Below are 72,089 nucleotides of genomic sequence, written 5' to 3' on the forward strand. Positions count from 1 at the left end.
CTCCATTTATACCAAACACTACCCGAAAAATTTGATTATTTTTATGATATGGTATCATTAGACTGTTATCGATATGGTATCGATGTGTTTGAACCTAGTTTGGATATTAATGGTCATAAATTGAGCATTTTTGTAATTTAAATTGCATGTTTGACTTATGGAGTTCAAAGTAATTTTGACTTTGACCTATGAGTCAGTGATTTCATTTGTTAGTAAAAATACATGTCCATTCTTTATTATTTTTCCTTTCATTCGTTCATCTTGTAAAGAATGAAATCTATTCATTATATTTGATTAACGAATAACCTCATTCGTTAGTTGTCTAGCGGATGAGGATTCATAGGTCTTAACGAACGAGATACAGATGTGATTTTCATAGTGAATGAGTCTATTCATTAGTTTTCTTAATGAATGTGACAAGTTTCAATTTGTTATACTATTTCTGGGAGCAAATGAGAACTTTTAGGTCATCTTCAAAAATATTCCAAGTATTAACATGTTCGTTTGTGCAAATATGGCTGATAATCAACAGGTGAATATTCTTGAGGGTGAACAGGAGCATCGTGTGATTCAAGAGGCTTAGGTGATACAAGGACAACAAGTTGATAATCATGAGCCAAAACTAGCACAAGCTAAAGAACCAAGAAGCATAGCATTTGTGCTTTCTTTGGTCAGAAATTCTTTAGACGTGCTATGTTGGTTGATGTGATTATATTCTTGAAATGATCAAGAATATACCAAGCTATCTCAACCAATCTCCATGTTCATTAAAGTATTATTAGACCTATAAGGCCTCGATCCCAGTGCCTCACTATTGCGTTGGATTTACTCATAAACACAGTTCTAAATATCAGAGTTAATTAAAAACTTTTCGCGGAATATAAAACTTCAACCATTCAATACAAATATTCGAATCTTGTCTTTAAACATAAAACATTATATAAAAACATTATAACAATTCTTCTTCAGATGTCAGCCTCTTCAGATCATGTCATGTCTCCCTCAAGCCAACTGCTTTAATATATTCTCCTGCGTGCATACTAAAAGTCACATATGCTAAGTGAGTTCTAGTTCATCAAATAACATACGTTACATTCACATACTTCATACATTCAGGCTTTACCTTCTTTTATACATAGATATGAATATATATCGTCATTCTTACCTTCTTACTTTCCATATTTCATACTTTCTTATTTTATCTTACTTTACATATATAATTATACATTTTAAAGAGCCTTTACATATATATTGTTTTTGGTTGATTAAACACCGGAAATAAGCTAGATCTAGACTCAAACAGATCATTCGGCATCCCGGGGCTTCGATGTCGGGTTGTAAATAGTTAGGTCAGCTGAGATAAATGGTTTCTTACCTTCGGTTAGTCTTGAACCGTTGAATAGAATAGAGTAGAGAGTGTTTGGCTTAAGTGTGTGTTTTTTATGGTGGAGGCTAAGGTGTAGAATGATGGAGATAGAAAGGATTTAGGGTTTAAGGGGTATTTATACTCCTTAAGCCCATTGACCTTAGGCCGATATTCATATTAAGTCCACCATCCTTTCATCTTTATTATATTAATCCATATCGATTAACCTACGGATGGAGTTATCAGATATGTGTACGTGATTGATATGTTAATGAGTGAAGTGTGTGAGTGGACAATTTAGCAGAGTAAAGTCTTATGAGAAAATACGTCAAAACGACTTAAATTAAACAGGCTGAATCAGCCTATATATAGAAGACGAATGTCATTCGTTACACATTCCATAACGAATGGCCTTCATTCGTCTTCATTACATAAAATAACCAAATTGTATAGTGAATGACTCATTCGCTATACCCTACTCGTCAGCAGTCCATGACGAATGGATACATATTAATAAAGATTAAGGTCCATTCGTTAAACATCCTTAACGAATGGACACAAATTTCATAATAAATATCACTCGTTAAATAGACTTAATGAATGCCTTACATAATGATAACGAATGGGCTTATAATTACTAACATACCCTTATATTAAAAAAATAATAAATTACAAAGTATTACAAAACTCAAGACGACCAAAACCGTGCACTAAAAAACACCCCCTCGTCTCGTGCTCTTTGTCTTTAAATTATATTAATCTCTTAGTCTTCCAATCACTAAAAGTATGAATTCCAAATATGTGACATACACGAACAACATATTGAAATTGCATAGCTCGATCATTGTCTTCACGTCTTGCAAACAAAAAATTGTTCATGAATAAAGCATCGTTGCGGTCTCTAATAAATTAACGAGCCACATTGGGTCTATGACTCATATAAAATTACTCTTCAGTCCTTTGCCTAACACGATGACTGCCTCGCTTGTTTTGTTGTTGTAGTACCACTGATTAGATGACATTTGAAGATCTTGCTGAAAGATCTTCACCGGTACTCGCTTCAAAGTTTTTGGCGGTTTTACTTTAAGGACAAGCTTCCTCCAACCAGTACGAGGATCAATCTCATTGATGTATTTCGTGGTTGGTACCTGCAGTTTAAAGAACTTAAACCCGTGGTTGACCTAAAAGAGCAGATGTTGATGAAACCATCCTCCTAATTGATTTCCACCACGGTTAATGAATGGCCGATTGGCGAGCGTCCGCACGTCCCACCTTGGCACCAAACTCCGTTCTCCCACTTAATAATACAAACTATTAACTCCGAATCATATAACCAAGAAAAGATGTCACCTTTGACGGTCTGCGCGGCTTTGAATGTAGTCTTCTGATTTGTTTTGGCACGTGCATAAGTCACAGGCCTCTTAGACTTACGTCTCAATATGCAGCTTGAACTACATTTATGTTCACATTTCAAAAAATTGGTTCCGTAGGAACCAATTTGGGTTTTAAATTAACTTTGTTTTCTTCAACATGAATCACTTTGCATGGATTCACATTTGAAAAAATGATGTAAGTCTCATCATCACAAGACATTTTTCAGAATTTCTTTAACCAAAGGAACTAGTTTGGCTTGTTCCTTGATAAACGGATTAAGATTCTGTGATTTCTTCATTCCATGGTTTCTAACAATGCGACCACGTTCACCGCATAAAAATCATGTTCTCATGTCAACAAACGTACGTCGTGGTTTGACAGAAACTGGTGCAACCGAAGGTTGATGAGAAACTCCCAGAAAATTTACTTTGTTCAAGTCATTAAATGTAACAAATTTCTTTTTCATATAAAAATCAAGGTTTAGAAAATCGCTGTAACGTGTCAGTTCCATTTGAATTAATAAATTAAACTTTCTTACAGATTTTAATAATTGTTTTGCTTTACCCAATGGATCTGTTGTGTTTGATACATTAGATTTAGCAAATGCATGTTCAAGATCTTGTATCTTTGAAGTTTCATTGTTAAAAACACTCTCGATAAAATCTGGTTTGATCAAATTAAGTGAAATTTCTTTCTCAGTGAACACCTTTCTAAGACCTTTTAACTTAAACACATGACCAATGTTTTCATTAAAAGGAGCTGGACTGATGAAGCGCATCAAATCAGCATCAGAAATTTTTGTTTTTCTGATTTCTTAGCTTTAACCTTAGATTTATTATATTCTTTTATTTTAGATATACTTGAACCATACACAACTTTCTCAAATTCATGAGAATTCATGAGATTTACATCAAATGTGATTAGAACATGGATTATCCCACTCCTTGTGTACAATTTGTGGTTCAACTACATCCTCAATAATGACTTTCTCAACAAAGAGTTTGTTACTTTGAATATGTGGTTCTTGATTTGAAGATTTAACATAAAATTTTGCTTCGCCATTTTGTTTCAGTTTCTCCTCATGAATGATTGGTTCAATTACAACTTCTTTCTTTCCCACAAATGGATTTTAGGAATAGTCATCATGGAATAGTGGAGGAATCCAACAAATCCTAAACCATTTTTTGAACCTTTTTGTTTACCAGATACTTCAATAATTTCATTCAACCAAAAGGATGAGTTTCTAAATTTGTCTAATTTGCTTTTCAATTCTAGAACCTCATTTTCAAGCTCGGTTATTTTAGATCTTTGTTTGAGAATTTCTTGAAACTATTTTTCATTAATGGTCATTTTTAGTAAAAGTTCTCCCTTCAGATCATGATTACTTACAGACAACCCCTCAATCTTATCCTTAGATTTATTTTGTGATTCGAATGATTTTCTATATGTATCTTTGATCGAAGCCAGTTCTTTAAGTAGTGAATCATTTTGAACATTAATTAAATCAATTTTTAACTTAAATGTTTCACAATTATAACAAGACACATTTTCTGATAATTTTACAAAAGCAGATGAAGAACTGACCGTTCATTTTTTTCCATTCAAGCAAAGGTAGTTGATTTCATGTTGCAAGAAACTTCTGAATCTAATTCAGTTTCTACTTCACTTTCAGAAGTCAATCCCACACCACTTCACATGACCTCCATTACCTAGCAGTCGTTGATTCCAATCTATCCCTTCAACGGTGAGTAAAGCTAATCCACCAAACTTTGAAGAATCTCCCCCATACGATTTATCTTTCACCTCAGTAAAAGTCTTTCCTGAATTTCTGTCTTGAGAATGGAGACCATTGTATTCCTTTTTTGGCTTATCACATTCCTTAGAAAAATGACCAAACTCTTATCAATAGTAACATTTGACCTTCAATTTGTCAAAACCAACCCGTTTGGTTAAAGATGGTAAATCTTTTCCAGTACGTTGCATAAACTTCTTCACTTTTCGTACTATCATAGTCATGTTTCCCTTGAGATCCATTAAATCTAGATCATCAGGATCAATTTGATCATAATCTTTATCAGTCAATTCACTTGTAACAATCTTACTACCCACCAAGTTTTCGTAAGATGTCATGAAAGCACAAAGAAAAGCAAAATTCTGTTCAGCTTCTTTCATGTTTACATTCGGTGGAGCTGTGAAGACATTAGAAGTTGATCCACTAGTATTATCAGTAGAACCAGATGCCATTTAGCACACATTTCGATCACTATAGCAAGATGATCCTTCTTGTGAAGTTTGAATTGGAGCAGCAGAACAACTCAAAGGTAAAGAACCACCGTAGAGTTTTTGATCTTGATTAACCTTTGATGATTTTTGACACCTCAAATCATATTCTCTTTCCTCAATTTTTTGCATAAACTCCATTGTAGTGAGGTCTTCATTCTTGAAGAAATTGTTTTCCTTTAGAACAAGCAAGAACGTTGAATAAGAACTTGGAAGAGCATTCTTAACTGTATCAATCTTATCATCCTCACTAGGTTCCATTTTTAGTTTATTCATCTCAACAATGAGATGATTGAACCTTGTAAGCATCTCCTCAGCAGTCTCTTCTTTTAATAGATTAAAGTTTCTAAATTGAAACTTCAGCATAACCTTCTTACTTTCCTTAGTATTTCCCATAGTTCTCATTTTGATATGCTGAAACAAAGAGATACAAATTTTAATACTTCCCACTTGATGGAAAATATTATCGGGTAATGCCATTGTTAACGTGGAATATGCCTTTGTTTCAATATCTAAAGCTTTCTTTTTCTTCTTGGGACTATTGGGAAAAGTCCTTTGGAGTAAACCCAGTGTTTTCACTACCAATCATAGGTAACTTATAAACATCATCAAGACATCTTGAACAGTCTGGGTGTATATACCCTAGATGTGCTCTGAATCATGGTTTCCATTTTGCAAAATCACTAAATTTAATACACGAGGACATTTTGAGTGAAATCTGATCTCAGCATCAAAATGTAACATTTGTCGCATCAACACATTTTGAGACGCCAGTGCGTACAAACCAGCCATCTTAAAAAGACATAAAACTTGATACTTAAAGGTTTAAAAAATAAATATTGGTAACGAATGGATAGGACGAAGGGAGAATAGATGACAATGGTAACGAATGGTGAACAGTGGCCAATGATTAAATAAGGTAACGAATGAGAGTATGAATCACGTGACGAATAAAGTGACGAATGGTTCTTAGTCTTAACGAATGAGGATAACAGGTAGCTATCACAAATGAAGAATCAAAGATGACGAATCAACACCTGAATAATTTAACGAATGAGCTAATGAATGTGTAACGAATAAGATAACGGATGGTATGATGTCTATGTAGCGAATGACTTTGGTACGAATGAGTTTTTGTGATAAATGAGGATTCACTGGATGACGAATGAGTGATGAAGAATGGGTTTCAATCATGAATATCAAATAACAAATCAACTATAGTAACGAATTAGGTTGTTATTCAGTTGTAACAAACTTTACACGTGGCACGAATCAGTTAGGCAGAAATAATGAATGAGTATCAAACCTATAGTGAATGAACAAATTCATCATAACCAATGAATGTATGAATCTTCAAATCTTCAACAGATGATTTCAAGATCTGGAAATTCCCAGATTTAAACCACGATACAAATGAATACAACTTTATGGACTTAGCCAAAATTTAACCAATTTTCACAACCAATAGCTCAAACAATTCGTCTCAATCCCACGGACAAATCTAAACACATCCAAACCATCAATTTCAATTCAAACTTAGTCCGAAATCCAAAAAGACTAAAACAGAAACCAATTTTTCATTCAACCACATAATCAATCCAAGATTTCAAAAAAAATAGTATCAAATTAACATCTCATTATGCTAATTTGAACTGAAAATGATGAAATCAGTTTCAAATACAAATTTAACAAACAAACAGTGAATCAATGAATTAATTCACCATAGCATACATTAATTCTCATACACAATCTAACATTGGGCTCTGATACCACTTGTGAAAGCTTGAGCCTCAATATGATTGATTAATCCATATCGATTAACCTACGCATCTAGTTATTTGATATGTTTACGTGATTGATATATTAATGAGTGAACGGTGTGAGTGGACAATTTAGTAGAATAACGGCTTAGGAGAAAATACGTTAAAACATAATTAAATTAAACAGGCTGAATCAGCCTATATATAGAACACGAACTCCATGCTTTACACATTCCATCACGAATGGCCTTCATTCGTCTTTATTACATAAAATAACAAAATGGTATAGAGAAAGACTCATTCGCTATACCCCATTTGTCAAAATTCCATGACGAATAGATACGTATCAATAACGATTAAGGTCCATTTATTAAACATTTTTAAGGAATGGACACGAATAACATAATAAATATCATTCGTTAAACAGACTTAACGAATGACTTACATAATGATAACAAATGGCTTATAATTACTAAAATACCCTTATATTATAATAATAATAATAATAATAAATTACAAACGATTACAAAGACTCGAGACGACCAAAACCGTGCACTAACAATATTATTATTATTCTACTAACTTAAATTAATTTTTTTGGCGTAAATAATATATTAAATATTATTTATAGAAATTTCATGATGTTACAAGACCATTCTGGGATACGGCTCGATATGTTACAAGAGAGAATCACATTGTTGCTGAGATCTAGGGAAAGAATATTATAGTTTTATTGATTTTATTCGTACAGTATTCGGTTTTAGGGATAAAGATGATTGTGTATACGAGTTTGTTAGTGCGATTTGTTGTCCGCAGTTGATCGAATAGGATAGGGGTAGTATAGTCATTATATTGATTGTAATATGGCCCATTCTTTATGGATTTTATAGCGAATAGAGTCCATTCTTTAGACAAGCAGCCTCATTTGGCCTCATTCTTTAAGTTATGAGATCATACGCAAAGGGTGTAGCGTATGAGGCTCATTCATTACAAGACAGAGTCCATTCACTATGTATATAGCGAATGGGAAGCCATTTGTTAATAAGATCCCCTCATTCGTTAGTGATGTTAATGAATGAGGGCTTGGGCCTATAATAGGCCGATCATGTTAATTGGTCTTAAGAATTTTGGCCTAATTATTTCTAAAGTAGCGTTTTGCTATAAAAGTCTCTCTACAATGATATACCACACTGAGGTACACATCACGGGATATCGAGCTTAATTGTGTGTATGTGTGCATTTATGAGAATCATTGTAATCATTCAGTTTTATCAATATATGAACAATCATTCAGCTCGATCATCCTTTTACGTTATTTATCATTTCATTTATCATTGATGTATCTAATTGTGACTAAGTTACTGTTTGATCATATTTGGATTGAATCTGGGTATGTTTAGTGAATTTAAAGGTTGATTCATGTTTGTTGATGAATGTTGAACCTTCGTAATGTTTTTTGGTGGATTAATTTGCAGATTTGATGGTAAACTGGTTCAATCCGCCATTCATAACCATGGTTACTGCTTAATCTGATTTTGATCTGAATTTATAAGGTATCAAAGTGTTTTTTTATAGAATTGATGATTGAATCTCGTTCGTAATGTAAATCCGAAGCACTGCTGAAGATTTGGGATGTTAATTTGAAGATTTAATGAAGCTTTGATGATTATGGCCTTGGAAACTGTTTTTCGGCCGTCGTAGCAGTATTTTCCCGTGCGATTTTTATTTGGCTACAGATACGCTCCCAAACTCTCATTCATTATCTTTTGTATGAATATGCTTATTCATTACGGGTTTTTAGCCATTCATTAATGATGACTTAACGTATGAGGTCATTATCTATGTTGCATAGCGAATGAGGATATTTATAATGAATGAGACCCTATCCACTCCACGGGTAGTGAATGAGTGTTAATATTATCGAATATGGAGCAGGTTAGCGAATAAGATATTGTTTTAGCGAAAGAGGGTATGTGTTCTTACCACATGGAAGATAGGTGTCCCCGATAATAATAAAAAAAATATTTTGGAAAAATTTTCTTGATCGAATTTTTTCTGGGATATTTCTAATAAGTGGGGCATTCATTTAGCGACATATTTTTTCCGGCTGACATTTCACACGTATCTACTTGCCGAGTGGGAGAACACGATTAATTTAAAGAGCAATTTATTGGAAATGTTTGTAGGTTGTTCAAGACCTTGCCGAATTTATCAAGAAAATGGGGAGATAAAAATTTCATTAATTTTATTTGATTGGTTTCTTCCAACGTTTGCAACGGTTTCTTGAAAAATTTCTGCAATTTGGGAGGTAATACATGGTTTAAAGCTACGTTTGACTGAGTTCAAGACAAAATGAATGCAATATATCTTTGATTGTTGATTGATTCATTTGGGATTTATAAACTGACTATGTAGGATGTGAGTGACTGCCCGTTTACTTCTTTCTGAAGGACTTAGATCTTGAAAATGTTGGCTATGAGTACTCGGCGGATTACTTCTGTTGAAGGGGACAATTCTAGAATGGGTTAATATTACTGGAGAATACAAACTAGTCTTGTCATTGGATCAAAGAATCATATCATTCAGGATTGAATAAAGGAGGTTGTATCTCTGTTGTGCATCCAAGCGACTGGGATGTAGAAGAGATGCAAATATTTAAATTTTGGGATAGACATTATCAAGAGAGGAAAAACCTATGTGAAAGATTTTGAATGATCGTGTTGTTCATGTATATGTGTGACGAGTTCAAATGTAAAGATATTTTTTCTTTACCGATGATGATGGATAACTAATGACTTGTTGCTGATTGTTGAAAGATTGATCCATAACATATGCCAGTTGGATGATCAGGATGATCACCTGGAGATGCTAATCTAAAGGGGGGTCTGATATGAGAAGCTTTGATTTACTAGTTTTCTGAAAAGACTTAGAGATTTGTAAGTTTGCACAAGCCCGAGAATCATCACTCAAAGGGGAGTCTGTTGGCTCATATTATTGTGACTATGATTTGTAGTTAAAAGTATTCGACAACTACGAAAAAGGGGGAGTTCGTTAGTGCGTTAATTGTTGTCCGCAGCTGATCGAATAGGCTAGGGGTAGTTTAGTCATTATGCTAATTGTAATATAACCAATTCTTTGTGGATTGTATAGCGAATGGAATCCGTTCGTTAGACTAGCAGCCTCATTCGTTAAGGTATAAGCTCATACACTAAGTGTGTATCGTATGAGGCTCAATCGTTATTGATGTGTGAAAATTGTTTATAATATTAGCAGCCAAGTTTTACCGAATTCACCTAAACAACCACAAACACTCGGCAAGTGTACCGGTCACAATGTAGCTAACTAGTAAGGATGGATATCAAACCTAGGACACTATGGGTAAACTCTAATTATTAAACATGAATGATTACTAACCTAGACTTTTCTTTTGAATTTTAGATATTTTTTATATATTAAATAAACTAATAATACTTAACTAATTAAAAATTAAACTAAAAACACAAGTTTATAAAAATCGGGTTTATATAAATCTGAAAACGACTACCTAGGTAATGTAATCCTACTAGTTACATTAATAGTTACCGAACTTCACTTTGTTGAAAAACAATACATTTGAATTATGACACTAAAGACCACTAAAGTGCGCTAAATCACCTCCCGGCCTCACCAACGAAACCCTATATCTCTAATGACTAGTAAACTCAATTGTTAAAGGTTTGGATCACCTTCCGGTCTCACCTTACCTAATAATATGATGGTATCCCAAAATCCAAATCACCTCCTGGTCTCTTCGAATACAATATATATTAATATAATGGGGGTATTAATAAATAATTTGAAGATGACTTGTATCACAATAATCTGAGGGACCTAGGATAACTCACTCTCGTGCAATTTATTACCCAAACCAACAAAAGACAAAGATCAACACTAAATTGCCTCCTAACCTCTCTAGTGATAGAACAATAAAATCTAATATGCTCTCAATAATTATTCCTACAACTATTTCGACCATAAATAACAAAAAAAAGTTAAAAACACAAATTAGATGAAGGAACACGGACCTAATCCCCTAAGGGCTTAGATACAATAAGTCCACAGGGTATGGATCAAGTAAAAACCGACTAACAATACGAGTTCAATCTCCCAAAGTCCAATGACAGAAACCTGCAAAATAACCACCATGAGCTCGTTACAGGAAGGACAAGAAGGGGGTCTTCCTGTAACCCCCCTCCGGCGTGAGAATAAGTACAATTCCGATGAAGATAAAGTACTTAAGTATTTAGAGTAGATCGTTGAGAGTGAATGGATTACCTCATGGAGATTGTGCAGTATTTATAGCAGAATAGTGTGGGAATATAATTGGCCCAGCTGTGCCTTTCTAGAAGATGCCCTTGTAACCGCCTAGACACGTGTCCTCTTGTGATAGGTTGGGCTATACGGCCCATGTGCATGGTTGTAACAACCTAGACACGTATCTGTATAAGATACGACGAGATAAACCTGGCCATGTGCATGGTTATAAAAACCTGGCTAGATGTCCTTCTTCTATTGGCTGAAGCGCCACGTGCTTTCCAAAAAAGAATCTTTGGGAAATCTCCTAGAATGAAGTTGGGTAATCACAGCTGTCCTATGAGTTGCCTTCTAACCTTCCTTGCGGGAGGGAACAGTACCCCGCGGATGACTTCTGAGGGCGTTTAGATCCTCCCGCACATACTCTCTAGGATATAATATTGTTCATCCTTTGTCTTGAGTTATGCGGGTGATTTTTATGTCCTGCGGGTGGCATATGAGGGGGTCCTTTCTGACCCGCGGGTGATACTTGAAGGTATTTGGGTATTTTTGGTAACCTACCTCTATAAGTCCCCCTAATCCATTGTTTTTTCCACGTGAAGCTTTTATGCGGGTGAAATTTTGGACTTAAGGTATTTTGGGGATTTTGAATTTGCAAGTTGTTGTGGAGATATTTTCTGTTGGTGTGGATAACGATGAAAAAGTATGAAGGGATGTTCTGCAGGCTATGCACAGTTGAGGTGACGTTAATGTCGGCTGTCACTGTACCCGATTCTTCACCTTTTTCGCTTTTTTGGTTTTCCCGCGTGACGTGGCATTATCTGACTGGACCAACTCTTTCTCTCTCCACTAGCGACACTCCCATCGCATTAATTGCGATGGGTATAAATAGGGCAGTTATCTCTTTTTCAAAGTTTTATCACCTCTGATTTCTTATTTCTTTCTCAGTTTTTCTCTCAAGTTCTCGATTAATTGCCTTAAGCTTTGAAAAGAAGTCGTCTGCTCCTAATATTGATATGGTCGCGGTCAGTTGGAACCAATATAACTTCGACAAAGTTGTCATTTCTTATGGGATTCCACCGGAGGGCGCCAAAATTCCCTGTTTCCGTGACCGTCGCCAGCCAGCCTCCGGCCAGTAAGATGGCCGTTTACGCAGACTTCTTTTCCCATGGGAGTCTTAGGTTTCCGATAACCAAGTTCCTGGAAAATATGCTAATGGGTTATGGGATACACCTCTCCCAGGTGCATCCCTTCAGGCTCATGCGAATTCCCCATTTCGAATTCGTATGCAAGGCGAATAGGATGGTGCCCAAAGTTGACCGGTTTTTGGTCTTTTACCGAATGCACAACCGTGGCGGGTGGTTTAATTTCTCCTCTATTGCCAAGAGGGTTATTGGCACAGAGCCTCCTCGTAGTGCGTACAAGAGGAGGACTAATTTCTTTTGGATTCGGGAGGATGTGGTTCCCATCACGATGGTTGGCCGCCCGATGAAAGAGAAGGTCACGGAACTTCCTGTTGCTCCGCATGAGGGACAGTAATGGTTCCAGACTTTGATGAAGACACCCACTTCGATGCGGGTCATTACAAAGGAAGCCTTGGTGTGGGCGGGTATGAGCCGTTTGTGGCCATACCCGGAACTGGAACCTTTTTTCCAGAATATTAACAAGAGTAAGTTTTTTGGCTCTCAACTTTCCAAAACATTTTGTTTGAAATAATTGTTTAACTTTCATTATGGTTGTTTCAGGTGAAGGGTCGATGCTTTACGCTCTTCTTGACGATAGGAGCTGTCCTCAGAAACGCATCTGTAATGCGAAGGACTTGCCCATTCTGGACAAAACCCGGGATCACTTCCTCTTCCCAACCAAGGTGTGCGCCGAACTAGTGGTGTCTGAAGCCAGTTTCCAAATAGGTATGTATCGTCTGAACCCTCGTCCTCTAAATGCATTAACCTCCGATGGGAGGATTTTAATTTTGTCCTCGAGTGACGAGTCTTCATCTTGCGAGGAGTATGACTCTAAAGATGCATTTGAAACTTCATTTGTTATGCGTGCATTAGCAAAATTGGTACGGAAGAGGAAGCAGCGAGCTTCCAAGGTAAGTGAAGCCGGTTCTAGCCACGCAGATACCGAGGAGGAGCCCCAGAAGAAGAAACATCGGAGTCAAGTTCCCAAGAGGCACAAGGTCCGTCTATAGGACCGAGTGATGGATTTGATGAAGGAGTCTGCGCGTAAGTTGCTAACTCCTAAATATTAGTTTCGTTATATTTGGTTTTTATTTAACTGTTCGTTTCTGTCTCGCAGAAAGTGATGCGCCCCCATCAAGATGTGACGACGGAGACGCCACCATCTCCTCCACCATCGAAAGTGAAGCCGCCATCTCCTCCGCCATCAACTGAGGAGCGACCAGCCACTCCACCGATGATTGTCATATCCAATGATGCGTCTGGTTCCAAAGGTAAGGAACCAGTCAACGATGTTGAGGATCCACTGACGCAGGATACATCGCACCAATCACCTTCCTCGCTGCCTCGACCTCCTCCAAAATCTTCAATTCCTACAACACCACGTCAAATGGGTGGTGGACAGGTAACCCTGAGGAGTAACCCAGAGGAGGATGATCGCCGGTTTGTCCCACGCTGGAAAATTGCACAAGGGTCCCGTTTTGTGAACCCAGATACCTGTGCAAAATTTGTCAGCCGCAGGATATCGCTAGCTGAGCGTGCCTTCCAACGGGGACGTTCCCGCCATAATGTTGTCCTGACCAACACTGTGGTCAGCGGACAATAAATAGGGCAAGAATGGCAGTGCATGGGAGAGAAGTGGGGGGATATGTCCCGGGCTACCGAAGAATCGAAGAAGGCCGCGGGGGAATAGCCTTTAAGAACCAACGCTGCCGAGTGGAAGCTTAAGGACGCTGGAATCGCCCTCCAGGCGGAGAATGATAGGCATGCTGCTACCTCCCGCCAATGGGAAGAGGCATGCAAAAAGTAGAGCCGTTCTTAAGGCTGCTCGAGATGAGGCCCAACGGAAGGGTAGGACCTGAAAAAGGATCTCGAACCCAACACTACTCTGGAATCACAGTTTACCAATCATGGTAACATAATTCAAGCTTTTGAAGAAGAAATGAAGCAGAGGAATGAGCAGGTGGAACTGGTGGATATGAGGGCGGTGGACATAACGACCGCATATGATGCCCTCTTCAAAGCTCATGAGGAGTCAGAGGCTCGTGCGGCCAAACTTCAAGAAGATAACTTGAAGCTTTCCGACGAGTACCACGAGCTTCAAGAGAAGGCCAAACGATCGGAGGGGATCGTCAATGGCTGTTGGAAGAAGGGCTTGGTTTGGTATGTTCGTTGTCCTTCTATTTATCTTTTTACTTTTACTTTGTCCAACTTAATGATCGTTTCTTGTCTTTTTTATCACCAGGTTATCAAGCACGTCAAGGAGGGGCCGGAGCTAACTGATAGTCTTGTCGTACTGCACAACATTTCAACTCAGGCTGGCCGCTGGGTTGGTTTCTAGGAAGGTCTTGAGTACACGAAGGCGGGTCGATCAGTAGAGGAGCATCCACTGCATGGTGTGAACGTTGCAAAGGAGTATAATCACCGCATAAGGGAGTACGATGATCTGTCATTTCCATTCAAGCGATGCTCCCTGAATTTGCTGCGGCGGGGGATGGCGTTCACCATCTGAAAGATTACTTGGAAGAATTATCTGAGGAAGCGCCATCCACTCCTCCAACTTCTCCGAAGTCAGACACTCCATCATCCAAGGCCCAAGGACCAGAAGCCACATCTATTCAAGCTCCATAGAATAGTTGATTTATATATTTGTAACTTAGTAGATGTAACTTTTGTAATCCTCCTTCGATATCAATATAAGAAGTTTTTTATCTTTTTGCAATATTTGTGAAATTTTGAACTTGAGACATTTTTTTGGGGATTTTGAACTTGCAAGTGGAGATGGAGATATTTGCTTTTGTGTGTGTAAGCGTGGAAAATGCGGTGACGGGACAGTTGAAGAAACGTGTATGCCAACTATCTACTGTCTTGTTTACTTTTTTGTTTTTTCTGCCTGACGTGTCACCATCTGAATGGACCACACATTTCTCTCTCTATTGGCGTCGCCCCCATCACATTAATTGCGATGGGTATAAATAAGGCGGTTACTCCCCACTTTGATTCTTATCGTCTCAAATCCTTTCCCTTTCTAATTTTTCTCTTGAACTTCATATCTGCACTTTGCAAATATTTCACGAGTGTTCGTTGTTTTTCGTTGCCTAACGAAATAATGGCTAGTGAAAAGAAGAATAATCCTTCTATTGACAACATCGTTGTTAATTGGATGAGGAGAGATTACGAGGATATCGTAAACGTTTATGGTTTTGAACTGGAGTGGGGACCGGAGTTCCTTGTTGCAGAATATTTTTGCCAGAAGGCCTCCGAAGGGGAAGATAGCCTAATATGCTGAAGACTTCACCACCGGGAATCTCTGATTTCCGGTGACGAACTTCGTCGGAGCTGTTTTGACGGAATACGGTGTCCACTTATCACAAGTGAATCCGTTTGGATTGATGAGGATCCGACACTTCGAATTTTGTTTCCGTGCCAACAACCTGGTACCATCCGTTGATAAATTCGCCGTTTTTTACAAGATGGCGAGCCGCAGTGGGTGGTATAGCTGGTCAGCCATGAGCAAGACCGTTATAGGCAATGAATCGCCACGCAGTGCTTATGAATGGCGTCTAAAGTTCTTTTGGATTAAGAAAGATGTCGTTCCTTTCCAAATGATCCTCCGTTCGTCCACTAACAAGTTGCCAAATATACGCGCTGCAACATACGCGAACCTTCCGTGGTTCAAAACAATGACTCACACGCCCACTCCCATGCGTGCGATATCCGAAGGTGCGTTGGTGCGTGCCAAAATGAGCCGCTTATGGACTTTTCCAGATTTGGAACCTTTCTATAAGAGGCCTGACAAAAGTATGTCTATCTTTTATTCCTTAAGGACTTTTACTTTAACTCTTTAAAAATGCTAACTGTTTGTTTGTGCAGGTGAGGGATTGATCTTGTGCACATTGTTGGATCGTGTGCAGGGGTTTATGGCTCGTCTCCCTCGAGATCCCAAGAAACTACCATTCCTTGATAACACCCGCGATAACTTTTTGTTTCCTGCTGCTTTAAACCCGGAGCCGGTGGAGTCCGAGGTCATGTTCGCGAAAGGTAAGAAGATGCTTGCCAAAGGTGAGGGAGCACTAAACCCTCGTCCTCTATCAGCATTCACTTCTAGCGGGGTGATTGTACTCTTCACTTCTAGTGATAAGTTATCACCCTACGAAGAAGAAGAATCCTTAGTTGATACTATTGATGCTGAGAGAATCATGAATGCCATTGAAAGTATGAACCGCAAGAGGAAACAGAACCCATCCACTAGCAAAGATGCGGATGCGGGAAAAAGTACTTCTGAGGTTGTTACCAGCGAGGACGAACACGGGGTTGTTGATGCGGATACCTCCAAGCCAGCTCGGAAGGGCAAGTCACATCTGTCCAAGCCTGTTGTCCCTAAGAAACACAAGAAGGTGAAGCTATCGGACCGTGTAAACCTAGTTGCGTCCACCAAGGTTATTCGAGGTATTACTTTTGATCTTGTTGCATTTCCAGATTATTTTTCTTAAGTAATATATTTTCTGATGAGATGAAGTCTTTGTAGATTCTGCGGAAGAAAATCTCGAGGGTCCATCAGACCATGAGAAGAAAATTCCACCAGTTTCTCCACCCGCATCAACGCCCAAGTCGGTGTTTGAGGCTGCACCCAACTCGCCACCAAAGGGTTTTAAGGACCCCATTATTTTTCAAGATACACCTCCCGGCAAAGGTGAACAAGGAGGTGTTTCTCAGATTTTCAAGGAACCTATCATTTCCACGCCTCCCAGCTCTCCTCCTCATTTTTCAAATCAGGGGGGACCAAACTTTGGTGCCACCACCTCCCGTGCTCATGAAGATAAAGGGCCTGCGGGGTATTAGGGTCAAACCAATCCTCATGAGGATTTTTTAGTGCATCACCCGCACTGGTCTATCCGCCAGGGGTCGTTGTTACGGACAATGACGTCAGGGGATTCCTCCTGCGGAGAGGCAACGCCACCGATAATTGACCAACTCTTTCCCCTACAACTTAGCTAACGCAGTCTCTACAAGTCAAGAGATATATCGGGACTGGTTAGCTATGAGCCAAACATGGGACGATTTGGAGAAGATTGTTGAGGAGGCGAAAAAGGAAGCTGAAGGCTAACACATAGCTGCCAACACCGCTAAGTGGGAGCTATCGGATGCCAAGAAGGCATTGGAAGAAGAAAAAGCCCATCAATCCGCTGCTCCAAAGGGATGGGAAGAGGCTTGAAAACGCCAGAATGCAACTCTAGAAGCTTCCCGTGAGCAGACACGTGCTAGGGAGAGCGAGCTGGTGCAGGTGAGGAGGCCAAAGCAACTTTGCAGAAGCAAGTTCACGATAAAAATGATCTTATCTCCTCATATCTGGAGGAGATAAAGAAGTTGAAGGCCAAAGCATCTGCAAAGGATGATCGAATCACCAAGCTTGCCGAGAGGAACCAGGTGCAACCCCTGGATTGTGCGGAGCACAAGATGACTCACATCTGGGCTCAGGCGGACAAGAAGTGGTTAATGGCAGAGGGGATTCCCCAGGTAACTTTTTCTTTTAGTTTTCTTATGTATAATACATGTCTTCAGATTGTTTTCTTACACTTACTGTTTGTTGGTTATCGAGCACATCCGGGATGGTTCTGAGCTTGGGGATTGTATTGCGGAGCTACTGGTTGCCTCATCTCAAGCTGGTCATCAAGCAGGTTTCCAAGAGGGTCTCAAGTTTCCTGAGGAGAAGCGACCTATTGAGGAATTTGACTTGCATGGCCAAGATACCGCCAAGATTTATGCTGAGAAGACAGAGGCTTTTGACAGCCTGACGTTTGATGTTGAGGAAGCAGTAATAGAGCTTGCTGAACAATATGACGGGGCTGACCAGATGAAGGCATTCCTTGCCATTGGTCATGAAGAAGACAAGTAAGACCAAGCCAATGACGACGGTGATGATGAGGATCCTCCTCTGTAGTTATAGCTTTTTGTAAACGCATGTATTTGATCATGTGTAATTGTTGTTTTAAACTTGTAATCTCCTTTGACTCATAAATATAAGAAGTCTTTTATCATGTATACTTTGTTTTTTGTATAATATAAGTGTTAGATTGTAGGATCTTCTTATTTTTGTCAATAAAAGATTACGTGAATTTTACTTTAAGGGCACGAGGGTCCCTTCCGGCACGCAGGCCATGAAATTTTCTTTAAGGACACGCGGGTCCCTTCTGGCACGCAGGCCAGGAAATTTTCTTTAATGATACGCGGGTCCCTTCTGGAACGTAGGCCATGAAAGTTTCTTTAAGGACACGTGAGTCCCTTCTGACACGCAGGCTAGGAAATTTTTATAAGGACACGCGGGTCCCTTTTGGTACGCAGGCCAAGAAATTTTCTTTAAGGACACGCGGGTCCCTTCTGGCACGCTGGCCAGAAAAAAAACTTTCTACACAAGGCTTGCACGTAGGTTTAATTAAGCTTTGTTATAAGAAAGGCACACAGACCTAAGTACATTACAAATAATGACATTAGATGTCTTTTTTACTAATCTATTAGGGCGCGTAGGCCAAACAAGGAGAAAGTAACAAGAGTCTTGTTCACATGTAACGTTTCTTCAATTGTTCAATGTTCCAGGTTCTATGGATTTATGTCCCATCTAATTTTTCTAACTTGTATTCACCCTTTGAGAATACTTATTTCACTTTATAAGGGACTTCCCAAGTTGGGGCCAATTTACCCAGGGTTCTTGACCTAATGCTTCATTGTTGCAGAAGACAAAGTCTCCCGCATCAGAGTTGCATTTTTTAACCCTTGAATCATAATATTTTTGTAACTGACGTTTATAGTTATGCTCACGGATTAAAGCCAGTTCTCTCCTTTTTTCAAGGAAATCCAAGTTCATCCGCAGCTCTTTTTCATTATCATTGATCATCAACGTTCGTCCAGATGGAACTCCAATTTTAGCAGGGATCAGGGCTTCAGTACCATAGGTTAAAATGAACGGTGTTTCAGATTTGCTTGATTTCTTTTTGGGTGCGAAAAGCCTAAAGTACGTGGGGCAACTCATCCACCCATCCAGTTCTCTTGGTTCCCAACCTTGCCTTGATTCCGTTCTTAATGAACCTGTTAGTTCTTTCGACCTGACCATTGGCCTGCGGGTGGGCTACAGAAGTAAAAACTTGGGTGACCTGATGTTCTTTTAGCCACGCTTGTAACCCATTGTCCGCGAACTGAGTCCCATTGTCACTGACTAATTCTTGCGGAAAGCCTAAGCGACAGATGATGAACTCCCACAGGAATTTCTTGACACTGGATGCCATTATGGAGGCGACCGGCTTAGCTTCTACCCACTTGGTAAAATAGTAGATTGCAACAATCAAAAATTTGACACGTCCTGGGGCTTCTGGGAATGGACCCATAATATCAATTGCACACTTTTGGAACGACCAAGAAGATGTTACCGGCACAAACTCATTTTTTGGGCACAGGGTATTAGGGGCATGGCGCTGGCATGAATCACACTTTCTGATTTCTTGCACTGCATCTATGTGCATCCCTGGACAATAGTACCATGCGTTCATGAGTTTGGTCACAACCATTCTCGGTCCCACATGAAGACCACAAATTCCTTCGTGAATTTCCCTTATCAAATAATTTTCATCCTCGGCAGCCACACATCTCAGGAGTGGGCCGAGGAAGGATCTTTGGTATAAGATAACATCATGTACTTGATAGTTCAAGGCTTTGTGTCTGATCTTTTGGGCCGCAGCTTTTTCTTCTGGTAGAATTCCTGATGTTAGGTATGCAACAATCGGTGTCATCCATGATTCAACACCAGTTTGTATGATTAACACTTGATGCGGCGGGACAGATGGTTGATCGAGGACTTCCACACAAATGTCTTTCGCAAAATGTTCAAAATTTGTTAAAGCTAACTTGCTAAGAGCATCCGCTGACTTGTTTTCACTTCTCTTGATGTGGATGACTTTGCAAGACGAAAATTGAAGGATCAAATCATTTTCTTGCGATAAGTATGAAGCCATCACAACATGTTTTGTCTCGTAAGTCCCATTGATCTGTCCTACGATCAGCATAGAGTCCACCGTGCTTCTGATTGCTTCACCCCAAGTTTCTTGGCTATCCGCATGCCTGCTAGGAAAGCTTCATACTCTGCCTCGTTGTTGGTACTTTTAAAGTCCAACTTTATGGCATAAGTAAATTCATGGCCTTCGTGATTAACCAATTTGAGGCCTGCGCCTGATTCTTCATTACTTAAAGCTCCATCCGTGAACAGTGCCCAAACCTGGTCTCTCTCAAGAGGAATGGGAGTTTGTTGTTCGATTAGGAACTCCTCTTCTTTGTTCAATGAGATTTCTGTAACAAAGTCTGCTAGCACTTGGCCCTTGATCGCAGGTCTGGGTCTATACTCGATCACATGTTCTCCTAATTCTATGGCCCACTTTTCCAATCGTCCGGATAATTCTGGCTTACTCAGCACATTTTTCAGCTTATACTCTGTTAACACGTTGATGGGGTGGCCCTGGAAATATCTACGAAGGCGCCTAGCAGCATAGACCAGTGCCAAAACCAGTTTCTCAAGCATTGAATATCAGAATTCTGGTCCTATCAACGTTCTAATAACATAATAGATAGGTGTTTGAACATTTTTTCTATATGTCTGTAACACGGCTCCAATGGCAATATCCGAAGCTGATAAGTATAACGTCAAAGGCTCTCCCGCATGCGGAGCTATCAGGGTAGGCAATTCATTCAAACACTTCTTAACATCAAAGAATGCTTTTTCTGCTTCCTCAATCCATCCAAAATGTGCTTTCCTAAGATAGTTCCTCAGGGTTGACACAAATGGGTAAGATTTGGCCACGTGATTGGCTAGAAATCTGTTCAGAGCAACAAGTCTTCCATTAAGTGTTTGTACCTCTTTGAGGGAAGAAGGTGAAGGCATGCGGGCCACTGCTTGGACCTTATCTGGGTTAGCTTTGAAGCCCGCACCCGTGACAATTACGCTAAAGAATTTTCCTTCCTCCATCCCATAGTAACACTTACTAGGATTGAGCTTTATGTTGATCTTGTTCAGAGTCTCAAACGTTTCCTCTATGTCCCGTAACATCTGATCATCTTCGACACTCTATATAACCAGATCATCCATATACACTTCCAGATTTTGCCCAATCTGACCTTTGAAGGCTTCATCCATCAAACGCTGGTATGTAGCACCCACGTTTTTCAATCCAAAGGGCATCATCTTGTAACAGGATGTGCCTTAATCCGTACGAAATGTTGTTTTATCTGCATCACCTGCCGCCATGCGGATCTGGTGATAACCTTTATAAGCATCAAGGAAGCATTTAAACTTGAACGGGGCTACTGCATCAACCTTGAGGTCAATCTCTGGCAATGGGTAACAGTCTTTTGCGCACGCTTTGTTTAGATCTTTGAAATCTATGCACATTCGCTATGTTCTGTTGCTTTTCGGAACAATTGACCAGATTAGCGACCCAAGCCTGGTACTAGATATCCCGGATGATTCCAGCAGTTAACAAGTCTTGAACTTGTTCTTTCATATCTTTGGTTCGTTCCAGACCCATCTTGTGTTTCTTTTGGACAATTGGCGTAAATGTTGGGTTCACCCGCAACTTGTGCTCCGTAATCCTCCGCGGGACACCAGTCATATCTGCGGGTTACCAAGCGAAGATGTCCATGTTCTTTGTTAACAATTGCTTCAAAAATGTCCTTACTATCTCATAGATAGCAGGCCCAATCATTATCGTTTGGTCCGAAAAATTTTTGTTTATCACCCACTTCTCTGGTTCAGTTCTCTGAACTTGCTTTGATACCTTGCTAGGTTTTGAAATTTCCGTTGTGGAAGCAGTGACGGTTTATGTGGATGATTGCTACATAAGTGCGGGTCAGAACCCCTACTGCACCATGAGCATTGAAATCACCAATTGCTTTACGCCCTAAGATAATATCATGTTTTGACGTCTCCGGTAAGACCAAGAATTCGACGTCTTCAGTTCTAGAATGTTTTCCATCACTGAGTGTGATAGGAAAAGAAATTACCCCTCATGGGTGCTGTTGGTGCATTTTGTGACCGTCGCTATGCAATTCTGACCAGCGGAACGCCACAGGCGAAGTTATAACAACTTCACCATAGGCGAAGTTAGCACAACTTCCTCCATAGGCGAAGTTATATCAACTTCGCCATAGGCGAAGTTGTAACAACTTCGCCTACAGGCCCAAGCCCGTGAAGTTTATATATATATATGTGTGTCGTGTTTAGGGTTAGCAATCCAGAAATTAGAGTATTGTGTGATAAGTTTAATTAGCTAGAGAGAAACCGAGAGAGTGAGCCGTGTCGGACGGCCCGAGGTAGAGCTCACCTCGGGTCGGCCGTGTCATTTGTTTTCATGTTTGGTATGTAAGTGTTTTGATTATTATATAAGAATCTGCAGATTTGATTATCCCGTTCTTGTATTTGTTCGTGTATTTGTTCGTGTACGTGTTTGTGTTCTTCATCTTTACACCAATAAACGAGTCTAGGAGGATTCCGCACTCCTAGACCTCGTGCGGATCTCGTATCGATCAGCGACGCCCCAGGGGGACCTACATGTGGTATCAGAGCCATAGGCTCTTATGCTATGGTTCGAGATCTGCGTTTTGGTGTTTCTGGCACGTTTCTGTGCGTTTCTGGCCAAACAGCGCCGCAGGCGAAGTTATTGTTCATCAGGCGAAGTTGCCGTCACTGTTCGTAGGGTTTAGGCGAAGATATAAGGTTAAGCGAAGTTATCCACAACTTCGCCTACCTCACAAGTTCGCTTATCAGCCAGGCAAAGTTATGGACAGGCGAAGTTAAGGAGGAGCGATGTTAACTTTAGGCGAAGTTAACGAGTTTAAAAAAAAAAAAAAAAAGAGTATTTTGGTGTTTTCGTCTGTATGGCCAGGTGTACACGATTATTGTGAGACCGGAGATGTTGTTCCGTCAACGAGTGAAACTTGTTATCTCTGGGTCTTACGTGTGAACAAATACGTGTCAACTCTGGATATGGAGTTGAGTTTGTGAATGGGATATTGATTGAAACTGGATATTGACACATATTTGGGTGTTTGTGGGCAATGAAATTGTTGTTGTTCGAGGTTGACCAACTGAAGAAAGTCAAATTGAACTGAAGGTTTTTGTCTTTACTGGATTGCGGTCAGAGCATATTATTTATGTTATTTTCAAGGTGTTCGAGAATTGGATCCTGAAACGTGATGCTTATTTATTAGAGTGAAAATTCTGGAACAAGTTGGATTTAATCGGGAACTAAAGTGTTTATGTTCTTGATCGTTATCCCTGGTGATTGAAGATGCTTCGGATTAATTAATGGTCATGTGTTAGATTCTGTCAAGGTGGTTTTGTGATGAAATTGATCACTTGATGTTGAGTAGTTGAAGATTAAACCTTATCGTATGCCGAGGAGTTGGTGAAGTTGTGGAGGAAGCCCAACTTCACGTGTTGGTGAAGTCAGATGGACTCACGTGATTGGTTGAGATGATCTATTGGCACGAGGATGCATGCATTTCAAAGACCTCAATCGTTATAGTCGGAGAAGCTTACACTGAAGGGGAGATCTGATATGGAAGACGTTGGGTGATTGGTAGATTTGTGAAGCTACATGACAGTTTCAGACACGGCTGGTTGAAGGGCAAACAGAAGATCATCAGTTAAGAGGGAGTCTGTTGGTGCATGTTTTGTAACAGATGATCTTTCGTGTTTGTTAGAATTGAGAGCAACGGTCAAAGGGGAGTCTGTTGGTGCATTTTGTGACCGTCGCTATGCAATTCTGACCAGCGGAACGCCACAGGCGAAGTTAGAACAACTTCGCCATAGGCGAAGTTATAACAACTTCGCCATAGGCGAAGTTAGCACAACTTCTGCCATAGGCGAAGTTATATCAACTTCGCCATAGGCGAAGTTGTAACAACTTCGCCTACAGGCTCAAGCCCGTGAAGTTTATATATATATATGTGTGTCGTGTTTAGGGTTAGCAATCCAGAAATTAGAGTATTGTGTGATAAGTTTAATTAGCTAGAGAGAAACCGAGAGAGTGAGCCGTGTGGGACGGCCCGAGGTAGAGCTCACCTCGGGTCGGCCGTGTCATTTGTTTTCATGTTTGGTATGTAAGTGTTTTGATTATTATATAAGAATCTGCAGATTTGATTATCCCGTTCTTGTATTTGTTCATGTATTTGTTCGTGTACGTGTTTGTGTTCTTCATCTTTACACCAATAAACGAGTCTAGGAGGATTCCGCACTCCTAGACCTCGTGCGGATCTCGTATCGATCAGCGACGCCCCGGGGGGACCTACAGGTGCATCACTTCACCCCCCCCCCCAAACCTGACACAGGTGCGTGAATTAGCTTCAGACTCACCTTGTCGTCTTCATCAAGTTGTTCAAAACATTGTTCATACATTATGTCTGACGTGCTTCCAGTATCAAAGAAGACATAATGTGAACGGTAATGACCTATGAGGGCAGTGATTATCAACGGATTTTTGTTGCAAAGACCTCCTTTGACGCGCGGGAAAATTACGGGTTCATTCTTCCACTCCTCTTCATCAAACTCTCTCCTCTTCCTTTCAATTATGCGTCCTCCTTGAATCATGTGAACATTCAAGTCTTTGACCTGCTTCTTAAGTGGGCCCTAGTTGTCCTGTGCAGAAGCTTTTCCAAACCCTTGTCTTGCATTTTTAACCAAGTGTCCAAGCTTTCCAGACTTGACTACTGCTTCGATTTCACTCTTTAAAGCCAAACATTCATCCATGTTATGACCAATGTCATCATGGAACATGCAATGTTTCTTAGGGTTGAGGAATGTTCTTTTCGTGATTGGCTGAGGTTTCTTAAACTTAACATTCTCAGTGGTGAGGATTTCTGAGGGAGTTTTTGACAATGGAGTCCAATTGTTGGTAACTCGCGTTGAGGCGCTTGTTTTTGTTCTTGTTGCCTATCAGAGATCTTTCATCAAACTGCTTCGATGTATCTGCGGAAGGCTGAAGCCTTGATCAAATTGTTCCCCTGGCTTACTATTCGGCCGCGGATTTTGAAATTATACTTTTGGAGTTTGTTTTGGGCTATCAAAACCCAAAGTCTTCTTCGTTCTTGCAAACAGTTTTGACGCGGACATTATTTCGTCCCAAGTATTAGGCATTCCCTCTCTGCCAATTAATGTGCGGATCAATGCGTTACTCCGCACATTCTTGCAGAAGGCTCCCTTCAACATGTCTTCACTGATTCCACCAATATTGAGACTCTCATCATTAAACCGAGAAATGAAGTCTTCGATAGACTCCTTGTCCCGTATAACTACGCCCAATATCTCAAAAGGATCATGGGTGTGCTTCTTTTGTTGACTGAAGGGTTGGGAGAATTTAGCCACCAAGTCGTCCCAACTCTGGATTTGCCCATCCGGCAATTTTTCAAACCATTCACGTGCTGCCCCCGTTAACGTCAATGCAAACATGTGACACCAATAGAAGAGGAACCACTGACGCCTCCCACTACCACAAAGTTCAACAGGTGATCACTAGGATCAGTCATCCCTTTGTACTTTCCCAACGAAGTAGGAATTTTTTCATTAACTGGGAAAGGAGCTGTTGCAATGCGCGCGATGAATTTTGACTTCTCCTCAAAGGCTGTGGGATGGTATGGTTTTGTGAAGTCTTCTTCCGCATCACTTTGGTACTCAGTATGGCGAAATGTCGCACGCGGACGACTAGTTCCCTCTCGTCCATGAATCTTGCTATCTCCACTGTAATAACTGAATTCACTTGGACGGTATGTTGGATCATAACTTTCATACTCATCTCTATAGGAGCGCTGACGTATGACCATGCGAGGAAGGTCATGCCTCCTCCTAACAAACTCATCTTCAGGAAACCCCTCAGTTTGAAGGCTTTCACGCATCTGACTCCCCCGCACGATCGGGGGAGTGGAAAGAGATCTCCTGGGACTTTCATCATAAGCCAAAGTATGGGAACCGATTCGCTCTTCACAAACCATGCACTCGTACTCTGCTAGAATGTTTTCTTGTTGAATTCATAACCAATCCTCGGGGGATTGAATACCTCCAGATTTGGAATGACAACGGGGATATCTCGCCGGCTCAGAATTATCAGATCCGTCTTCCAGATCTAATTCCGTACAAGCCCGACGAGTTTCTACTGTAACATGTCCTAAGCCACCTAGATTAGGACCTCCAGGTGCTTCGACATCCGAATTACGTCTAACAGTTTCCGAAGTTTCCGTCGGCCCCTCGATAAATTGACTCATATCGTTCGCACCAATAAACAACAAAAAATTTTCACAGTTCTAACACAAGCACGTATGGCGCCAATGAAGAAACACGGACCTAATCCCCTAAGGGCTTAGATCCAATGAGTCCACAGGGTGTGGGTCAAGTACAAACCGACTAACGATAAGAGTTCAATCTCCTAAAGACCAATGACAGAAACCTGAAAAACAACCATCATGAACTCGTTACGGGAAGGACAAGAGGGGGGGTCTTCCCGTAACCATCCTCCGGCGTGAGAATAAGTACAATTCCGGTTAAGATAAAGTATTTAAGTATTGAGAGTAGATCGTGGAGAATGAATGGATTACCTCATGGAGATTGTGCAGTATTTATAGCCGAAGAGTATGGGAATATAATTGGCCCAGCTGTCCCTTTCTAGAAGATGCCCTTGTAACCGCGTAGACACGTGTTCTCTTGTGATAGGTTGGGCTATACGTCCCATGTGCATGGTTGTAACAACCTGGACACGTGTCTGTATATGATAGGACGAGATAAACCTGGCCATGTGCATGGTTATAACAACCTGGCTAGCTGTCCTTCTTCTATTGGCTGAAGGGCACGTGATTTCCAAGAAAGGATCTTGGGAAATCTTCTAGAATGAAGTTGGGTAATCATAGATGTCCTATGACTTTGCCTTCTAACCATCCTTGCAGGTGGGAACAGTACCCTACAGATGACTTCTAACTTCTAAGGGTCTTTAGATCCTCCCGCACATAGTCTCTAGGATATAGTATTGTTCTTCCTTTTTCTTGAGTTATGCAGGTGATTTATATCTCCCGCGGGTGGCATATGAGGGGGTCCTCTCTTACCCGCGGGTGATGCTTAAGGGTATTTGGGTATTTTTGGTACCATACCTCTATAGTAGACAACCTAATCGTGCATCTAACAATCTATAATGACTATCAAACGCAAGTGGAATAAAGATTAAAGAAATAAATTATATTCAACTATTCAACAATATCATCCAAAAAATACTTAAAAATTTTACCATAACATTAAATCAACCAAAGATCAATAACAGTTCATTAAACCATCAATCTAGCATAGTATTCAACCAAAACCTAGGTAGAAAGATATATAGTTACTCATATAAAAGTATGGAACAGAAATAAAATAAATATTATGGTTCATCGTAAAATAAAATAAAAATTGAGTAACTTACCAAATAGCTTGATTTATTCTTTTAAACCACAATTTGCTCCCCTTTGACAGCAACCTCTAAGACTTTAATATAGCCTCTAATAATTGTTAACTCATGTGTCTCCTTGCTCCAAAAATCAGCCTCTAAACTCAATCTCTCCCGGTCGACACACACAGTAATAGGTCAAACATCCTTCTTTTATTCCTCCAATCAAGGGTGGTCAATGATTCACATGGGCTGGAGATTCTACTGGTGGGCCCCTTCTATGTGTTAATAAAATTTGCAGCCTGTCATAATATTTCACCAACAAAAATTATTAGGTAACTTCATACAATGAATAAATTTAGGTTATGAGCAAAGACAAAATAAATTCATTTGAATTAATTAATAAATAATACTTATCGACACAAGTAAGATGTGATAAGTTTATTAGTTTGTAAGATCCAACTGGACCCACAAATGAAACAATTTTATATGGTTTATTGGAACCGAGCCACCCCAAGTTGACTTAAACCTTATATCTAGTTGATCAAAACATGTTATATCATTTATAAGAATAGCTAAAGACAATCAAGGATATTGTTTATCCACCTAAGCTTAAGCATCAAGGTCTACCTAGTAGCCAATAGATATGATTAACGTATGTATTAAGTAACTAACCAGTAAGTGATCCCCACTACATGACATACCCCTGTTATCAAGCAACACCCCAAATTCCATCTCCATAGGTGAATATGCATGAATTCATCTGTAGGGCTTACATATGACGTGTCCCTTGTGGTCTGTTTCTTAATGTTAATAAGAAGCGAGCAAGAGGACCCCATAGGACTAAGAGCGTGGATGATCAGGTCAGTAGTGTATTTGTACTTTGAAGTACGAGATGATCAAGTTTAATAACTTATGTTTGGCAGAAAAATTGCGGGTTTTCTCTTTGAGCTCTTTTAATATTTATAAATCCACTTAAGAGATATGAATACCCAGATGATATACCGCATAAAGACCGATGGTCTCCGAACCCCGAGGCATCCTATCAATAGAGGATTTAAGGTTATAAATTCATACGCCTATGAAGTGTTAACCACTTAAACTAGAAGTATGAAATTTATGTTTATATCACATCCCATTATATGTGTAAATTTAAAGAAAAAACTCTCTTTCTTTTAAAATTTCTTATAAATGTTCAAGAGTGTTGTCAAGATTTATTGGCAATAACATCATCTCCTATTTAATATAGAAAACAATTACCAGGGACATTTCAAAAATTTTGTAAATATTTTTGGTATTTTTTTTTAAAAACTTTTTTTTTTTTAAAATTGAATTTTAACATAAAAGAAAACGTTAGCTCCCATTGCCACACTTTAAATCTACATTGTCCCCAATGTAGGAATAGAAAAAGTCAGAAAAAAAAGTAAAATAAAAATTAAAAGCAAATAAAACAATAAAGTGGAACAGACTCCCCTGGTAATAAGACAGTTAGTTATCTTCACAAGTCACATTCCTAGGCGATCGTATAACGTTTCATTCGTGGCCGTAGCTTTCGAGTGTCCTCTACAATATGAAAGACTAAGAAAAATCCTCGTTCGAATGGAGATTGAGTACGAACGACAAAATCCAATCCTGCAAAATAAAACTCCAAACAACCCAAAGCAAACATCAAACAGACTCCAAGGACTAAACAAACTCAAAGAAAAATAAAATAAAAAAGAATAAAAAAAGAAAATAATGCAACTAAGTTTTATACAAACTCTACAACTCGGGCGAAGTCCCGAGTGTGCTCTCCTCCTCTACTTTTCAGGCGGATCAAGGTAGTTTGCCTCCTTTTCGTGATCCCCAACTGGACCTTCAACATAATGCTTCAGTCTATGCTCATTCACTTTCCAAGAATGTCCATCGTCAGCCTCTATCTCAACCGCTCCATAAGGAAATGCCTCATTCACAACGAACGGACCAGCCCATCGGGATTTTAATTTATCTGGAAACATCATAAACCGGGAATTGTACATAAGCACCTTATCCGCACACTTAAACTCTTTGGACCTCTTAAGATGTTTATCATGACGTTCCTTCGTTCTCTCCTTATACTCCCAACTTCTTTCATATGCCTCGTTCCGTAGCTCCTCAACGTCATGAATTTGAAGAAAACAACTCTTTCCCGCCGCAGATAAATCAAGATTTACTTCTCTTAAAGCCCAATATGCACGATGTTCTAACTCAATAGGAAGATGGCACGCCTTTCCATAAACTAGCCGAAATGGAGTGGTCCCGATAGGAGTATTGAATGATGTACGAAAGGCCTAGAGTGCATCATCTAACTTTTCGGCCCAGTCCGAGTGACTGTTTCCTACTGTTTTCTCTAAGATCCTCTTAATTTCACGATTGGTATTTTCCACTTGACCGCTAGTCTGAGCATGGTATGCCGTAGAAAGTATGAGAGTGACCCCATAACGTTTCAGAACCTTGTCCATCTGAGCATTACAAAAGTAGATACCTCGATCACTGATAAGGGATTCAGGAGTACCGAATCAAGCAAAGAGATTTTGAAGAAATCCCACTATAACTTGCGCGTCATTTCTAGGTACAGTCAAAGCCTCCACCCATTTGGACACGTAATTGATAGCAATGAGGGTGTATCTTTTCCCTCTAGACATAGGGAACGGACCCATAAAATCACTGCCCCCATATATCGAAGATCTCAACCACCTAGATGGGGTTTTAGGGCATCTCAATTCGAGATGAGATGTTACCAGCTCTCAGACAAGAGTCACACGAACGAACGAACTAACGCGCATCACGAAAAAGAGTCGGACAATAGAATCCCACATCAAACACGCGTTTGGTGGTATAAGTCGCATCAAAGTGGCCACTAGTGAGGCCCTCATGACAATGTTGAAGAATACTACAATCTTTATCACCAAAAACAAATCGCCGAATCACCTGATCCGCGCCAATACGGAATAAGTAAGGATCCTCCCAAATGTATAACTTGATATCTGCAAAGAACTTGTTTTTTGCTGATATGTCAGTCCGGGCACTAACTCACCAGAGGATAGATAATTAGCAAGATCAGGAAACCATGGAAACCCCTCTGCACTCGCCTTTAAATACAATAAATTTTCAACCAGGAAATCATCACCAATCCCTTGTTCTCGGGTCTTGCCCATGTCGGAATTTTCTAGCTGTGAAAAGTGATCGGCAGTGACATTTTCAGCCCCTCTTTTATCTTTAATTTCTATATCGAACTTTTGAAGCAAAAAAGGATCCAACGAAAAAGTCGGGGCTTCCCATATTTCTTAGCGAATAGGTACCAAAGAGCCGCATGATTAGAAAAAACGATAGTCTTAGAAAGCATGAGATAGGAATGGAATTTATCGCACGCGAATACAACCGCAAGAAGTTCCTTCTCAGTCGAGGTGTAATTCTCTTGAGCATCATTACCGGTACTTCTAGCATAATAGATGGACGAAAATGTTTCTCTCGGCGCTGCCCTAACACGGATCCAATAGCAAAATCGCTCGCATTACACATGATCTCAAACAGAAGAGTCCAATCATGAGCAACAAGAATAGGAGCACTCACTAACATCTCCTTTATCAACTCAAAGGCCCTCAAAAATTCCTTACTAAAATCGAAAGGCCTATTTTTCTCTAGAAGTTGGGTAATCGAATGGGAGATTTTCGAGAAATCATTAATGAATCGGCAGTAGAATCCCGCATGACCTAAGAAACTATGAATAGACTTCACGAAAGTGGGCAGTGGAAGTTTCGAAATGGTGTCTACCTTAGCTCTATCGACCTCAATCCTCGCACTAGACACATATGACAATCATACTGCTCTTTCTAAACAATCATTCTATTGAAAACTAGAGCATAACAAATGGGATGAGTCAATCATAATGTCTCTTATGATAATGATAATCAAGAACTTATTTAAATAAAATCTATCACTAGAGTTAATCTAGATTTAGTTTTTCCTAAGACTAATCAAAATAACTCCTAAGATGCATGCATTCCTTCTAAATTCTAACTATAAGTTTAAATAGTATCTCTGAATGCATCATAATGTACAATACCATAAAACATAAAATTAAGGGCTTACACATGGAAATAATTACACTTTTCCAGTGCATTACATACTAAATTTTGACTAGAATAATTTGATGCCTCAAGAATTAACTATAACACTCATAAATACCAAAGGAAAATGAGCGTGTTGATCAGCAGCATATGTACAAGAAAAGAAATGTCTGACACTGGAAATAAGATGTTATTCAACTCACTATCACTAAAACCTAAAAGAGAAAAATTCTAAGGTTCGTAGAAAATATACAAGTATTACTTCCATCTTTAAGTTCTCTAAAGAGAAGTCTCATTGCAAAAATATGTCGTTAGATTAGGCATAAGCAAGAAGACTATCCATAATTTAAAAAGAACAGTTGGCTAAAATTGATAGTTGTATATTAATGAGATTTAAGTCTGCTAATCTTAATCTTCCCATTAACACATGATTGGTTGACTCTAGTTCTATATGTTTACCCGAAATCAACAACTAATTAACATGAGTGTTAGTGACAAATTTAAATGTTATGGGTATTAGAACCATGATAAACTGTCTTCTAATTACGCTTTATGATACCTTAAATATTTTGGAGATTAATCATAAATTAGTATCAATATTTAAGTTGCATTGTGACAGTTATGAGGTTTGCATAGCCAAAATAAATTCGCTCTTACCCTAAACTTTCATATTATTTGTTATCAATATTTGGATTGAAACATTATAAAATAGAACTAGATGATACTATATACTCTCATAACTTTTTTTATCATGCAAATAAAAATTTAACAAAAGACAAATGAGACATATAAAATTCATCCATTAAAACCAAATTTCATGAGAAATCATGACATGGTTGATGAGGGTGATTTGTCATATAATCTCATTCTTAGTGATTTTAAATCATGTGTCAGATGCCCTGAACATTACTTGGTTAAGAAATAAGTACGGATCATTCGGAAGTTATATTTCACTTACATTCGTGGAACTCATAATTCATTTATCATTTATATACTATCTACTTGTATCTAATCTATCTTCTATGGTTCATGGTCTTAAAGAGATCGATTCATATATAATTTATTACGATTTCATCTTAATATGTCCCTAAGTTTATTATGACATATGGACACTAATGAAATCAAATCAAGTCTAACATATATATGACATATTCCCACATCACGTACATCATTTAAACTTCTCTTGTATTTTTCCTAGAGATATTAAAATTTAGTGGGAGCCTTAAGTGTCACAATCATAACTTACAAGATTTGCAAGAGATGGGGGAGTGAAAACTTGATATTATTTTAATTACACCTCATGTATAAGACACTGCTCCATCACAACACTATTTTATCAAAACTTATCTCTTTAGAATTTACTACTACTCTTACATAAGTTTCATTGTTTCTTAAATGTGGGCATACTCCGATGTCTTACTTAAATCATCCTCACAAAAGAAACTACAATGGCTTACGTCATTAACTGGTTTCTCTATTAGAATCTATTGGTATTTAAATATTGACCCTAAGCATGTAAATTTCCAAAAGGCTTCTAAGGTCAATGGAGCAGTAAAAGTCCTTATATTGACTTGTTAGAAGTACAAGAGGAGGGGGAAGAGAGTCATTAAATTTTACTCCGAATTTAACTCCGATTACAACTCTTGTACACCATACTGCACCAACTCTTACACACTTAGAATCCAGAGAATGATAGCAACCTAACTAAGAGCTAATCCACAAAACCGAGACTTTTAAAATTACCCAATAATCAACTCAGGAGGCCATCTAGGCCCTTAAACCTACTGACATTGATGATTATGTAACCTCTTTAACTAAAGTAGATATGGATGTTGGAAAGTTAAATGATACTACCCTTTATAATTAAACCATTAGTATCAATCATAATTGACTTCATAAGTCAGCGTAACATTTTGAGATTTGGTTGAATCACCTAAGAGTGTTCATAACAAAACAAAATCCCAACAGGAAACGTTAAGATAGCAAGAAGCATGATAAATTGTTAAAGGTTATATTCAATGAGAAACACATTATCAAAGAATCTTCTTACCTGTATTACAAAAGATCTATTTATTTATGGATCATTATGGTTCTAGTAGCTTATAATAGTTAAGAGCTACATTAGATGAACATTAAAACAACTTTGCTTAACAACCGGCTTACATATTTATATGTTCATAAAACATCCTAAAAGTTATAAACTGAAGGTCAAAAAACATTTAGTCTATAAGTTAATAAAAATCATATATTGATTAATGCAAATATCAAAATGTGATAAAATCTTTATACAATTATTTCATCAAAAACCAAGTGGATTAATGTACCCACCTTAAGATGATTGGGAGCTACTAAAAACAAACTTGTCCTTATATAGATGACATTCTTCTCACATGTATATGTTACATAAGTCCAAGCATTGTTCACACATACTTTGATATGATAGATCTCAGAGATATTCCTTACACATGTAACAAACAATATTGCTCTCTTTTAAAGGATAATAGGATCATTGAGATTATTTCATTATGCTTCATTAAGTAGAAACCTTATGCATGTTCAAGTCTATACTCATTCAGATATTACTCAAAATTGCAACACACTAGATATGTCTAGACTAAAGTGAAGCATCAAAAAGAGTATTAAAATAACTTTAAAAGAAACGAAAGACTATAATTTAAAAGATATAATTTAAAAAGAAGAACTGGGAATTTAAATTGGTTGATTACTCTAAACTTTGTTGTATTCAAAGATAACCTAATGTAATTTTTGGGATATATTCTTTTGTCAACAGATAAATCTATATCATGGAGGAGTCATATAAGCTGATAACAACAACCTAAGTCATGATGACGTATAACATGTTGATTAATCACAACACAATTGTAAATAAGTGTTGTTAAAAATTTATCAGTATACTCATAAGTATGTTAAATCCATATAAGTTATATATTGAAGGCTTATTGTGATAAAGTCAGCTACCATATTTTCTCAAACAGTAACATTTCGAGATGTGTTGCATTAAATTTCGATATGAAATTAATTATTCATTTATAAATCAATTGATCAAAATTAAGTTATATATTGAAGGCTTATTATGATAAGTCATCTACCATGTTTTCTCAAACAGTAACAATTCGAGAGGTGTTGCATTAAATTTCGATATGAAATTAACTATCCATTTATAAACGAATTAAGGAATCTCAACTTTCATATCGAATACCTTCATGATATGCTTAAGGATCCAATAACTTGGTTTGTTACCCATAAGTCTTATGAATGCGCTTAATAATTAATACGAGATTACTAATGACCATGTATAATTGCATATCGTACAATGAATGACTAATTATTAATCAAACATGTCGACTACATCATACTCTGTTGCGGTTACTACTCTCCCTACTGTAACAGGTACACATATAATTATAGGTTTATAATATTTATAATGTTTTCTATTTCTTACAGGAAGAACTAATCAACATTTTTTTATCTTTATAACCAGTAATGATGCATATGATAGAAAGGATTTCAAAAGCTGAAAACGTTGTATGTTTTACCCTTCATTTTTCTTCTTAGTATTCAAGTGTGTTATTTCAATTTTCATTTACGAAAAATGGTCATTTTATAAATGTTTTGATTTGTTTTGGCTCGGGTCAAAATGAGTCATTTTAAAAGGGTACCGGTTTAGTTCTAGTCAATATAAAAAGGTATCGATTTCGTTCAAGTTACAACGGTCTTTTTAAAATCGTATTGATTTGGTCCGGGTCACATAACGAGTCAATTTAGAAGATATTGATTTGGTTCGGGTTAAATTGGGTCATTCTCAAAACGTAAAGATTTAAATTTTGGTCAAAAAAATGTCATTTTAAAAAGGTTTGATTTGGTTATGTTCTTAAATACGCTTTGGATATGCTTCAGTTTATTAGGGTGCAAAACTTTTCACGTGATTTGTAAAAACAATTTTCGTAGTCACTATGTTTGTTAGTTTGGTGTATGAATGTTTATTACATCAACTGTGTTCCCAGTCCAAGAAGAAAAGTAGCCCGAATCATTCTATGATGCTTAATTTCTCATTTGCTTGCTTTCTAGACTAATGTTAATGAAGTTTGTTTGTATTCTGTTAATATGCTTTTTTAAAGTTTATGAAGTTTATATTTTAAAGTTTTAAACTTTCTTCGTAAACATTCTACTATGTAAAGTTATTTTTGTAAGTTTATTCATTTCAATACTTTGTTTGCATATGAATATGAATTACAATTAGAAATCATGTTGTGGTCTCAAAAAATATATTTAAAAATAACGTGTCGTTTGATATTATATACGTGTTTAATTGACGAATTTCTATATTTCCGCTCGTGTCGTGCATGGGTCAATAACATCGTGATAGCAATATAGCAAATATATAGTCAATAAATACACTACTTTATTAATAAATGATGATCCGAAAAAATATCGAAATTTTAAAACGGGTCGGACTTTCGCGTTTGAAAATCGACGAATGTCACATGATATTAAGCAATCGATTAGCCTGCTAGTAAATTGACTGTTTGCAACAAATTATAAGAGGCGTGAGAATTAGATACAAGTTTTATAAATACATAGACATTAATCAAAATCATGTAAATACACCGTTGTATATAAATTCCAAACATGAATGAGATATTGATTTAAAAAAAAACAAGAACAAGGACACATTTAAACTAAACCGTGAGATAATTTCGCTTTTTTTAATGTACTCTTCATGTCATTACATCAATGTGCATAATGAGGCTCTTATGATTGTCAATTTCAACGTCAAGCTATTGCCACCCTACAAGACTTTCCTTTCTTCAAATATCAAAGAATTTTCATGTTGGTTTGCATCCACAAGAGCAATTCTGAAGTTCCTTTTTAAGGCTCTGCAAAGAAATCATGTCACTCAAAAAAGTCATTTTGGTGAATTTTATATCGGTGAAGAATGTTAAAACACTAAATTATTATGGAAAAATAAAACCTAAAACATATAACTTTTTTAACAATGGTATATACTTTTATAAAATACAAATGCGTATGGTATATACCATTTAATCTAATTTGTTCTTTTTTCTTTTATAATTTCATAAATATGATGAATAATGAGAAACAAGAAACATAAACATTATAGTTATACCAATTTCTTGAAGTGTTCACGTTTTGTAATATTAAATAAAATGTTTCATGTTCTCCAATAGACAATCTTTCATACGTGTGTAAGAGATAGACGGCATTTACAAACCTGAACATGAGTTTGAAGGCCTTTTATGTGTTGCACTGCCAAATCCAACATGTCTGAATAGCTTGTTTGCTAAAATACACAAGTTATCAAAATAATCTCATAAATATTTATAAAAATTGCCAATCTACCCAACGAATGCATCATAGCATTGATTTTTTTTTTTTTACTTCTAATTGGTGGCATACATATGTCTATGTGAATTTAAGTTCAAACTTAATTATTTCACCGCCGAAAAGGATTCATAGCATAATTAACCAGGCCGGCCATTTCAATCACGACCAAGACAATGGTAACCAGAAAGCACAATCCTTGCAGACACTAAGGTTTCCTGCAGGGTGCAGACCATGGGCACAATACATTTGGACCTCTTGGAGATGATACGTGGTCTTGGAATTGAAGCTATTGAATCTAATTACATGTAACTAGTATTGAAGACCCACGTTTTCGCGACGGGGCCGTTCAACCGAAATAAAGACTTCTTCAGTTCGTTGCCATGGCTTGATTCTGATTTTTAGAAAAACGTAATATAGATCCGTGTAAAAGGTGACCCGATTGAATTTATGATTTTCATTTGTCTACTACACTTATTTTGATTAAATGTCTTATAGTTTATAAATTATAAGTTATTTAATTATATAGTGGAGGTATTAGGTGTTATTAATTGATTGGGTGGTATTGATGAAAGACGAACCAAAATAAAAAAAAAATAAATAGTATTTTTGTGAGAAAAGCCTGGTTGCTTTTTAAAATATATAATAATAGTAATAATGAAATTTATCTTGTCAAATACAAAGATTGCCTACTCATTTTTATATTTTGTTTATATATATACAAGTGAATAAAATTTTATTCATAGTCTTTATGTATTATTTAACTAGGTTAGTTACCCGTGTAGCACACGGGTTAGAATAAGTAATTTTTTTAAATAAAAGCATAATATGAAATACAAAAATAATGTATCACATATATAAAAATATATTATACGGTAAAAAAATTACACATTACGCAATTTGAAAATAAAAAGTTAGAAAATTCATAAATCATAAATTATTTCTTTATTATTTTCTATATCAAAATTTAATTGTAAATGGCTACTTTTTTAAACAAACTCGTGGACCAAAAGTCATTCTAATCTTAAAGTGTTTTGACATGAACAATGTTTGATACTTTAATCGGTTAAAGAAACCCACCCGTTTCGTATTGGTTACTTATAAAAATATAATATTAATAACTAATGCAATATATTTTATATTAAACAAATTAACATATGTATGAAGGTATTAATTCTTTTAAATTATGATGGAATATTAAAAATATAAAATAGAGAAATCTGCATTTTGTCTCCCTGGTTTATATCGTCGCACGATGGGTTAACCCCTGAAAAAGATTTTGCGAACTTTGGGCCCCTATGTTTCTCCGGCGGGTTCTTCTGACTCCTACTGTCAGTTGACCGTTAGTTGACCGTATGTATTTTAGTAATAATACCAACATATTAAGGGTATTTTAGTAATCTTCTAATAAATAATAAATATAATAATAATAATAATAATAATAGAAATAATAATAATAATAATAATAATAATAATAATAATAATAATAATCTAGAACAGTAGCTTCATAATCTTCATAACATCAGCTTCATCATCTTCATAACATCAAGAACAACATCATCTCATCTTCATCAACATCTCATCTTCATCATCAACAACCTCAAATCATCAAACCCACCACCAAGTAATCCCTCTTAATATCATCATTTTCATCATCAATTTCATAACAAGTAATCAAATCTCTCAAATCCTCAAACCGTAGATTTCATCACTCAAATCCTCAAACCCTAGATTTCATCACTCAAACCCTCAAATCTCTCAAATCCCACCACCAATCGCTTCAATAATTCAACCACCACACCCATAAATCATTCCGATCAAAACCCCTAACTTCCGGCACCACGCCGTCGCCACGGCAGCCACCGCCGACATGGATTCTGGCCATCTCGTTTTTCCGGTCACGGCAACCACCGCCACGGCATCCATGGAAGCCACCACCCCCCGTCGCACCTCCAACCCGTCGCAAGCCCACCCTTTTCGCGCCCGTTTCTCCAGTCACTGGTGGTAAAAGATTATGCCGGAGTGATTGCAAATGGTACTTTGATTCCGAGAGAAGAATATTGATTTATATCTTAATTTTTCTGTTTTTCTATTTCAAAAATTTTATTAATAATTATTAATTCTTGTGTCATATTTGTTATTGGATTTTTGGATGAATATTGATATTTAGATCTTAATTGTTTTGTAAATATGAAGATGATAATGAACTTGAGATGTTGAAGATATGGTGATGATGATGATGATGATATGTTAATAAAATCTGGAGATGATGATGATGATAAACCTTTGATGAAGTTATAAATTGGTAATATATATTTATATTATATAGTTATAACAAACATTAGTTTAGTTAAAATGGTTTGTTTTGTTTGTTGTTAACCGAGACGTCGCCGGTTCGAACCCCGCCCTCTACACAATTTGGATTATTAGTTTTAGAATTAATTAAAGGCTCAGGGGTAAAATAGTCATTTCAATCTTTTTTGGTCAGTCAACGACGGGTCAACTGATGGCAGGAGTCAGAAGAACCAGCCGGAGTAACACAGGGAGTCAAAGTTCGCAAAATCTTTTTCTAGGGTTAACCCATCGCGCGACGATATAAACCAAGGAGGCAAAATGCATATTTCTCTATAAAATAAAATATTAAAAAGAGAAATGTATTTAATATGAAAGAGATGAGGGAAAATTTTGTAAGAATCAACATAATGATGACATGTGCCATTTAAAAATCTTTATTTATTAAATAGTATATACACAAGGAGAAAGAATAAGAGAGAGATAAACCAATAAGATTATAGTTACCTTATCCATATTTGGAACAAGATCTTGCAACTTCTTTAATTTCCCACTTATTCTTGTTCTTCTTTCCTACGTCAACAGAAAGAAAAACTGTAAGATTAAATATATAATTATATATATTTTTATATGGCCATTATAATCATTTATATTATAATAGATCAAAATATTAACTATACCTTATTATATATTAGTTTGGTAACTGTTGATGTGCCATATTACCTATAATAAACTAATAAAGGGTTTCCCCTTAGATGTATATAAAGAGAGATAAATATTAACATCATAACTTAATCTCACACACATACAATTTTGTGTGTCTCCTCTCTCCTAAACCGGGTTCCTCTCAATAACTCTAACACCCTCCTTAACTATACATCCTAAAGGGGAACTCGATCAAGAGACAAACATGTCGACTACACCATACTATGTTGCGGTTACTACTCTCCATGCTGTAACAGGTTCATAGGTTTATTTTTATTCATGTTATTTATTACTTAAATGAGGAACTAATCAACATGTGGCATCAGAGTGATGTTGATTAATCAGTTATTCATGTTTTCCCTAAATCTGGAATTGAATCATAAGACATGGACTTAAACTTGATAAACCCTAATTTTTCGGTTTCTTTTTCGTGTTCTATTACGAAAACAATATATGAAACTGTTTAAAATCGCTAAAATTCATATTTAGTAAACCCTAATATTTTCGAAATCTGTTAAATTCATGTTTAAAGATTTCGATTCCAGGTTTTTTGTATGTTTAATTGTTAAAATTTTCGATGATGTTCTTTGTGTTCATCATTATTATTGAAAATTATACGTGTGTTTGGTTCAAAATCTTGTTAATGATTATTTAGGAATATATTTTTTCAAATCTTGGATAACTTAGAAGTTTTGATATTTTATTAAAAGATTTGAATCCCCCTAAAATAGGAATATAACTGTTATTAATTTACTTTAAAAATAGCATGGGTTAAGGGAATAAACCAGTTTACGGGTTCGTTATTTAAAAATCATGTATTATGGGCTTAAAATAGCTTATGTGTTCTACGTGTTTATGAGTTTCTAAAATGGTTTGGTGTCATAACCCATAAACCTGAAAACTCACTAATACCAGAATCAACATTTTTTCTAAATCTCCATAAAATTATGTAAACACCCAAATACTGAAAGACCCGCTAAAAGCCGGAAACTGGCAATTCTCGGGAACCAAAATTTTCGAGAACTAATTCCGAAAAATAAGGTTTTACCGGAAACTTAAAAATCCTTACTCTAAATATTTTTCTGCTATTAACTAATTAAACATTTTGTAAACCTTAAATATTATAAAATTTTACTAGACATAAAGGCTTAACTTGAATGAACTTTTGATGTAACACTTCTGCCCAAAGGTGATGAGTTACATTTACCATATCATTCAAGTCTAACTGAAAGCTTTTGTTAGTTTTTTTCCTAACATGATATAAATGTCTCACTTCTGCCCAAAGGTGATGTGTTACATTTTATCAAGCAAAACTAGCATATGCATAATTAAAATAATTGTATCACTTCTGCTGATGTGGGATACAAGTGTTTTGCACACATACTTAAATAAATTTTAATTCTGCCCAAAGGTGAATTATTTTTTGTTTAAGTAAAACTTTTAATTATAGTCTATTAGTTTGATGTTAATAATAAACATATCACATCTTCAATAAAATATAATGATCCTCACATTAATGATCCTTCATTAAGCTAATGATCATAAATTAATATGTAATATTTAATATCTCATAACATTATTCGCTATAATTTTCTTCTATAAATAATTATCTCATCTAAATCATCCACTCTAATATTAAAACATAATATAAGTTTTACATCATAAAGAGTTCCAATAATATTTAGCTCTTCTCAGTTTTAGTTATCCCTTAAAACATGATATGACTATCCTACTGCTCATTATAATAACAATCATTCCATTGAAAACTGGAGCATAACAAATAGAATGAGTCAATCATAATGTCTCTTACGATAATGATAATCAAGAACTTATATAAATAAATTCTATCACTAGAGTTATTCTAGATTTAGTTTTTCCTAAGACTAATCAAAATAACTCCTAAGATTCATCCACTCCTAAAAAGTTCTAACCATAAGGTTAAATGACATTACTGAATACATCATAATGTACAATACCATGACCCATAAAGTTAAGGGCTCACACATGGAAATAAGTACACTTTTATAATGCATTACATACTAAAAGTTTCTATTATTACAATTTTTTGCCTTAAGTATCAACTATAACACTCATAAGTACAAAAGGAAAATGAGTATGTTGATTAGAAACACATGTAAAAGAAAATAATATGGCAGTGGAACATAAGATGTTATTCAACTCACCATCATTAAAACCTTTAAGAGGATAATTCTAAGATTCATAGACAAAATATAAGTATTACTTCCAGCTTTAAGTTATCTAAGGAGAAGTCTTGTTATAAAAATATATCATTATATTAGGCATAAGTAACAAGGCTATCCATAATTCAAAAGAACATATGGCTAAAACAGTAGTCGTATATTAATGATATTTAATTCTGTAAATCCTAATATTCCAATTAACATGATAGGTTGAGTCTAGTTCTATAAGTTTCTTTACTGATATCAACAAATAACTAACATGAGTGTTGGTGACAAAATTTAAATGTTAAGGCTATTATAACCATGAAAAACTGTCTTCTAATTACGTTTTATGATACCTTAAATATTCAGGAGATTAATCAGAATTTAGTATTAATACTTAAGCAACATTATGACAGTTGTGAGGTTTGCATGGCCAACATAAAGTCACTCTTACCTTAAACTCTCATATTATTTGTTATCAATATCTGGATTGAAACATTTATTAAATAGAATTAGATAATACTACATACTTTCACAACTTTTGCCATTAAGGAATAAGTATGGGTCCACCATAAGTTATATTTTACTGACATTCGTGGAACTTATTCAAAACGGAATATTTAGACATAATTCTTTTATCATTTAAAAAGTTATTTACTTGTATCTAATCTGACTTCTATGGTCCATGGTTTTTAAAGAAATCCATTCATATATACCTAATACTATTTCTTCTAATATGTCCCTAAGTTTATTATGACATCTGAACGTTAATAAAATCAAATCAAGTCTATATATGACATATTCCCACATCATGTACATCATTGAAACTTCTTATGCAGTTTTTCTAGAGACATTAAAGATTAGTGGGAGCATTAAGTGTCTTGATCATAATCTGCAAGATTTGCAAGAGATGGGGAGTGAAAACTTGATATTATCTCAATTGCACCTCTTGTACAAGACACTGCTCCATCACAACACTATTCCATCAAAACTTATCTCTTTAGAATTTATTACTACTCTTACAAAAGTTTCATAGTTTCTTAAATGTGAGAATACTCCGATTCCTTGCTAAAATAATCCTCATATGACAAACTACGACGACTTACATCATTAACTTGTTTCTCTATTAGAATCTATTGGTCTTTAAATATTGACCCTAAGCATGCTAATTTCCTAAAGGTTTCTAAGGGCAGTGGGAGCAGCAAAAGTCCTTATAATGACTTGTTAGAAGTACAAGAGGTGGGGGGGGGGGGTGAGAGTCATTAAATTTTACTCCAAATTTAACTCCAATTACACCTCTTGTACACCATACTGCAAAAACTCTTACACACTTAGAATCCTAAAAATGATAGCAACCTAACCAAGAGCAAATCCATAAAATAGAGACTTTTAAAATTATCCTATTTTATCTCAGGAGGACATCTAGGTTTTAAAACCTACTAACATTGATGATTATGTAACCTCCCTAACTAAAGTTAAAAATGGATGTTGGAAAGCTTACTGATCAGACCTCTTCTAATTAAACCATTAATAGCAATCAATCTTCTAAATGGAATAAAGCTATTATTAGAAAAATTGACCTCCATAAGTCATAATAACATTTGAGATTTTGTTGAAACACCTAAGGGTGTTCATAACTAAACTAAATCCTAACACAAATGTTAAGACACTAAGAAGCATGATTGATCATTAAAAGTTATATTCAAGAGGGAATAAATCATCAAAGAATCTTCTTACCTATATTACAAAATATTTCTTTGAGGATCGTCATTGTTCAAGTAGCTTAAAATAGTTTAGAGCTACATTAGATGAACATTAACAAAACTTTTCATAACAATTGGCTTACATATTTATATGTTCATAGAACAACCTAAAAGTTCTAAACTGAAGGACTAAGAACACTTAGTGTATAAGTTAATAAAATCCATGTATAGGCTAATACATACATCATAATGTGATGAAATATTTATACAACTATTTTATCAAAAACCAAGTGGATTAATGTACCTACCTCAAGATGAGTGGGAGAAACTAAAAACAAACTTGTCCTTATATAGATGACATTCTTCTGACAAGTATATGTTACATAAGTCAAAACATTGTTAGTACATACTTTGATATGATAGATCTCAGAGATATCCCTTACGTAATAGATATCATAACATTCTGAGATAAACCCAAAGGGACGTTAGTTTTGTTCTATAAGTTTTACCTTAAGTGGCTCCTTACACATGTAACAAACAATATTGCTCTATTTAGAGGATAATAGGGTTATTGAGATTATTACCTTATACTTCGTTAAGTAGAAGCCTTATGTAGGTTTAAGTCTATACTCGTTTAGATATTACTCAAAATTGCAACACACTAGACATGACTAGATTAATGTGAAGCATCTAAAAGAGTATTAAAATATTTTTAAAAGAAACGAAAGACTATAATTTAAAAGAAGAAGTGAGAATTCAAACTTGTAGATTACTCTAAACTTTGTTATATTCAAAGATAACATAATGTAATTTTCGGGATATATTCTTATGTCAGCAGATAAATCTATCTCATGGAGGAGTCATAATGAACTGATAATAACAATCTAAGTTATAATGGCATGATATGTTGATTAATCACAACGCAATTAGCAATAAATATTGTTGAAAATTTATCAATGGACTCATAAGTTTATTAACCTCATATAAATTATATATTGAAGATTTACTATGATAAAGTCAGCTATCATGTTTTCTCAAACAGTACAAGTTTGAGAGGTGTTGCATTAAATTTCGATATGAAACTAATTATTCGTTTATGAACGAATTGAGGAATCTAAATTTTCGTATCAAATACATTAATGATATGCTTAAAGGATCCGATAACTAAAAGTCTCACCCATAAATATTATGAAAGCGCTTATAATAAAGACGGGTTATTGATGACTATGCGCTATTGCATATCATACTATGAATGATTAACTATTAAATTTCCTCATCAGTTTTGATTTTGTATGTCTCTTAATATGTTCTGCATGCATAATGACATATAGACGAATTAATATACAAATCAAATGTTCTGAATGGCTTACTTGAAAATTTTGATCATAACTACTTAGGTTTAAAATAAGGACCACGGTATAATTAATGGGGGTCTTGAGTTGATGTTCAATTCAATGGGTGTATTTCTCTGCTCCAGATTAAGTTTAAAGCTAAAATGAGTGTTAACTCCTGATCAGGCTTATCTAATACTCTTAATAAATGATTACTCGGCCAAGTGGGAGAATGTAAGATTAAATATATAATTATATATATATTTATATATGGCCATTATAATCATTTATATTGTAATAGATTAAAATATTAACTATACCTTATTATATATTAGTTTGGTAATTGTTGATGGGCCATATTACCTATAATTAATTAATAAAGGGTTTCCCCTTGGGTGTATATAAAGAAAGATAAATATTAACATCATAACCTAATCTCACACACATACAATTTTGTGTGTCTCCTCTCACCAAAACCGGGTTCCTCTCAAGAACCCTAACACCATCCTTAACTATACATCCTAAAGGGGAACTCGATCAAGATGACAAACATGTCGACTACATCATACTCTGTTGCGGTTACTACTCTCCATGCTGTAACAGGTTCATAGGTTTATTTTATTCATGTTATTTATTACTTACATGAAGAACGGATCAACAAAAACCACGATTAAGTGAATTAGTAGATGTCTGATAAATAAATAGTATCAGTATTAACAGTTTAAAAATTATCTACATATATGAATGCATGCGTACGTTATGAATCATTTTAGTGAATTCTGAAAGATTACTAGTGTAAAATATTTGCTTATTTTATGACAAAGATATATAGACATAACTTACCCTTTCTGCAATGCTTCGTGGATGAGTCGCGCAGCCACGCTTGGCACGAATTTTACAAGGGACAGAATCATGGGGAAGGTCCATCATGGTTGCCTCTAGACCGGATTCAGATAATCCAAAATTAAACTATACCGAATACAATTTAAATCATTCGTAAATATGTAGTTATCATATATTTCTAAGTGAGTTAGAAGAACATTTAGATACCTCGGACTCCATGATATTGAGACCATTCATGTCAACACTATTCTTAGCTCTTTTGTTATGCGACGAGGAAGACGAAAACACATTAGTTTCTTCGGGGATTTGAGGATAAGAGCTTGTTCCGGCGAAACTGATTTGGGAACTCAATCTCGAACTCCTTCCATCTATATAAGGGCATTCATGAATGCATTTGAGCAATTAGAGTATGAATACAAGTAGTTTATGAAAATATTATATATGTGTGTGTAGGGGAAAGTTAACGTACAAACTAAAACATAATGCTAACTGTGCGAATCTAATAGTTTAATTATGTATACAAGTAATGTAGTTATGCAATTCTATTGTAGTATAATTACACTATGATGTACTTACACTACGCTATAATTACACTATGTTGTATATATAATTAAATTACTTCATTCTCACAGTTAATATGTTAATTTAATTTGTATATGATCCAAATCGTGTGTGCATTGATAAGCATATAGATCAAGCTAATTAAGATAACTATAATTTTTAGAGTTGCTTTATAATCGGTCCATAAAAAAAGGCTAAAAAAACATAATTGTTGAAACACTTCAAGTGATCAATGTCTCAAAGTTCAAATTTCAAAATATTTGGGTAATTAGTGACACCGAATCCACCCATTAACTTCATCAACTAACAAAATTGGATTTTCTCTCATGCAACATTAATTTGGTGGATATTATAGGCTTGAATTACAAATTAAAGGACTGTTATAGGCCGGCAAATTTAAAGTTTTGTGGGAAACATTGCATGGTTAAAGACTTCACTTCGGATCACCCACCATTATTATCACCAACATAAACTTTAGTTACAGATTACGCACAACTATTGGTAAACAAAAATATAAACATACCCAATATATAAGATGCTACTCATAATAAAACTATTGATAGGACATATAAGGTGAGATAAGAGCAAATGTTTCGTCTATTTAACAATATACATCAAGAGATTGCACACAATGAGGCCCCCATGACCAAACAAATATGGAAATATTAAGTATAAAAATACAAATATGATAACTTGTTTTAATGGTAACTCGCACACTCTCTAACTACTTTTAAATTACACACTTATTGACAATAACAAATTTTGAACCCACACCAAAAGACCCTTTGGTACAAGTATAATTAATTAATTATATATAAAATAACAAAATTACTAATAGTAGTAAAAAGATTACCAACAAGCACAATGAACGATCTAAGTCGCAACTACTACATTGTCAAACAATAAAATATATCATTGACAAATTAACTATGGTGTGCCATTAATTAGCAGTGTTTGTGACCAATTTGTCTCACCCCACGACGACTGAAAAGCCAGGAAATAGTTATCCAAAATTTTAATTATTTTTAAAATTTTGACAAATCATCGACAGATCCATCATAACACGCATTGGCCCAAAAATAAATGAAATGAATGGATTGATGTTATATCTAAACTTTTATCAATAATTTAATTTGATTTTTATAATTCACATAACCGGGTCAATATAAATCTTTAAGTTAAACCTCTTTTGTCAATCGGCTCTCATATCCATCTATCAGCGACAACCATTATAACAATAGATTCTTATTTGTATTTTAGAGTTTTGGTTTAGGTGCAGCCTCCGGGGGTGAAATTGCACTGATTTTGATGTTAATTTACTAATTTTGTGAAAATAACGTTAAAAGTGATTGGAAGGCTAATCATGTAACATGTACGTGATGTCGTTGATAGACGAAAGACAATAATATGCACCAATCTGCCAGTATTTCGATTGTTAAGTGTTATTACCTTATGTCCAAGACAACAAAGGATTTATTTCATCCCTCATTTAATTACCTATTCTGTTTCATTTAGCTAAAGAGTGTCTTATGGTTTAGTTAAAGACCGAATAAAAATATTCTTTATAGTATTATGAAACTATAAACATCAAGGAATACTTTTGAATATTTACTTATTATACATACATATTTACTAATGTTATATATATATATATAACATTATATATATATATATTTAAGTTCAACAGAGAAATGATATTAGTATGAGAAATGCGAGAAATAAATATGAGCCACTAATTTTATTTTAGATTTAAAATATTTAAAAATAAATAACAAAAGATGTAAATGAAACAATAAATGCATTCTCTCTCTCTCCAATTAATACAACTAATATAACCATAATAAATTTCTCTTTAATTAATATATCTAACTAATTAACTATAATAATTAAAAAAATATAAAAACACTACTTTAGTTTTATTTTTTATTTACACATTCTTCATTTTATTCAACATAAATATAATTTATTCATATAATACTATTTCTTTAAATATTAAAAAAATAATTTCCACTCAATTTATTAGCATATATCAAGGTGTTTTTTAACACTAAATATCAACACATAATATATATTTTTTTTTCAATTTGTATGCCTATAAAAATTATTGTCATAAAAAATAATAAAAAAAATATCATATAAATGTGTCTATTAAATCTAAACAATAAATATACAAGCTACACAAACTTATATAACCTACACTTGTTTTGAGCAATAAAAACGTACAACATACAAAAAGCATACAACTTACATATGTAATTCTACATCAACAATTATATAAACTACACAAAGATACACATATCCTATACATGCGTAGGTTATATGTTTTTCGTATGTAGGTTATATGTTTTTCTTATTCTTAGAACACGTGTAAGTTATATGTTTTTGTATAGGTTTAAAGTTTTAAATGTTTAAAGATAAATAAATAAAGTATTAATAATTCTCTTTTTTCAATTAATATAACTAATAAACCATAGTACTTATCTACTTAATTAATATAACTAATTAAATTATTATAACTGGAAAATATTAAGAACTCATTTATTTTCATAACTTATTTTTTGTGTCTTAAATTTTTAATCTACACAAGGATAATTTATTCATGCATTAATTTCTTTTATTAACTTACACGTGTTCTAAGAATACATATGTAATAGGAAACTATACAACTTTTAGTACTTACCAATCTCAACCACTAGATCCTAGACCCAAGGGTCTACATCTGTTCTTATATTTCTCACAAAACTATTGTTTTTTACGTTAACCTTACTATATATATATATATAACAATAATTTTTATACTATAAATCAAACACCAACTGCGCTACAGTAAAGTTCATTTCTTTGTAATTTTAGTCCATCAACTTTAAAGTTATTTCAAATTAGTCTTCTCAAAGTTTTAATTGTTTTAATTTGATCACAAACATTCTTTGTTGCTATTTTTTTTTAAATTCACCCCCTTAAAGTATACATGATTTAAATATGTTTCATAATATGTTATTATGTATATTTAGTACTGTTCTTTTTTAATGATCATCATGAAGTTTTTTCGATTTTTTATTATTTCGTCGCGACATGTTTGTTTCATCTATGTAGCGCCATTAAAACGAAAGTGTATTTACAATAAGGTATATAAGTTTTGTTAAAAACTAAATCGTATTCACAATAGAATATATTTTTTTATTTAAACTATATAGTGAGTGCAGTACCACATCGATTCCGTAATGAGCCGCACTGATACCAACCTGGTTTTCTTTTTATATTTAGATAAACATTTTCCGTATCGAAGTAATAGTCATTATAATGTGTTTATATCTGTATTTAATTTAAATACTCAAGCTCTTTATCGATTTTCTTGCACAACACGTGAAGAAAAAACACTAGTATATAGAATGGAAGCTAGTTGTGTACATGTTTGTTTGTGTGGAGAGATGGTGGGGTAGAAGAGGAGGCATGTGTTTGGTCAGGTACGAAGGGTTATGCTGATGATGATTGATGCACTGAATCTTTCTCCAATCGATCAAGGTGCAAACTAAACAATTACAACTTGCAATGCAACTTGCAACTGCTACACTTTATTTTTTATTATTTAATTTAATACTAGGTATTACTATAAATATAAATTTGATGTTTAGTGTCAGTACTAAATTACTTTTAATATCCTAAGTTGTCATTCTTTATTCACATTAAATTTATGTTATTATATTATACTTATAGTTGATTAGTATTTTAATATCTCTTTATATGTGATAACCCTAAGGCCAAATCACTTCAGAATTTCTTTGCTAAATTAGTAAATATTTTTCTTAGGGCACACTTTTTAATTATATATACAGCCGTGGCAAATTTTATGAAGAATTGCTGTCAAAGTTTTTAAATTAACTAAATACCAAATTTTACATTTAAATTTTAATAAGAAAATTAAAGGATAGGGTGAGTTTTTTGTTCGATGCATATCTTGGTTTTTTTCATGAGTAAGTACTAAATACATATTTTAGTTCATATTGTTTCGTGTGAAGTTAAACATTGTAAATCAGATCAATTGAACGCAATTATGTTGTAATATAAGTTTGAACAGAAAATAATAAAGGTGGGGGGGGGGGGGGTTTGGGTTGTAAAACATGTATATTTCTAGAAGCAAAAGTTACTTATTAGAGCATTTCCAATCAAGCTGTCATCTGTATCCTCATGCTTAAAATTTAGAAAAGTCAGTTAATCATCATTTCATCTTATTCCTCATTCTCATATTTGTAGGAAAAAGTTAAAGTGAATCTCTATAAGGATTCACAATTTATCATCCCAAATTCAAGTCAAACCAAGTCACCAATTACATGAAGATACATAAACATATGATTTTCTAATTAATTTTATTTTATAATATTTCTTTTGATGAATTCTCAGTAACTTATATTCGTTAAATTAATAATTATATTTACAAAGATTTAGGATTTTTTTTAACGCCAATATAGATTTTAATGAAAAGATGACTTTTTTCATAAAAAAAATATATTTGGTATCGCGTGTAAACGGGTTTCATATGTATAGTTTTGGTTTAAAAGCAATCTTTTATTTATGTTTTACTCTTTATTGACTACAAATAATTAGTATTAGTTAAAATGACTAAAACCACTACTATACCACATCCTACCAACTCAATTCCAATACTGTTAAGACACCACGAAAGCCTAATCCCGACTCAACATCCCGCAACACCGACGCCTCAACACACCTTGCCTCTCCATCAATAACTATAGCGGCGATTTCAATGATGACAGAGACAAAATTGACATCAGTCATTAGGGAGCCGGAAGACACGTGTGGCGCCCGCCGTGGCGACAGGTTGAGACCACCCCTCATGTGGTAGTCCGACTTGAATGGCGACCGCCATGGAAAACACTTTCCGTTTTTAAGGACAAGAACGTTTTGGAGGAGTGTGTAATTGATACAAACATTAATATTAATTAAGTTTCATTTGATTATTTAGTTTACTTATTATACTCTAATTGTATTTCCTTGTCGTTTATTTTTTCCCATTTTTATGTTTTTTTTTCTATAAAATTTAATCATTGGTTGATAAAAAGAATAAGAAAAATAATCAGAAAATTGTCTCATATTCGATTTCTCTTATTTCCTTTTGTTCTTGGAGCCTAACATACTCTACGAGTGTATCAGGAGATTGACATCTCAAATCGGTTTTTATTAATCATTGTTTGTATAAGCAATTTTAGGTTTTGGGTCTAATCAGTCGCGCACTTGATCCGTAGGCTTTATTTTGCTTGCGTTCAGTTTGAGGTAAATTGTTAGTTGTTGAAATTAATACACATATTCAGATTTATACATTTAAAACTACGAAAGATTAATCAATCATATATTATGACATATATAAAAAGAATGCTAGCTATAATGTATGATAATAAAAAGCATTATTTACATCAAAAGATAACTATATTGTAAGTTCATGATCATGTACATGTCAAGTCATTTGCAGTAAAATGTAATATATTCATAACAACATGATGCGCAATAATTTACTAATATTAAAAGTTAATTATAAAATTTAATACATTAAACTTCATTCAAAAATTAATTATTGAAGATTTATTTAAAGCTAATAACATTTCTAACAACTCGTGATTATTTGGACAGACTAATAAATAATTTTTTGAATTAGTAATCGAAGATATGCATACCAATGTTTTAAAAACCGGTATTAAACTTGTACCAGATTGGACTAAAAAAATGATACAACCGGTTGAACCGGGTTATACCGAGTGGTTCAACCGGTTAAATTATTTACCTTATAATTTCCTGTAAATACAACTTCAATCCAAAAATAACCCAAGAATAAATGATTTCATAACAAAAAATAATCCAAAGTTTAATCGATATTAAAAAGTAATACAAAAGCACTCAATTTTAAAAAAATAGTTCTAAATTTTACACATTTAAATGTTAATTATTGAGTTAAAAGTATTTTACAGACTTAAAACCGGTATTCCGGTAAAACCAGTATTTTACAAAAAAAAAAAAACGCCGGTACGAGATTCTAGCAAACCGGCCAAAAACAACGGGCACAAAATACCGACATGTTGTTCGAAATCCGGTTCAACCGGCCGGTTTAAATCGATTTTTAAAACACTTAATTGCATACATCATATTTTTATTTTATAAAACATAAAATTAATACAAGTAATCGTTTTCTAAGAAAAATTAAATAGAATAGATCAAACATACTTGAATGACCATTTAAACATCAACATTCCAAAACTATTATAATCTAAATAAATCATATAGATGCCGGTAAAAAAAATTGTAGATACTATAAACATTGACTCGAAAACGTATTCATCAAAAAATTAAACGTCGCGGTTACCATATATATATATATTGGAAAGGCGAAACCACGGGCGTTGTTTAAAACCAACGGACAATATTTAAGTCCCACTTGCCCTCATATACATCGTATTATTGGTCCTTATTACTTACTTGTTCAATCTTGTTTCATTTGAATATTCCTAACACTAATTAGCCCTCATAAGAAACAGAGATTAGTATATTATATTTCAATACTTTTAAAAGCTGTATGATTTTAGTATTCATTTTGTCAAGAAATTACACTTAAATGATGTTATTGGTTATGATAATAAAATGCAAATTTACCTTTTTTGAAAGAGGCGCACATTAAAAAAAACAGAAAATCATCTCACCACTAAATTCATTTTATTGTTCTAACTTTTAACATTTTTTTAATAAGAATCTAAACAAAAAATAATTGTTGACAAAGAAAAGGTCTCGTAAAAGATGAAAAGGTAAATTCTATGTAGCTTTAACAAACTTAACCTTTAATGATTATACTATTCGTTACATGTATTTGTCAAAATTACAAAGGTTTCGGCAGATTTGTAAGAGTGTATATGATATCTTCATTCACATTGGATTGCAACACATATTATGCAAATTAACAACACATTATGAAATATGGAGTAACTGAAAGAGTATAGTGACAGTATATTGTGATCATATGAAGTTGCTAGCTAGCTAGGATGATGAATAAAAGCTCATGTTTTTGAAATGTGCACCACCAGGTTTCGTGATTTTTGATGGAAATTCAATCATGAGGCAAGTTTATAAGAATTAAATCTTAGAATCATCAATTGAAGCCTACACGAAACAAGGATATTGTGGTTGAAGTTTTTAAGTGTTTTTATATCCAGCCATGTTGTTTTACCTTTATTTTGGGCGTTGTTCGGGTATTAGGCAACTCGATCTCTTGGAGCTAGATAATGAGATGTATCGCTCTGAGGTTGGCTTTGAAGTTGGTTTTAAGTTAGACACTACAATTACAATATTTTAATAAGGGGAAATTATACGACATAAGCATATGCATGCTATCTAAGTTGATTTTATTCGTTACATGAACCCACCTGATTTGATGTTATATTGCTGTATGTGAGCGTGCAATTTGTTGGTATACGCCCACATAGGACGTTGTAAGTAACTCGATCTACACCCGTATAACTCAACGAGCACGATGGCGTACACTCGTATACAATAAGTTATATGTCAGTGTACAGTCATTTATACATCCGTATACTGTACGCATAACTGATCATTAATTAATTTGATAGCTATTGGGGGTATCTATAAAAAGGTAAATCAATGTGATGTTTCTATAGCATGACCTTTAGATTGTTTTCTGTTTCCTTATCTCATCCTCACATTAATTAAGTCATCAAAATTGAAGGCATCAAGTCATGTCACGCTAGTAGTTTCAACTATATATAATTTGGTCGTGTGTTTGATCAGTTGTCATTTCAATTTAGTAGAGAATTAAGTGTTAAAATTCTACCACTATATATAGAGAGATTTTTCATTTTTGTTCTTCATAATTTAATTATAGTCTCTCAATCACGAGCCGTTGGAATATACGTGTAAGTTTCATTTCATTGCATAAATTTACCGACAAGAATGCGATGATCATATCCTTTAAACTCTATGATCGATCGATGTTACACTGATATTATTTAATAGGGTTTTAGGAAATTTTCAATCTTCACGGCCGGATGATTAATTTGTATTATTATTATTATTATTATTATTATTATTATTATTATTATTATTATTATTATTATTATTATTATTATTATTATTATGTACATTTTAGAAAGTTTTGTAGGTAAAATTTGCTTTATGATTTAGGCCTAATTGGCTTTAATGTAATTTTCAAAATAAATAACCCATGGATTAATTCATATATGCTAATATACATATATATCATCGTCGACAAGCTAGAACTAGGGTTTACACGATGAACATATATATATAAACCTAAAATTCTTTGTTCATAAAACATAATTTCAGTTGGAAACTCTTTTGGATATTAAGAGGTGATGAACGTACAGTGCTGGTATGTCAAACGAAGAATGCAAGCATTAATTTATGAATATAACAAAAATTTGTTTCGGCCGGGGTTTGAAGGAACTCAGGTATTAGCGATTGATAGACTTAATTAATGGCTTACAACAGAGTTAAAAAAAGAAAGAAAGAACGATAAGAAGACGTACCACCGGCGGGAGTAGAAGAAACGAGAGTGTTGAGAAACCCGGCGGGGGAGCTGCCGTGGCGGAATAAAGGAGAGGGGGACTGGTTCGTAGTTTTCATTCCATTAAAAGCGCTTGCGAACTCGTTTAGCCGAAATGACGTCGATTGCGGCCACTCCACCGAGCTGTCGAAGAAGCGAGTAGACGTTCCGTTAACCATGTCTTGTTGTTGGCCGCCAGCTTCTTCATTCATGACGGACTCAACTGCGGTGTTTAGGAAAGCAACTGGTGCCGAGCGGTAGCGAGCGAGCCCATTATTGTGATGATCTCTTGGAGGCTGAGGTGAAGAAGAGGAATTGGAGGATGGATACATAGCAGTCAAAGAGTGTTGTTGAGAAATTAAGAGAGAGATACATTACAATGGATGCGTTTGGATAAACATAAGAGGTGAAATGTCCCACTTGCTCAAAGTCTGCGGTCTTTTTCAGACAACTTCATTATAATATGCTTCAGTTGATCTTAGTTTTTTAACAGTGGTACAACCATAACATTTAAATAAATCAAATTGTCTCTTTTTTGTTAATTTCTCTTTGATTTTATCAAAGGTTAAGGTTTTTTTGAATTACACTAATTTCGCACAAAACTAATTAGGTTTTCGGTTGTTATATTTGACTCGTTTAATTAATTAATATGTTTGGTTAAGCATGTGGATGTATCCAACAATAGTTTGTAAATTGTTTAACCATAAAGTTACAATTCACCCAAGGGGTTACATTTTCCAGATGCTAAGATATAGGCTCTACTACTTGTTAATTTAAGCCGAGTTATCTCTTTCTTAATTAAAAGCAGTTGATCATGCCCATAGATCTTTCAAGTTGCATGCTACAATAAGTGTATGAAAAAACAATGAAGCAACGTGTGTAAATTCGTTAATCATCTCTTGCATGAGGTGATCGATGATAACCTACGCAATAAAATATTATTTTAAATTGCATAATCACGCTACCATAAGATGAAATGAAATAACGTGACAATTCATATCCTTTCCTTTTAGATACTACTACTGATCAACATGACTTTCTTTATTGAGTAAGATAAGGGGTACGGAAACGTCCTATTACCACAACTTGAATGGGATTCGTTGTTGGGAAGAAGACGAAGTCGATTCAATCCAACTCCAACCGACCGACTGGAGAGATATTTAATCATGAAATAAATAAGAAAGATATTATTCTCTAAGAGCTTGTCGAGTATTCTAATGCCATTCACTTTCTTTTTAAGAAACATGTATTACTCCCAGATCATGCATGTTAGTTTGAAATCATGCCCCAAATTGTTCAACCGCTTCCATTACGATATGAAACCCATCATAAGTAGTCTCATGGATAGGAATACCTGCATCACAAAACCACATAGCTATCTCCCTACAAGCATCAGACCTCTAATATATCTACTTGTATTATGGTTTGTTTTGTTCCTCTTTTTTTAGTATATATATTTTTTTCTTGGCCTTTTAGGGATATTTATTTTCCTTTCATCATCTAAAAGAACAAACTCATACGACCTGCCTCGTCATCGTCACATCAAATTCCACTTTTATAAAAAATAAATCTACTTTTTTCTACAGCAACAAACATTCACAAACCGTCACATCAGCACCTACACCTACAATAATTTAATCAAATAAATTTTACAACAAATTTATTTTTTTTATATATGTTTATATATTAAAATATATAATTAAAATAATTATAAATCTATAACTAAAGATAAATCATTTAAAATTTTTTAAAAAATACCTTTATAATATTTGTTTCTAATGTTTTGGTGAGGGTATTCTCTTGATTAAAAGACGAGTGTATCATAGTGAACTTAGTTTTTTGTTTTTTTTAACATCGAATTTCATTAAAAAAATCTAACAAGAAGCTGAAAAACCAAACAAACAAACGAACAAAAAATTACAAGTGAAAATTACACCAATATTTCCACAACAAGTATTTGAAAGATTAGCGGGTTTTGATCCAAAGAAAGCCTAACGATTTGATATCCTCAACGGCTTTTGAAAGGCAAGCCGACTTGTTAGAGAATATGACCTCGTTCTAGTCTTCCAAATGCACCAATACGCCATAAGAATTATGCCATTTAAGACCTTATTTTTGTGAAACCCCAAATTAGTATCATGAACTTGAAGAAAGTTACGCACCGTAAAAGCAAAGATGGAGGAAATATGACACCAATTGCTAAACAATTGCCAAAGTAACATGGCAAAGTAACAAGTTGTGAGGAGATGGTCACTCGATTCTTCATAGTCTTCGCATAATATACATGTTATCGAACTCACCTCAATGTTTCTTTTGGATAAAGCAACTAGGGTCAAGAGCTTATCCATTTCCGCTTTCCAAGCATGATGTTTACCTTTTTTGAAACCCAACTATTCCATTTCAAAATAAACAGAGCAGACGAGTTGGATATATTAAACAAGATCTTCTTCATAGAATTCACCGAAAAAACTCCAGAGGGATCGTTAGGCCAAACCCAACAATCCGGGGTATTAGAAAAGTAAGATTGTTGTACCAAATTTAAACATTCCGAAAATTCTCTAGCTTCATTTTGGGATAAGTTCAATCGCTTCCAATGCCATTTCCAAACCGTGTCGTTACCAACTCTCTCATAACGTGAAATAATTAAGCATCCCTTCTCTTTGGTTTAGAAACAAATTAGGGAAAAGATCTCTAAGTGGTTCTTGAGCTATCCAGTGGTCAATCCAAAGTCTCATTTTATCACCCACTCCTATCTCCCCTTTGATAAGGTTGCCCAAATTTAGATTGGAAAATGAAAGATGATTTTTCATTTTTGCTCTAGTATTCCACGTACTCGAAATACGTTTCGAATGAGGAAGGATAGGACAAGACCTATTAGAAGAGTGTAACGCCGATATCACCTTCTTTCAAAGGGCGTCCAATTCATTCTTGAACCCCACCACCACTTGGTAAGAAGCGCGATGTTAGCGTATCTAAGAGTGGTGAGACCCAAACCACCTGCCTCTTTTGGAGAAGTTACCCTATATCAATCCATCCAACAAATTTTCCTTTTATCTTCGTTACCACATCCCAAAAAAGTTTCTCCTTTTAGCTTCAAGTTGACCGATAATTTTACAAGGACCTTTGAAAAGGCTGAAAAAGTAAGTGGGTAATGTTTCCATTACCGCCTTGAGTTATGTTAATCTACCCCCGAATGATAACACGAAAGCCTTCCAAAGAGAAAGCCTTTTATAAAAGGCTTTAAAACTGAATTCCAATTAGAAATTCAATTCATGTTTGCACAAATAGTAAGTCCCAAATACTAACAAGGCAACACGTCCGGTTACATCCAATCAACTTGGCCAAATTCGAGACCTTATCCGGAGTAAATTTAACACCCATTAGTTTAGATTTGCAAAAATTTATGTGCAATCCCGAAACTAAATGAAAACACCTCAATAAACGAGTAAAGAACGTTTTCTTTTGACCATTTGCCCACTATGTAAGGACCCGAACCCGAAAACCTTACTAACAGTTAGATTTACACTTGAACACGTCTTAATTATTAGAGTTTATAAAAATTTTCGCGGAATAAAACTACATTTTTGTAAAACTTTCTGTCTAAACAAATCTCTAGATGCCCACGTCGTGTGGATAACCCTATGTGCACTCCAAGCTCCTTTACTTTCTTTGATCTACTACCTGCGTGCATATAAAAAGTCAGCTACACTGAGTGAGTTTTAGTTTTACAGACAACCAGTCATACTTACACATTCATACTCATACATATCCGAAGATACGCATACCATTCTTAACATGTTCCACATTCATATATTTATAAAAGCTTTGTTATCATTCAAACCATACATACATAGCACATCCACGTTCAACACTTACCTTAACCAACCAAGAGTATGTTCATAGTCCGCCGTCTATACCTACACTCAAGATCATGAACGCGTACAAGTCCGCAGTCATTACCTATGTTCACCATTCATGGTGCGTACAAGGTCCATGGGTCCTTCCCTATACCATCCTACAGTAACAACACGTACGAGGTCCACTGTCCTTCCCTACGTTGTCACCTATATCATAGCACGCACGAGGTCCGCAATCCTCCTCTATGCTACCACATTACATTTTCAGCACATATAAGGTCCAGTCATTTCCTATGCTGACACCTATATCTACAACACGTATAAGGTCCACGGTCCTTATCTACGTTGACGTTTATCAATAATATCACGTATAAGGTCCATAGACCTTAACTACGCTATCACATACCACGTCTATGTCCAATAGAAGATAGAGGGATTTTCCATCCTAACTTATTATGTCAGACGTAGGGTCTACATTCCGTACATACAACTGCTTACAAGTACTTCATATATAATAAATTTATATAATGTACCAACATAAATACTTAATAGGTGTACACATCCTACATTTTACATGCCAAATACATTGCTAATCGAGAAATATATATCATCAAACTATGATGGTCGGTTAATTTGTATATGTTTTAGTCCGTTTATTATTTAGTTTTAATTGTTTATTCTAGAACTTTCGATACTTCATACGTGTATTATTGGATTTCAGGTCACAGGCGTTAAAGTACTCAATATGGACCTGTTGTGACACGGAATAAAGACCCGGGATGTTCAGCACGCGAAACGATGATTATTATTGAAGATTGCTGGTAACAAGACCCATCGCGGTACGCGATGGGATTGATGAGTACCCATCGCGTACCGCGATGGTTGATTAAATGATGTTGACTTTCTATCGCGATTGACCATTGAAGACTCCATTGCGTACCGCGATGGGGGGTGCAGACGGGAAAAATTAGGTTATATCATATTCTTCATCATAAACAACCCTAACTCGGTTTTGACGAAGCAAAGGCGATTCCAGCAGTCCATAGAGGCGATAACCATCATAGATCGTGCCAAGACCTTCCGCATGATCCATATCCTCCGTATCGAAGATTGATGATGTCAAGGCTCGGCTAATCTCCTAGAATCGCACCCGGGATGTATAGTTTGTAATCTTTACAGTTTTTCTCATGTGATTAAGAACACTTGTGTATAATTATTGATGATTGATATATGATTATTGATGTTTGGTATTTCTGTGTGTTCGGTCGGTTTAGGTTTACGTTAGTCTGAACGATCTGTTACCAGTTGCTAGATAATTAACGTATAACTGTTTGGTTTGATTGAATACGATAAAACATACAATTGCCCTTAACTGAGTCACACTGGCAAGGACTGTTTGATAACCAGTGCCGTGTGTAAAGTAATTGTTGATGTCTAAGGTTTCGTCTGATTGATAAGTTTTCAGTTAATCATTAATAATTAATCAGTTAGGTTGCATGAGATAACTATTGGTTGCTTACTTGAATTCTCGGGTGTGGTTTGCTTTGTTAACTGCTTAATACTCGTTTACTTGTTCGTTGCTTAGTACTCTAAATTCAATTTAAATTGCTTGTGTGATAAGCACTAAACACTAGTTACTTCATAATATTAAATCTGTACACGAATTGCATTGACCACATACTCCTTGTGATACGATACCCTACTTGCTCTAACTATTTAGCTTAATTAGGTTTTGATTGACTCAAACGACGGTCATCAAAATTGCGTCGTTGCCGGGGAGTTAGTGCGCTTAGTGTTTTTTGTGATATTTGATTTTTGTGTTTAATTTTAATTTTAGTCTTAATGATGTTTTCAATTTTTAGTTTAAATTTTATTTTTCTGTATTTTACGCGGGTTGTGTTAGTTGTGCAGATTACAGGTTTATGTGCACCCGTCATTCGGGCCGACAGTCTCCTTTAATTTACGAGCCCGAAATTGAGAGGTTAGCTCGGCAGAACCGAGTACAAAACAGAAATGGAAGACCAGAACTAGAACCAGAACCAACACGAAAACCAGAACCAGAACAATAACCAAAACCGAGACCCACTCCCACAAAATAATGCGTTTCACCCAGACAACATACCTGACCCACTAAACTTCAATAACCAAAATGACCAAAATAACTCAACTCGTGCTTCCAGAACCCGACATCGAAACCGTAACCTAAACCGAAACCTAAACTTAAACTTTGACCACGCCGGACCGTCAGCTCTAAATAATAACTCCAATAGCAGAGTTCGGATAAATATTGATAATGTTCAACTGAGTATTCCGACAGAAGATGAAGAAGAGGGGGGAAATAATAATGATGGGAACGAGGGTTTTGAAGTTGAGGATGAGGTAGATCGGTGGGTTAGAGGTAATCGGGCATTTGAGCCCGAGAATGATGCTGTTGAGCCGGAAGACATGGGTGATGACAATGGGGACGAAGAGGTAGAAGAGCCAGTTAATCGAAGACTTTCAGGTCCTCGATTTCAGATGGATCTTACTTAAATAATGTCATAACTTACACATGTAAATGTGTTGACAAGAGAGTTAATGACGGGTTGCTATATTTAGAAAGATTACCGTCTGTTAAAGGCAGAATCAATAACAAACATACGGTTTCTAAATAAGTATTCAAAGGTAATCAACACAAACAAGAATCTACTCAAAAGATTTCCATTCATATAATATCAATCATACAAAGTGGATAATTGTTTTAGGGTTTCTTGAAGGACAGCCGTCACACACAATATTCTTTTCTTAATAAATGTGGTTGTCTGCCTTGTTGTGTGTCTTGCCCTTTTTCAGGTGTGCCATAAATTATTCTATTTATAGCCCTGACACCTGTGGACAGTTGTCATTCCTTCTAGAAACCCTATCCGATAATACATATTCAAATTACATATTCAGAAATATTCTAAGTGTAAAACAAGTCTTCCGGGTAGACTTTGCATCAATCTTGTCTTTCCAAGTATGCTCGGCCATCCTTCATAACTTGGTAACATAGAAGTGTGCTCGGGATCAGTTTCCGGGTAGACTTTACTTGAAGAGTATTTTACCAAGTAAAATACTCACCGGGTAGACTTCAATCTTCTTGGCTTTATCAGACTTTGCCCGACAAATCCTTACGAGCAACCTTGTTCTTCAATGGTCCTATCAACTCCTTGCCTGGAATAAGCTTATTAGCAAAGTGTGCTTGGAGGCACTTTACCTTGCTAGAGTTGAATCCTGCCCGATGATACTTGTGATACTTCATTAAACACTAGGCATACCCGGACCATCTTTATTAATGAATACCTTGCCCGATCTCCAAATACTTGGTTTCTTGAGCTTGGTTAGCCTAAAGCTTACTCAGAAGTGAACTTTACTTGGCTATGAAGAACAAACCTGCTTGATAAAGTGATCCTTGCCCGGACTTGCATATATTAGTGAACCATACCCGGTAATACACTAGTTTGCAAACCCTGCTCGGATATTCACTAAAGAAGACTTAGTGAAGATAACTCTGCCCGATAGACAAAATATCATACCCGGCTAAGTGAAAGCATCTCGGAGGTCTAAGGTGTGCCCGGATCCATACTTAGCAAATTTTGAGGAGGTTGAGAAGATTCTGTAACGATTCCGGCAAAATCAGGTATACCCTAGCCGGTATAAACTATTTATGTGTTATATAATAATGAATATATGAATTATAATGTTCTTATACGAGTATGTATGATTCACAGTACGGATTATACTCGATTATACAGTTAATCGTATTGGAAATACGATTAACCGATTAACGGTTATTGAAGCCCGAACGAATCGGGGATTACATTATAGACGAGATATATAATATTTAGTGATGTTTACGAAGTGTTAAAGCTTCGGGATAAGTGAATTTAAGCACAAAAAAAAAAGAATTTCGATTTAATGGTACGTCGGTACGTTAAACGAAACCTTTAATACCAAACCAAGCAAGAGATGATCGATCAAGCCGAAAAAGATGCGCAATTATTAATAATATGATGTTTTAAGATAATAAATGTCATGGTTTAAGTTTTTAAAGCTTTTAAATCGGTTTTAAATAAATTTCATTTTTTAAGCCGAAAAATGACCGTTTAAGCCTCGTTTTAAGCCGAATTAAACATTTAACCAAAAAACGAACTGAACCGGATTATCCAAAACGTTATCCAGATTACAGATATCCAAATGAGTGGCCTAAAATGGAGATGTGGGTCCCACCCCCCCCTTCATGGGTTCCGATCGGAATTAAAGGGGATAACCCCTTTACCTTATTATTTTTTTTACAACAACATTCAACAATCTTCATTTTTCTCTCAAGATCATGAACTAAAAACCAAGTTTTGTAGCAATAGCAACGAGGTAAAGATCGAGTTATATTCGTTTCATCTTACTTTCTTGAGTTTGTTTGCAAGAAAATTAGGTTTCAAAGATGAAAACCGATTCTTGCATGATCAAGTGATGTATACGGGTTATACAAGGGATCTTGGTCCAAGAAAGGAGTTAAATGAACCAAAAATGAATTTTTACGGTTAAATCTTTGTTTTAAGTCATAACCGAAACCATGAAAGAAATGGCTTGATTGTGGGTGTAACTTGCTTGGTGTGGTGTTATTGTGCTTGTAGGTGTTGTATCTAGTTGATAGCAAGGGCTAGAAAGCGAGATCCTTGCGATTTGAAGCTAGAAACACAAGGTAGTTCGGTTTTTTGTATGATGTTGTGATTTGGACAGATTGTGATGTGTTTAGAGTTGGGGCATGAAATTTTACAGAGGTGTTAGATACATGAAAATATGAGTTCTGTGAATTTTTGGTAATTTTTGGACAAAGGATGAATATTTGGTGAATTTAATGCTCGGTTTTGGCCAAAAATGGTGAAAAATAGTTAAATATCATGAAAAATTCTAGAAAATTCCAGATAAGCTTTTTATAACATGTAAAAGTCGCACACAAAATTTTAGGTCCGTTGGAGAAGTCTAAGTAGGCTTTTCGGTTAAACGAGCTCTAGGGTTTTCTAGCTCGGTTTTAGTGAAAATGGCATGTAAAGGAAGATTTTGGTTCTGGAAAACTTACAGGGGACTATGTGGATGGCAGGGGACATGCAGGAGAAATTTGGGATTTTTCTAAGATAGTTTGGTATTTACGACATATTTAGTGTTTAAATGGTGTTTAAAAATAGATAAATAAATTTTAAATATAAAAACTAATTCTGGAAATATTTTTATAAAATTCCCCACTGTCAAAAAGTGATTTGTGCAAAATTTCAAGATCCGAGACTAAACGGATAATTATTTGTGCTAAAAAGAAGATAAAAACAAACTTTTAAAGCTTAAAACGCATAAACCGGTAAAGTTCGTCTAAACGAACTGACTGGTGTATAAAAACCCTAAAAATGAACTATTTTCATATAATAGAGTTAAACAAGTAAAAATGAATCATCCGAAAGTAATTCGGATGATTTGGGTATTTTTAACCGATTTAACAGTTTCCTGTACGCCAAAGACGGAAACGGGTCCCGCGGCCAATCGGGGCGTCTAAACCGAGCTCTAAATTCACAACTTTAATTAAATTATTAGTCAACCACCATTTTCGGGACGTGTGTGACCAAACTCATTTTTGAAACGTAAAAACGGATAACCGTGCTAGGCATACAAAACAGGAAATACGACTAATAGTAATTTTGACTAGTGAACCCTAAACGATATCACAATCTGAGTCCGGAGAAGTGTTTATGGGTTAACATTGCCCCCGGAACGGCTACAGTACTGGGTTAACAGTGTCCCCAGATGTACCGGTTAACACGGTTTAAGTTATGTTAATAGTGATTATATAGTAACGAACTTAGGGATCGTATTACAGATCCGGACTAATAGCTGGTGTACCGTGATACCTAATTGCCTACGATAAGGTGAGTTTCACGAGTCCCTTTTTCTGAATTGTTTTTAAATATTTTCCCGGGGCGGAAAGCATGTTACTATTGAAATGTTTAAGTACATACTGAACGCATGGATTAGCGTGTATTTATAAATGTTTGATTGTATGGGAATCGTACGGAATGGGTACAGTACTGGGTTAACAGTGTCCCCAGATGTCCCTAGAAGTGTTTCTGGGTTAACATTGCCCCCGGAATGGGTACAGTATTGGGTTAACAGTGTCCCCAGATGTCCCTAGAAGTGTTTCTGGGTTAACATTGCCCCCGGAACGGGTACAGTACTGGGTTAACAGAGGTTTCACTTGTGGGCTCAGCATAATTACATCGCTAATATATGATTATTATAATGATTTGTCACTGTTGTTTAAATTAGTGAAACTCACCAACTATTCGTAGTTGACCCGTTTTCTTTACATGCTTTTTAGGTACTCCCAAACTGGAATAATTGCTACATGCTTGACGATGCGTGCGTTTTGTGGAAGCTTAGTGATCTTTTGTATTAAATATGTTAATGTAATGTTGGTAAAACTTATGTGTTAACGCCTAGACGGTAACTAAACTCAGAACAATGTAATGTGGTGTGTATTAATGTAGTGGTGTTTTCTTTATAAGCAATGCTGTTGATATCAGATGTGTCTGTTGCATCCCGTTTACATTTCCGCTGCGGTTACGGGGTGTTACAGATTCCAATCTTCCGTTTGATCAGTTTTGTGTCAAATCTTGACTCAACAATCTCCCCCTAGATTGGAACACCTCAGCTGACCCAAAACATTTCTAAGGTTACTTACACTTAGTCAAAATACACATCAAATTAAAAGTCAAATTACATAATCAAATAACATAAACAAATTACATATTCAAAAAGGTTGTCATAAGACATTACATGACAATGCCTAAGCTAAAAATTCCTTCATTTTAGCCAGAGATGCTTGTTTAGGTATGGAAAATCCAGCTTTTCTTGCTCCCTCAAGAACCTTAACAGTTCTGATTGCTTAGCACTTGTAGGCCTTTGCCTTTCTTTATAATCTGAGAGATGCAGTGCTGCAATCACAGTCAATTGCCATATGTTGAATTTTCTGAAGTCATTATTAGAGAAGATCTTCACAATCTCTCCATTATCCATCATAACATTCAGATGTTCAGTCCTGGAGTCATAGAATACCCCATTTGGCATGACATTATAGTTGACTGAAGGATTTTTGCCTTTTACTCCAGCCTTGATTAAAGGTTTATCTAACTTCAATTGTATCTGCTTTGTTTTCTCTTGAGAAGTTTCAAACATTTTCCTTTTCTTTGTTAGGTTCTGTTCCGAAACAAAGGATGCTGTCATGTTGCAGATTGGCTTTTCTTTGGATTTGCCTTTCAATGTCTTTTTAGAAAGATCAATCATCTTTCTGGATAATCCCTTGTTCTTTGCCTCTAGAGACTGAGCAGCTTCCTTCTTCTTGTTTAACTGTAGTCCTTTCATTTTCTTGAAGTTTCTCAAAATCTCTTTTCTTGTCATGCCTTTTACTGAGTCAAAGGGAATTCCATTCTTCACTAAAAATTTTGGTTTTTCACCATACTTGCTCAAGAACTTTTGAATTTTTATTTCTTGATCCAATTCATCTTTAAATTTCAAACCTTTCAATTCATTGTCTTGATCATTCTTCTTTTCCCCCAAAGCCTTTGAAATCTTGTCAATTACAGTGTCTAGTTTCTCATTTACTTCTGTCTCAGATTCTTCTTGCTTAATCAGCTTGAGGAGAGATACCAGCACTTCATTTGGAATTTCTTTGTCATTTAAGCACCTATCAATTACTTCTTGTGGGACTTCCTTCAGATTTTCATTATTTACTTCATCCCTTGCCTTTTTCTCATCTTCAAACAGTTTCAACAAGCTTACTTGTTCTTCAAGATCTTTATCAGTCAGTGTTTGGCTAAGAAATTGTCTGTCTTGAATTTCTGTCATTCTTTGCACATAGACCCTTTTGGCTTCTACTTCAGATTCATCAATTTCTAAGATTGTTGACTTTTCTTTTGGTGAATTGGCAGTCTGATTTTCATCACCTTCTATAGAAATTTCCTTCCCTTTTAGTTTCTTTCTTTCATAATTTGGATCTTTGTCAGTTTCAGCATCTGAACTATCTTCTTCATAAATTGAGAGCAGCTTCAAAGAATTCTCCCCCTGATTCAGTGATTTCTCCCCTTGTTTTGGGGCAGCTAAGGTCTTCTCAACCTCATTCATTAGGGTTTGAACTCTCTGTAACGCCCTCTTTAGTTCTTCAGAAAGATGATACTTGTAGGAATTGAGATTGCCTAGAGTTGGATCCATTTCTGATTCTCTATTAACAGAAGAACGCACAATTGTCAGTTGGATCTAAAACAATGTATGTATTTATGAGAAGAATAAAAATTAAGGGATAAAGAATATTTCAATTCAAACCGTTATCTTGAATGATATTGAAACCTACACACAAAGCAAATGTAAGTAATAGGAAGTTTCAATAACTGAAATATATAAAGACAAACTCTTTAATGAGAGTTAATGCAGACTTGAAGTACATATTTGCAACTTTATCAGAAAAGAATTATGAATAAAGGTCTGCATAGTTTGCTTTTCTTTAGCATGTCAGATAAAGAAAGAATCTTTAAAAGTGTTTTGTCTTTTATCTCATAAATTCCTTATCTATTTCAGGAATGGTTTCCTTATCTATTTAAAAGTGTGTCAAAAAATGGTAAAGTATGTAAAGATAAAGTTACTCAATAATAAATTTAAATAAAATGAAGAAAGCATATTTGAAATACCGGATTTCTTGAGAACTTAATCACAAGATAAATAATCAAGTAAAAAAAATATCAAATAAGCATCCTTGCTAGGAATCAATTAAGATGCCCATATAAATTTCTCAAATTTAAATTAAAATCGTAATCTAGCATAAATCCTATCAAAAATAAGAATCATATTCAGTCACTCATAATAAAAGCATATTCAATCAAGCATTCTTGAAAACATAGTGTGCCCCCGAGCAACCTTCACAATGTTAGTGTGCCCGAACAACCTTCTTATTACAAAGTATACTCGAATAATCTTCCTAGAGTACAAAGTGTGCCCGGAAAGGACTTCTAGCAGAAAGTGTACTGGGAAAATCAAATTTTGAAAATTACCAAGTATATTGGGGGAACAAAAATGTACCCGAAATATAAAGTGTGTTCGGAAAACAAGGTTTGCCCGAAAACACTTGTAATTTCAAAGAAAACATATTCACACACAAAGCTTACTTGGTGTACTCAAGGAGTTCACAAAGTTAGCTTGGAATAACAATCAGCATATAAAATGCAAAGCTTGCCCGAAACAATCATCTCTTGTTGAAAGGCCAGCTTAAATACATAATCATCTCAAGACTTCAAGCTTGCTCGGAAAACTTGTACAATTGTGTACCTTACCCGAAAAGTGTAAACACTTCAAAGCATGTCCGAAAATCATAAACTTAGTCAAAAATGACAAAGCTTGCCCAGAAAGGTTATGAATCATCAAACCTTACCCGAAAATGCATATTAACACATATTCAACTGTTTTGTACCCGGAAAGGTTTGAGAATATCATACCTTACCCGAAAATACATATACACACATATTCAACTGTTTTGTACCTGGAAAGGTTTGAGAATATCATACTTTACCCGAAAATACATACTCAAACAGTTTGTGCTTGGGAAGGTTTAATAACATCAAACCTTACCAGAACTTACATATTCAACCTATTTTAGGCAAAATGCAACACTTTTTGACTTAAACCACTTGTCAAAACACTTATCAACTTGTCAGAACAATTTTATCTTTAAAGATCATAGTTTAAGAACAAATGGTGCATTTAGAGATCAAATTTCAGTTACTTTTCATTTCAAAACAATTTCCTTTTGTAAACTGAAAAGATCTCAGGAATGGGATCATATTGTGTAAGTCCCCCCGGGGCGTCGCCTATCGATACGAGATCTGCACGATGTCTAGGAGTGCGGAATCCTCCTAGACTCGTTTATTGGTGTAGAAGACGAAGAACACGATTACACACATACAAACACACGAACAAACACATGAATGGGATAAACACATCTGCAGATCTTTTATATAATAATCAAAACACTTACATACCAAACATGAAAACAAATGACGGCCGACCCGAGGTGAGCTCTACCTCGGGTCGTCCCACACGACTCTCACTCTTGATTTCTCTCTAGACAAATAAACTGATCACTAAACTCACTCAACTTTCTGGATTTTCAACCTAAACAAGACACAGCCGATATATATAATCACAACTTGACGGGCTTGGGCTTGGGCCAGTAGGCGAAGTTGTTACAACTTCGCCTAAGGCGAAGTTGTTATAACTTCGCCTATGGCAGAAGTTGTTACAACTTCTCCTATGGCGAAGTTGTTCAGACTTCGTACTTCGTTTAGGCTGAACAGAATTGCATAGCGACGGTCACAAAACATGCACCAACAGACTCCCCTTTGACCGTTGCTCTCAATTCTAACAAACACAAAAGATCATCTGTTACAAAACATGCACCAACAGACTCCCTCTTAACTGATGATCTTCTATTTGCCCTTCAACCAGCCGTGTCTGAAACTGTCATGTAGCTTCACAAATCTACCAATCACCCAGCGTCTTCCATATCATATCTCCCCTTCAGTGTAAGCTTCTCCGACTAAATAGATTGAGGTCTTTGAAATGCATGCATCCCCGTGCCAAATTAATCATCTCAACCAATCACGTGAGTCCTTCTGACTTCACCAACACGTGACACGTGAAGTTGGGCTCCCTCCACAACTTCACAACACGTCGGCATACGATAAGGTTTAATCTTCAACTACTCAACATCAAGTGATCAATTTCATCACAAAACCACCTTGACAGAATCTAACACACATGACCATTAATTAATCCGAAGCATCTTTAATCACCAGGGATAACGATCAAGAACATATAACACTTTAATTCCCGATTAAATCCAACTTGTTCCAGAATTTTCACTTTAATAAATAAGCATCACGTTTCAGGATCCAATTCTCGAACGCCTTGAAAATAACATAAAAAATATGCTCTGACCGCAATCCAGTAATGACGAAAACCTTCAGTTCAATTTGACTTTCTTCAGTTGGTCAACCTCGAACAACAACAATTTCATTGCCCACAAACACCCAAATATGTGTCAATATCCAGTTTCAATCAACATCCCATTCACAACCTCAACTCCAAATCCAGAGTTGACACGTATTTGTTCACACGTAAGACCAAGAGATAACAAGTTTCACTCGTTGACGGAACAACGTCTTCGGTCTCACAATAATCGTGTACACCTGGCCATACAGACGAGAACTCCAAAACACTCTTTTTTTTTTTTTTTTTTCCTTTTTTCTCGTTAACTTCGCCTAAAGTCAACTTCGCTCCTCCTTAACTTCGCCTGACCAAAACATTACCTGACAGATAACTTCGCCTAAGATAAGCGAACTTGTGAGGTAGGCGAAGTTGTGAATAACTTCGCTTAACCTTATATCTTCGCCTAAACCCTAAAATTTAAGCGACAACTTCGCCTGAACCCCATAACTTTGCCTGCGGCGCTGATCGGCCAGAAACGCATCAGAAACGTGCCAGAAACACCAAAACGCAGATCTCGAACCATAGCATAAGAGCCTAAGGCTCTGATACCACTTGTAAGTCCCCCCGGGCGTCGCCGATCGATACGAGATCCGCACGATGTCTAGGAGTGCGGAATCCTCCTAGACTCGTTTATTGGTGTAGAAGACGAAGAACACGATTACACACATACAAACACACGAACAAACACATGAATGGGATAAACCATCTGCAGATCTTTTATATAATAATCAAAACACTTACATACCAAACATGAAAACAAATGACGGCCGACCCGAGGTGAGCTTTACCTCGGGTCGTCCCACACGACTCTCACTCTTGGTTTCTCTCTAGATAAATAAACTGATCACTAAACTCACTCAACTTTTTGGATTTTCAACCTAAACAAGACACAGCCGATATATATAATCACAACTTCACGGGCTTGGGCTTGGGCCAGTAGGCGAAGTTGTTACAACTTCGCCTAAGGCGAAGTTGTTATAACTTCGCCTATGGAAGAAGTTGTTACAACTTCGCATATCGCGAAGTTGTTACAACTTCGCCTATGGCGAAGTTGTTCAAACTTCGTACTTCGTTTCGGCTGAACAGAATTGCATAGCGACGGTCACAAAACATGCACCAACATATTGACTAAGTAGCTTTCTCAATACTTCATCCTCAGCATTATTATGACTACAAAGACAGGTCAATAGCAGAAAATTTAATTGAAGAACACATATTGTGTTCTAATGCTCCTTATCTATCCTCAAGACTTATTTTGCTTTCTTCAGATCACCCCAATTTGACTTTGACCCCTTGGTTTTGGTTAAAACTTTTAATGACAGAACATATTTTGAAAAAAATTATAAGTTATTTCTTTTCAAATCTACAAACATATGTGAGGTTGAACGTTGGACTTACATGCCACGCAAGTCGGACTTACATGCCTTTCATTCAGGATGTTTAAAGGACTTATATGATTGCCTCCACCCTTGTAGTTCTGTTATTAACCCTAATGTTTGAATTTTTCCAATAAAAATTTGTGAACTTCCATCAACTTTAGGTTGAATAAACATTTGAGATTAAAAATAGTTCACATCAGTTCTTTGTCATTCCTTTAAAAGATGATTCATTTTGGGTAACCAAAGACCAATAGGCTTGTGTATGACTGGATAATCACTTTTCTGCCTATCATCTGAAAAGATTTATTTAGGAACATGCATAGACAACAATGTAACTCCACATAAATCTTAGCATTTTCTTTATGTTTATATCACCTTAGATTTTACATATCATGAGAAAGCAACCATACA

At 35.6% G+C, this 72,089-nt stretch overlaps 1 protein-coding gene across 1 annotated transcript; it reads right to left on the reverse strand.

Annotated features, from left to right (window-relative positions):
- Positions 1–36,485: 36,485 nt before the first annotated feature.
- Positions 36,486–55,677, reverse strand: LOC143530015 (transcription factor bHLH129-like). Its single transcript, XM_077025659.1, has 6 exons — positions 55,332–55,677; positions 46,414–46,574; positions 46,207–46,332; positions 39,949–40,014; positions 37,040–37,108; positions 36,486–36,683 (listed from the first exon to the last, which is right to left on the reverse strand). Exons 1-6 carry the CDS (start codon positions 55,675–55,677, stop codon positions 36,633–36,635), a joined length of 819 nt encoding a protein of 272 aa, XP_076881774.1. The 3' UTR covers positions 36,486–36,632.
- Between the last annotated feature and the right edge of the window lie 16,412 nt (positions 55,678–72,089).

The sequence above is a fragment of the Bidens hawaiensis genome, unplaced genomic scaffold (genome assembly GCF_021521415.1).
Source record: "Bidens hawaiensis isolate Kalapana, Puna unplaced genomic scaffold, B.hawaiensis_p1.1 tig00008797_1, whole genome shotgun sequence".
Taxonomy (NCBI): Eukaryota; Viridiplantae; Streptophyta; class Magnoliopsida; order Asterales; family Asteraceae; genus Bidens; species Bidens hawaiensis.

What these genes read in the sequence shown, in the direction of transcription:
- LOC143530015 (XM_077025659.1), bottom strand. Translation starts at nt 55,677, where the DNA reads ATGTATCCATCCTCCAATTCCTCTTCTTCACCTCAGCCTCCAAGAGAT. An exon ending in CACGAAGCATTGCAGAAAGG is followed by an intron (nt 40,015 to 46,206) that starts GTAAGTTATGTC and finishes CTGTTGACGTAG; the next exon opens with GAAAGAAGAACAAGAATAAG. An exon ending in TTGTTCCAAATATGGATAAG is followed by an intron (nt 37,109 to 39,948) that starts GTAACTATAATC and finishes TGTGTATTTTAG; the next exon opens with CAAACAAGCTATTCAGACAT.